This window comes from Hippopotamus amphibius, chromosome 16 (assembly GCF_030028045.1).
Source record: "Hippopotamus amphibius kiboko isolate mHipAmp2 chromosome 16, mHipAmp2.hap2, whole genome shotgun sequence".
Lineage (NCBI taxonomy): Eukaryota > Metazoa > Chordata > Mammalia > Artiodactyla > Hippopotamidae > Hippopotamus > Hippopotamus amphibius.
Window position 1 is genome coordinate 52,865,550 of NC_080201.1, and position 60,948 is coordinate 52,926,497.

A 60,948-nucleotide genomic window follows, 5' to 3' on the forward strand; every position below is an offset into this window, starting at 1 on the left:
TTCAGTCCTTGGCCCTGGAAGATCCTACATGCTGCAGAGCAACTAAGCCCGTGAGCCACAACTACAGAGCCCACAAGCCACACCTACTGAAGCTCACACACCACAATGAAGAGTAGCCCCCACTCGCTGCAACTATAGAGAAAGCCCCCATGCAGCAACAAAGACCAAACACAGCCAAAAATCAATCAATCAATCAATCAATATAAATAAAGTTATGGGAATGGTCTCAGGGTGAAAGAATATTGGGTAATTTGGGGGCAGTGGCAAATGAGGGAGCCAGTTTTGAATTCTGCAGGTTCTGAATCTTCAAAAACCAGGTAAGGGTTGTTTCTGGGGACACCAGCCTAAATCATCTACTTCCAGGGCACTGGGTCTGTTTTGTTGGGTAAGCTCTACAGAAAATGTGCCCCTTTTGTGCAATTCTTTCTTTTGATGTTGCTCTCTGACCTTTACATCTATCACATGCTCAGTGGTAAGCTGGGTAGTGTGGAAAGCAAACACAAAACAAAATGTGATTATAAGTGGTGAGAGCCACAAGAATTTAAAACTTTCCAAAGCAAATGAGACCCATAGTAAAATTAAAAGGGGAAAGTCAAGCTGTGTAAAAATGTTTTATATCTATTTATCTTATCATCCTTAAAGTACAAAAAGCCTTTCTACATTTATAAGAAGAAAGAAATGCCACCAATACAAAAATTAACAAAAGACACAAGAAGGCAATTCATAAATGAAAAAGTACAAATACCCAATGAGGACAAGCAAAGATTCTTATTCTCAAGAATAGACAATTAATTACAAATTCCAACCATATATCTTTAAATAAATATTATATATATACTTTTTGTATATATTATATAATATATGAGAATTTCTTCAACCTATCAGTTTGCCAAAAATTGGAGCGGTTAATATCACTGCAGGCACTAGAGCCAGATTGCCAGGATTCAAATCCTTTTTCAGCCACTAATTAGCTATGTGAAAATGAAAAGTCATTTACCTGCTCTAGTCTGAGTTTATGTATCTGCAAAATGAGGATGATGTGGAAGCAACCTAAATGCCCATCAACAGATGAACGGATAAAGAAGATGTGGCACATATACACAATGGAATATTACTCAGCCATAAAAAGGAATGAAATTGAGCTATATATAATGAGGTGGATAGACCTAGAGACTGTCACACAGAGCGAAGTAAGCCAGAAAGAGAAAAACAGATACTGTATGCTAACTCATATATACGGAATCTAAAAAAATGGTACTGATGAACCCAATGACAGGACAAGAATAAGGATGCAGATGCACAGAATGGACTGGAGGACACGGGGTTGGCGGGGGGGTGAAGGGGAAGCTGGGACGTAGTGAGAGAGTAGCATAGACATATTTAGACTACCAACTGTAAAATAGATGGCTAGTGGGAAGTTGCTGTATAACAAAGGGAGATCAACTTGATGATGGGTGATGCCTTAGAGGGCCAGGACAGGGAGGGGGGTAGGGAGTCACGGGAGGGAGGGGATATGGGGATATATGTATAAATACAGCTGATTCGCTTTGGTGTACCTCAAAAGCTGGTACAAGAGTGTAAAGCAATTATATTCCAATAAAGAGCTTAGAAAAAATGAGGATGATGGTATTGCCAACCTCCTAGGCATATTGAGAGTTACTAAATGGGAAACTGTTAGCTATCACTGAAAAGGTGGATAATGTCTAGTGTTAACCGCAAGAAAAGTGTTATTTCACATCTTCTTGTGGAAAGTAGAAAAAAAACCTTTTGCAAGAGAAATATGCTAATTAACATATTATCCAAATGTAAAATGTGTCCATTCTTTGAAAAATTCCCATTTTTACAAACTTAGTCTACAGATATAGAAAGGCAAATGTACAAAGATATATGTAAAAGAATGTTCCTGCTGGCATTTTTTAGAATTTGAAGAATGTGGAAACAGTGTAAGTCCATCATTTCTTCTCTCCTACATGTTTTATCCATTTAGTGTCATACTCTGCAGCCATCAAATGGGTACCTTTAACATGAGGGAGAATTAGACTTCTTGACATGGAGAGATGTTTTATATATAATACATATTTTTCCTATGAAATATAAGCACGTATACAAATATATAAAATATAACATATAACATTCATCTGAATGTTATAACATTCATCACCCCCAGGATTTAACAGATGTGAACATTTTAGATATTTGCTTCAGATCTCCTTTCTTAAGAAAAGAGGCAAAATGTTACATAAAATTGTACACCTCCTCATCCCTTTTCCTTCTCTTTCCCCAAAGTAACCACTATCTTCTAAGTGCAGAGTCTTATCCCATTCCTGTCTTGATACTTCTTATACATGTTTATACTCACACGTAATATAGTGTATAGTTGGTTTTTTTTTAAATTTACACAAATGAGTCATAAGCTGTCTCTTTTTGTAACAGGCTTTCCCCAAAACTCAAGTCTTATCTACATGTATCGTTGTTACTATATGTAAATCTCCTTCATTTTATTTTATTTTATTTTTTCTCTTTCATTTTAACTGCTGTGAAGGGTCCTATTGTAGAAATGAACTATGGTTCATTCCCATACTGAAAGGCTTTCTTTCTTTTCTTCTTTTTTGTCTGTAGTTTTGCTATTGCAAGGGAGGAAATCTTTTCCTTTCTTCCCTTCTAGGTTCTTTAGTTGATCAAATAATTGAATTACATAAGACACATTAACAGGAGAAAACCAAATTTAATTTCATGTGTTTGGGGACTAATAAAAATATGAGACTCAATTATGTGACCAAAGTAGGCAGTTTTGATACCTTTTAAACAAACAAACAAACCAATAAATTTGTGAATTAATAAAACAAAGTGGTTTGAGTCGGCCCTTGCTCATCTTCAGATAACTGCTCCTTCCTCTTGACCCCTAAAAACTTTATCTAAAACACTCCCACACTTCTTATCTTGTGTTATAATTAGATAAACATGTCTGATATTCCCTATTAAAGTGTAAAATCCCTGAAAACAACAACAAAACAACAACAACAACAAAAACAGGAGAGAAAAGATGGCGGCGAAGTAGAGAGACGTGGAGTGCATCCCTCTCCACAGATGCATTGGGAATGCACGGAAGGACGCAGTCATTCCCACAGAGAACCAGCTGAACACCAGCAGATGGCCTCGGACACCAGAAAGGGCTGCGGGGAGCTCGACATAGCTGGTAGGGAGGCATCTACGAGGGCTCAAAGAGGGTGAAGCGGCGGAGCTGTGGCAGGCGGGAGGGAGTGAGAAACATACGGAGGGTCCGCAGCACAGCTTAGCGTTCCCGGACCGAGACATCCATCCGCGGCTGAACGGAGGGTCCCGGAGCGGGAGCATGGGAACCGGAGAGCTGGTTCAGGGTGAGAAACATTGTTGCCGGTAGGGTGACGGACCGAGAGGACAGGAGGGAGGAGGTCCGCGGCAAGGAGTGCCCGTCCCTGAGAGCTGCCCGGCCATGATGGCGGCTGGAGGCTGCAGGCTCCCGGGCGGGGGGGAGGAGCCGCGCGTAGCCTCTCTCTCTCTTTCGGCGTCTCTGCAACAGACAGTGGAGAGACGCCTGTGGGCCACCTAAGGCGTTCAGGGATAACAAGCACCCTCAGGCGCTCGGGCGGGGCTAGATTAAAACCCCTTGCAACGCCAGCAGCAGGGAGGCTGCGGAGAGAAAAAAAAAAAAAAAACAACAGCAACAACAAAAAAACCCAAGAGAGGCCCAACTCTAAGACTTTCTGTTTACGCCTGAGCCACCAGCGTCCCTCTGCAACAGGCACCTCCAAGCCCAACTGAAACGACAGGGCGCCACTGCTCACTCACTCCCAGGAGAAGGAGCCACTATTGTACCCTCTCCCTCCCCACACACCTGCGCTTACAGACGAACAATAAAGGAACCTCTGCTGGTCACAGAATAATGCAAAAAAATCCAAGGCAAGGAGAAGGACACTTACAGCTGAGACGCTAAGGAAACAGAAATAGTAGTATCAATACCTATTGAACTGGTCCATTCTGGGATCAGTTCTGGATTTTTTTTTTCTTTTTCTTTTTCCCTCTCTCTTTTTTTTTTTTTTCTTTATTAAATACGATCTTAGCCCTAAGGGATCTACAAGTTTTATAACATAATTTTTTAATGATATTTTTTATTCTTTATTTTTTTTTTTTTGCCTTTTTATATACTTCTATATCTAGCTAAGTTTTTGGTAGTACGGACAATATATCTCTCATACTTTCCTTTCATCCCTATCTTTTATACATTTCTATTCCTTTCTTTTTATTTGCATATTTCCAACCACATTATGCTCTTCTGTTCCCCTTTCTTCCAGCCATTTGAAGTTTATTTTATCTTAACATACTTATAAGCAACACTATCGGTCTGCTCAGACTCCTTGCTCTATTCTCCAGATGATGCACTGCCTTGGTATTTAATATTAGGCTTTTGTCTTTATCTCAGTTCTTAGTACAGTTGTCTAATTACACTCTGAGAATCTCCATTCTCTCTGGTGGTACTCTGGCTCTTTTCTATATTTGATCCTAGCTTACAAAATCTCCCTGGATTAATGTTTGTATGTGTAAGGTGTTATTTGTTTGTTTGTTTGCTTTTGCTTTTGTCTCTGATTTGTTCTGTTTCAGTTGTCAATTTCTGTTGGGTTTCTCTTTGAATATCTGATAGCACACTGGGGTTCTGCCAGGTCTTTCTAGAGCCTTATGTCCTAACGGATTCAGTAATTGTGTGTCTTATACATGTATGTGTTTCCTAGACTTAATATTCGTTTAATCCAATACTTGGACATTAGTCTGAGGCTTGGACAGTCTGCTATAAACACCTCTATCGCCAGGACAAGCAACCCCCAAAGTTTGGACAACCATGAGGAAACAAAGAAACACCATGCAGGCAAAGGAGCAGGAAAAAAACCCACAAGACCAAATAAATGAGGAGGAAATAGGAAAAATGCCTGAAAAAGAATTTAGAGTAATGATAGTAAAAATGATACAAAATCTCGATAAAAAAATAGAGAAAGTACAAGAAACAGTTCATAAGAACTCAGAAAAACAAACAGCAATGGATAACAAAATAACTGAAATTAAAAATACTCCAGATGCTATAACCAGCAGAATGACTGAGGCAGAAGAACGAATAAGTGAGTTGGAAGATAGAGTGGGGGAAATAAATGCCACAGAGCAGGAAAAAGAAAAAGAATAAAAAGATTAGAAGACAGTCTCAGAGACCTCAGTGATAACATTAAGCATACCAATATTCGAATTATACGCATCCCAGAAGAAGAAGAAAACAAGAAAGGGTCTGAGAAAATATTTGAAGAGGTTATAGTGGAAAACTTCCCCAACATGGGAAAGGAAATAATTAACCAAGTCCAAGAAGCACGGAGAGTCCCATACAGAATAAACCCAAGGAGAAATACACCAAGACACATATTAATCAAACTAACGACAATTAAACACAAAGAAAAAATATTAAAAGCAGCAAGAAAAAGCAACAAACAACATATAAGGGAAAACCCATCAGGATAACAGCTGACCTTTCTACAGAAACTCTGCAGGCCAGAAGGGAATGGCAGGATATACTGAAAGTCCTGAAAGAGAGAAACCTACAGCCAAGAATACTCTACCCAGCAAGAATCTCATTCAGATTTGAGGGAGAAATCAAAAGCTTTCCAGACAAGCAAAAGTTAAGAGAATTCAGCACCACCAAACCAGCCTTACAACAAGTGCTAAAGGAACTTCTCTAAGTAGGAAACACAAGAAAAGGAAAACACCTACAAATACAAACCCAAAACAATTAAGAAAATGGTAATTGGAACACACATGTCAATAATCACTTTAAATGTAAATGGATTAAATGCTCCAACCAAAAGACACAGACTGGCTGAATGGATACAAAAACAAGACCCTTCTATATGTTGCCTACAAGAAACCCACTTCAGACCAAGGGATACATATAGACTGAAAGTAAAGGGATGGGAAAAGATATTCCATGCAAATGGAAGTCAAAAGAAAGCTAGAGTAGCAATACTCATATCAGACAAATTAGACTTTAAAGTAAAGACTATTACAAGAGACAAGGAAGGACACTACATAATGATCAAGGGATCCATTCAAGAAGAACATATCACAATGGTAAATATCTATGCCCCCAACATAGGAGCACCTCAATACATAAGGCAAATGCTAACAGCTATAAAAGGGGACATCGACAGTAACACAATAATAGTGGGAGACTTGAACACCCCACTTACATCAATGGACAGATCATCCAAACAGAAAATAAACAAAGACACACAAGCTTTAAATGACGCATTAGATCATCTCGACTTAATTGATATTTATAGGACATTCCACCCAAAAACGACAGACTACACTTTCTTCTCAAGTGCACACGGAACATTTTCCAGGATAGATCACATCTTGGGTCACAAATCAAACCTCGGCAAATTCAAGAAAATTGAAATCATATCAAGCATCTTCTCAGACCACAACGCCATGAGACTAGATATCAATTACAGGAAAAAAACTGCAAAAAATACAAACACATGGAGGCTAAACAATTCACTCCTAAACAACCAAGGAATCACTAAAGAAATCAAAGAGGAAATCAAAAAATATCTAGAAACAAATGACAATGAAAACACAACAACCCAAAACCTATGGGATGCAGCAAAAGCAGTTCTAAGAGGGAAGTTTATAGCAATACAGTCCTACCTTAAGAAACAAGAAAATGATCGAATAAACAACCTAACCTTACACCTCAAACAACTAGAGAAAGAAGAACAAAGAAACCCCAAAGTGAGCAGAAGGAAAGAAATCATAAAGATCAGAGCAGAAATAAATGAAAAAGAAAGGAAAGAAACCATAAGAAAAATAAATAAAACTAAAAGCTGGTTCTTTGAGAAGATTAACAAAATTGATAAACCATTAGCCAGACTCATCAAGAAAAAAAGGGAGAAGATGCAAATCAACAGAATTAGAAATGAAAAAGGAGAAGTAACAACGGACACCACAGAAATACAAAACATCATGAGAGACTACTACAAGCAACTATATGCCAATCAATTAGATAACCTGGAAGAAATGGATAAATTCTTAGAAAAATACAATCTTCCAAGACTGAACCTGGAAGAAATAGAAACCATGAACAGACCAATCACAAGTACAGAAATTGAGGCAGTGATTAAAAATCTCCCAACACACAAAAGCCCAGGACCAGATGGGTTCACGGGCGAATTCTATCAAACATTTCGAGGAGAGCTAACACCTATCCTTCTCAAACTCTTCCAAAATATTGCAGAAGGCAGAACACTCCCAAACTCATTCTATGAGGCTACCATCACCCTGATACCAAAACCAGGCAAAGATGTCACAAAAAAAGAAAACTACAGACCAATATCACTGATGAATATAGATGCAGAAATCCTCAACAAAATACTAGCTAACAGACTGCAACAGCACATTAAAAAAATCATACACCATGATCAAGTGGGGTTTATCCCTGGGATGCAAGGATTCTTCAATATATGCAAATCAATCAATGTGATACATCATATTAACAAATTGAAGGATAAAAACCATATGATCATTTCAATAGATGCAGAAAAAGCTTTTGACAAAGTTCAACATTCATTTATAATCAAAGCTCTCCAGAAAATGGGCATAGAAGGAAATTACCTCAACATAATAAAAGCCATATATGAAAAACCAAAAGCCAACATCGTTCTCAATGGGGAAAAACTGAAAGAATTCCCTCTAAGAACAGGAACAAGACAAGGGTGTCCACTCTCACCACTATTATTCAACATAGTTTTGGAAGTTTTAGCCACAGCAATCAGAGAAGAAAAAGAAATTAAAGGAATCCAAATTGGAAAAGAAGAAGTAAAATTGTCACTCTTTGCAGATGACATGATATTATATATAGAAAGCCCTAAACACTCTACCAGAAAACTGCTAGCACTCATTGATGAGTTTAGTAAAGTAGCAGGATACAAAATGAATGCACAGAAATCTCTTGCATTCCTATACACTAACAACGGAAGAGCAGAAAGAGAAATTAAGGAAACTCTCCCATTCACCATTGCAACCAAAAGAATAAAATACTTAGGAATAAACCTGCCTAAGGAGGCAAAAGATCTGTATGCAGAAAACTTTAAGACATTGATGAAAGAAATCAAAGACGACACAAACAGATGGAGGGACATACCATGTTCCTGGATTGGAAGAATCAACATCGTGAAAATGTCTGTACTATCCAAAGCAATTTACAGATTCAATGCAATCCCGATCAAATTACCAATGGCATTTTTCACAGAACTAGAGCAAGAAATCTTACGATTTGTATGGAAATGCAAAAGACCCGGAATAGCCAAAGCAATCTTGAGTAGGAAAAATGGAGTTGGTGGAATCAGGCTTCCTGACTTCAAACTATACTACAAGGCCATAGTGATCAAGACAGTATGGTACTGGCACAAAAATAGAAAGGACGATCAATGGAATAGAATAGAGAACTCAGAAGTAAGCCCTAACACATATGGGCACCTTATCTTTGACAAAGGAGGCACGAGTATACAATGGAAAAAAGACAGCCTCTTCAATAAGTGGTGCTAGGAAAATTGGACAGCAACATGTAAAAGAATGAAATTAGAACACTTCCTAACACCATACACAAAAATAAACTCCACATGGATTAAAGACCTACATGTAAGGCCAGACACTATAAAACTCCTAGAGGAAAACATAAGCAGAACACTCTATGACATCCATCAAAGCAAGATCCTTTTTGACCCACCTCCTAGAATCATGGAAATAAAATCAAGAATAAACAAATGGGACCTCATGAAACTTAAAAGCTTTTGCACAGTGAAAGAAACCATAAACAAGACTAAAAGGCAACCCTCAGAATGGGAAAAAATAATTGCCTATGAAACAACGGACAAAGGATTAACCTCCAAAATATACAAGCAGCTCATGAAGCTTAATACCAAAAAAGCAAATAACCCAATCCACAAATGGGCAGAAGACCTAAATAGACATTTCTCCAAAGAAGACATACAGATGGCCAACAAACACATGAAAAGATGCTCAACATCACTAATCATCAGAGAAATGCAAGTCAAAGCCACAATGAGGTATCACCTGACACCGATCAGAATGGCCATCATCACAAAATCTGGAAACAACAAATGTTGGAGAGGGTGTGGAGAAAAGGGAACTCTCCTGCACTGTTGGTGGGAATGTAAGTTGGTACAGCCACTATGGAAAACAGTTTGGAGGTTCCTTCAAAAACTACAAATAGAACTACCATATGATCCAGTAATCCCACTCCTGGGCATATACCCAAAGAAAACCATAATCCCCAAAGAAACATGTACCATAATGTTTATTGCAGCACTATTTACAATAGCCAGGACTTGGAAGCAACCTAAATGCCCATCAACAAATGAATGGATACAGAAGATGTGGCATATATATACAATGGAATATTACTCAGCTATAAAAAGGGATGAGATGGAGCTATATGTAATGAGGTGGATAGAACTACAATCTGTCATACAGAGTGAAGTAAGTCAGAAAGAGAAGGACAAATATTGTATGCTAACTCACATATACGGAATCTAAAAATGGTACTGATGAACTCAGTGACAAGAACAAGGATGCAGATACAGAGAATGGACTGGAGAACTCGGTGTATGGGAGGGGGCGGGGGGGTGAAGGGGAAACTGAGACGAAGCGAGAGAGTAGCACAGACATATATATACTACCAACTGTAAAATAGTCAGTGGGAAGTTGTTGTATAACAAAGGGAGTCCAACTCGAGGATGGAAGATGCCTTAGAGGACTGGGGCGGGGAGGGTGGGGGGGACTCGAGGTGGGGAGAGTCAAGGAAGGGAGGGAATACGGGGATATGTGTATAAAAACAGATGATTGAAAACTGGTGTACCCCCCAAAAAAAAATTTTAAAAAAACGCAAAAAAAAAACAACAACAAAAACAAAGGGGTTTGGGCTTGGGGTAGCTAATTAGTGAAGATGTAACAAGGTTTGTTTACACAGCCTTCCTGGCCTGATTCCCCATCTCTAATGGTAAGGATGTCTTGCTACTCCTGGTACAAGGTGGGGGGGTGGCCGGGGGGCAGGGGCTTTCACCTGGGAGATTTCTTTCCTTTCAGGGGAAGAAAGGAGGTCAGAGTGTCCTTAAGTAACTTTACCTTACCTTACTTTACTGCACCTGCTCTTTCTTAAGTAACTTCAATTCAAAACAATCTATGTGAGAAAGTGGCATTTTGGGGGTGCCATATTTTGTTCCCCTTTAGTATCAAGTTATTGTAGTCTCATAAAATGGGTTAGGACATGTTCTTTTTTTTTTTTTTTAACTTGGTAACTCTCTGAGAGTTTACTGAGGACTACCTTCAACTTGAAGATTTGTTAAAACCCATAAAGGCATCAGGGCCTGGCATGTTACTATGGTAGAGAAAAATTAGTGGCTCTCACTTTAATTTCTTCAATGGTTATTTCTCTATTCATATTACCCCTCTTTTCTTGAATCATTTTTAGTGATTTGCATTTATCTAGATACTTGTCCATTTAACCTAAGCTTTAAAATACGAGGGTGAGTCAAAAATTATCCACACTCCAGTTATATTAAAAAGATATTCTACAGCCAGAGTGCAGAAAATTTTTGACTCACTCTCCTATATTAGCATAGTTTTTGTGATAGTCAGAGATGAATTTTAAAATCTCTCTTGTATCTCCCTGATATGTCCTTTTAAAACTTTTATCAATACATCAATTGATCTCTCTCTCTCTCTCTCTCTCTCTCTCTCTCCATCTCAACACTATGGTTTACAAGTGAATGGTAGAAGGAGGAAGAAGACACATAACAAAGATTCTCTCCTTGACCGGACATTAATCAGGTTCCTCTGAGCTGTCTCCTCAACTAGACTGACCTAGGGTTTCTTCTCTGGCCCTGTAGAGTTCAGTTTTAGGTCAGCTTATTCAGAATCCTTCACCTTGATATCTGATCACCCTGTGTGCCTACACCTCCCTACACACAGGCACTCGGCCAACATTTTCTAAGTACGCACATTTTGTGTGTGTTCTACACACTGAGCTAAGACTTTTACACATATTATTTAACTTAATTTTTACAACACAATGAAGTAGATACATCAATACATTCATTTTTAAGACAAGAGATTCATTTGGCAAAAGTCCCACAGCCAATGAGGGGTAGAGCAGAGATGCAAAGCTAGATGTGTTGTGAGTCTGAGTCCATAAAACCTACAGTTCCTCAAGTTATTTCTCTACAGTATGTGTCTTTTTCTTGACTAGACCCTAAATTCCTGGAGGGCAGGAAATGAGTATTATTTGGGTGAGACTCCCAGGCATGTGGGAAACTGCTTCTGGTACGTGAACTTCAGGTCAGCCTTGTGGATCTTTAGGATGTGAACCCTCCAAGAGAACTGAAGGGAGCATTTCTGGTTATGGGAGGGGCATGAGCCCAGGCCCAGAGTTGCAAATGGGTGGCAGGCATGTTTGAGTGCATTGTGGGGCACACCATGTTATGTCTGCACACCCGGTACAGGACATGGGAGTTCTATGCTGTAGCTCCTGGGGACAGGGACACTGATGGCAGCCGAAGTGAGGACTTAAGAAGAGAAACTACTGGACAGCAATCTGCTTCCACTGTTAGAAGCTCAGCTGAAGAGAACGAAAGGGAAAGCAGTCTTAGCTGACACCTGTTCAGAACCAAGTGTCCCACTGGGTCCTCTTCTGCACAGGGCCATTCTCAGTTATCATGTCCTGAGGGAGGTTAGGACCAGGCAGGTTTTGTAGCTTGTTTGACGTCAGGGAGGTTGAAAGCATTGATGAACGAATTTGAGTCCGCATCTGCCTGACTGAAAAGTACATGTTCTTTTCACTACAACACTCTGTCTTTGTTGGCACTGTTAGAGGCCAGGCTTCTGAGAACCAAGAGAAGTTATAAATAAGTCTGTTGTGATGGGGTTTAAGAACAAAACAAAAGACTAGGGAATTAACAGGTTAGAGAGACTGAAAGAAACTCCCCCATCTTTATGGGTAGGGCAAGTAAGACCTCCATAGGACAAGTGTTCAGAATATTTTAGCTGTCTAATAGGCATCTCAAAGTTTTATGTCCAAATGAGGTTCTTGGGTTTTTTTGGTTCCCCAATGATCTTCCCTAGTGGTCCCCATATCATAAAATAGTACCACTATCCCCCTGTTAAGTGAGCCAAAATCTCGATGAAGAGCAGTTAGGGCCTTGCATTCTTGACGCACTGAAAGGTGTGTGCAGGGACACTCAGGGTCCACGAGGCATGCCTTGCCAACAGTCTGTGGCCTCTGAAGTTTGGCCTGGGAGATCTGACTCCTCGGATCTCAGGTAATCCATCAGTGGATGCAGTTTCATTGACAGTGGGGGTGCAAGTGACAATTATTTTGATTGAAAAATGAGAGCTCTGGATGGAAGAAGTCCAGTGAACTTTTACCCATGTTCACCAGAGGTGAGGGAAATAGGACAGTCGATAAACTCTTATGGTATTAAATATGAAGTAGTTAGGAGGAAAATCCAAACTTTTAACCTTTGCCTCAGGACAGACAAACTGAGAATCACAGTCAGAAGTAAGGTGGCTGATGAGTAGCCAAAGCAATCTTGAGAAGGAAAGACGGAGTTGGTGGAATCAGGCTTCCTGACTTCAAACTATACTACAAGGCTACAGTGATCAAGACAATATGGTACTAGCACAAAAACAGAAATATAGATCAATGGAACAGGATAGAAAGCCCAGAGATAAACTATGGTCAACTAATCTATGACAAAGGAGGCAACAATATACAATGGAGAAAAGGCATCCTCTTCAGTAAGTGGTGCTGGCCACCAAACCAGCACTACAACAAATGCTAAAGGAACTTCTCTAAGCAGGAAACATAAGAGAAGAATAAGATCTACAAAAACATAAACAAAACAATTAAGAAAATGGTAATAGGAACATACATATCCATAATTATCTTGAATGTAAATGGACTGAATGCCCCAACCAAAAGACACAGACTGGCTGAATGGATACAAAAACAAGATCCATACATATGCTGTCTACAAGAGATGCACTTCAGATCTAGGGACACATACAGACTGAAAGTGAGGGGTTAGAAAAAGATATTCCATGCAAATGGAAATCAAAAGAAAGCTGGAGTAGCAATACTCATATCAGATAAAATAGACTTTAAAATTAAAAATGTTACAAGAGACAAGAAAGGACACTACATAAAGATCGAGGGATCAATCCAAGAAGAAGAGATAACAGTTATAAATATATATGCACCTAATATAGGAGCATCTCAATGCATAAGGCAAATGCTAACAACTATGAAAGAGGAAATTGACAGTAACACGATAATAGTGGGGGACTTTAACACCCTACTTACACCAATGGACAGATTATCCACACAGAAAATTATGAAGGGAACACAAGCTTTAAATGACACAATAAATCAGCTGGATTTAATAGATATCTATAGGACATTACATCCAAAAATAGCAGATTACATGTTCTTCTCAAGTGCACATGGAACATTCTCCAGGATAGATCACATTTGGGGTCATAAATCGAGCCTTGGTAAATTCAAGAAAATTGAAATCATATCAAGCATCTTTTCTGACCACAACACTATGAGATTAGAAATCAATTACAGGAAAAAAACTATAAAAAACACAAACACATGGAGGCTAAACAATATGCTACTAAATAGCCAACAGATCACTGAAGAAATCAAAGAAGAAATCAAAAAATACCTAGAGAAAAATGACAATGAAAACACAACGATCCAAAACCTATGGGATGCAGCAAAGGCAGTTCTAAGAGGGAAGTTTATAGCAATACAATCCTACCTCAAGAAACAAGAAAAATCCCAAATAAACAATCTAACCTTACACCTAAAGAAACTAGAGAAAGAAGAGCAAATAAAAGCCAAAGTGAGTAGACGGAGAGAAATCATAAAGATCAGAGCAGAAATAAATGAAATAGAAACAAAGAAAACAATAGCAAAAATCAATAAAACTAAAAGCTGGTTCTTTGAGAAGATAAATAAAATTGATAAACCTCTAGCAAGACTCATCAAGAAAAAGAGGGAGAGGACTCAAATCAATAAAATTAGAAATGAAACAGAAGTTACAACCGACATCACAGAAATAAAAAGCACCATAAGAGACTACTACAAGCAACTATATGCCAATAAAATGGACAACCTGGATGAAATGGACAGACTCTTAGAAAGGTATAACCTTCCAAGACTGAATCAGGAAGACATAGAAAATATGAACAGACCAATCACAAGGAATGACATTGAAACTCTGATTAAAAATCTCCCAACAAACAGAAGTCCAGGACCAGATGGATTCACAGGTGAATTTTAGCAAACACTTAGAGAAGAGCTAACACCCATCCTTCTCAAACTCTTCCAAAAAATTGCAGAGGAAGGAATACTCCCAAACTCATTTTATGAGGCCACCATCACCCAGATACCAAAACCAGACAAAGACACTACAAAAAAAGAAAATTACAGACCAATATCACTGATGAATGTAGATGCAAAAAGCCTCAACAAAATACTAGCAACAGAATCCAACAACACGTTAAAAGAATCATACACCATGATCAAGTGGGGTTTATCCGTGGAATGCAAGGATTCTTCAATATATTCAAATCAATCCATGTGATACACCACATTAACAAACTGAAGGATAAAAACCACATGATCATCTCAATAGATGCAGAAAAAGCTTTTGACAAAATTCAACATCCATTTATGATAAAAACTCTCCAGAAGGTGGGCAGAGAGGGAACCTACCTCAACATAATAAAGTCCATATATGACAAACCCACAGCAAATATCATTCTCATGGTGAAAAACTGGAAGCATTCCCTCTAAGATCAGGAACAAGACAAGGATGTTCACTCTCGCCACTACTATTCAACATAGTTTTGGAAGTCCTTGCCCCAGCAATCAGAGAAGAAAAAGAAATAAAAGGAATCCAAATTGGAAAAGAAGTAAAACTGTCACTGTTTGCAGATGAGATGATATCATACATAGAAAATCCTCAAGATGCCACCAGAAAACTACTTGAGCTAATCAATGAATTTGGTAAAGTTGCAGGATACAAAATTAATACACAGAAATCTCTTGCATTTCTATACACTAACAATGAAACATCAGAAAGAGAAATTAAGGAAACAATCCCATTCACCATTGCAACAAAAAGAATAAAATACCTAGGAATAAACCTAACCAAGGAGGTAAAAGACCTGTACTCAGAAAACTATAAGGCACTAATGAAAGAAATCAAAGACAACACACACAGATGGAGGGAGATACCATGTTCTTGGATTGGAAGAATCAAGATTGTGAAAATGACTATATTACTGAAAGCAATTTACAGATTCAATGCAATCCCGATCAAATTACCAATGGCATTTTTCACAGAACTAGAACCAGAAATTTACGATTTGTATGGAAATGCAAAAGACCCCGAATAGCCAAAACAATCTTGAGAAGGAAAGATGGAGTTGGTGGAATCAGGCTTCCTGACTTCAGGCTATACTATGGTCAACTAATCTATGACAAAGGAGGCAAGGATATACAATGGTGAAAAGGCAGCCTCTTCAATAAGTGGTGCTGGGAAAATTGGTCAGCTACATGTAAAAGAATGAAATTAGAACACTTCCTAACACCATACACAAAAATAAACTCAAAATGGATTAAAGACCTAAATATAAGGCCAGACACTATAAAACTCCTAGAGGAAAACGTAGGAAGAACACTCTTCGACATAAATAACAGCAAGATCTTTTTTGATCCACCCCCTAGAGTAATGGAAATAAAAACAAAAATAAATAAGTGGGACCTAATGAAACTTCAAAGCTTCTGCACAGCAAAGGAAACTATAAGCAAGACAAAAGACAACCTTCAGAATGGGAGAAAATATTTGCAAGCGAATCAACAGACAAAGGATTAATCTCCAAAATATATAAACAGTTCATCCAGCTCAATATCAAAAAAAACAAACAACCCAATCAAAAAATGGGCAGAAGACCTAAATAGGCATTTCTCCAAAGAAGACATACTGATGGACAAGAGCCACTTGAAAAGATGCTCAACATCACTAATTATTAGAGAAATGCAAATCAAAACAACAATGAGGTATCACCTCACACTTTTTAGAATGGGCATCATCAGAAAACCTACAAACAGTAAATGCTGGAGAGGGTGTGGAGAAAAGGGAATGCTCTTGCACTGCTGGTGGGAATGTAAATTGATACAGCCACTGTGGAGAACAGTATGGAGGTTCCTTGCAAAACTAAAAATAGAACTACCATATGACCAAGCAATCCCACTGCTGGGCATATACCCAGAGAACACCATAACTCAAAAAGACACATGCACTCCAATGTTCATTGCAGCACTATTTACAATAGCCAGGACGTGGAAGCAACCTAAATGTCCATCAACAGATGAATGGATAAAAAAGATGTGGTACATATATACAATGGAATATTACTCAGCTGTAAAAAGGAATGAAACTGGAACATTTGTAGAGACATGGATGGACCTAGAGGCTGTCATACAGAGTGAAGTGAGTCAGAAAGGGAAAAACAAATATCATACATTAATACATATATGTGGACTATAGAAAAATGGTACAAATCAAATGGTTTGCAAGGCAGAAATAGAGACACAGATGTAGAGAACAAACATATGGACACCAAGTGGGGAAAGCGGGGAGGGTTGGGGAGAATGAAGTGGGAGATTGGGATTGCCATACATACATTACTAATAAGAAAAAAAATACAAAATTGCACACTCTAAATATATGCAGTTTATTGTATGTTAACAGTATCTCAGTAAAAGTTCTTTAAAAAAGAAAATGTTGGGCCTGTTTCTGCTTCTACTTGTGAAATGGTTAGAGTCCGTCATCTGATTTTCAACAAAATTATGTTAACAAACACAGTGAGGAAAATTTTGTACGTTTGAAATCATCTTATGCTGATAACCTAACAGAATATGTTACTAGGGAGAAAGTCCTTGTAAATCACTGCTTCCCTAATTTAACTTTTTCACATATGGAACCTATTTTGAACTTGGTTTTTCCATTTCAAAGCTGATCCCTGTGTGAAGAAAGGCCGGTGATGCAATAGTGAAGGAAGCTTTCTCGCGTGCAGATAGCTATCACTCCCCAGCAGAAGTGGCTCTGCCCATGGCAGCTCCATTCATGTGCATTTCCTTCTTTCCACATCACTTTCAGAGTTAAACTCTGTGACTGCGGAGAGGCTCATAGCAAATAAATGCAAAACAGTGTGGCTCCCAGCTTCCCCAAACTTCTTGTTAAAAATACTTCAAGCAACACTTAGTTCCTCATTGAAGAAAAAAAAGGAAAAGGAAACTTCAATAACAGATAAAAAAAAACTAACATCCACAGAACAATTTTACCAAGTTCTTTTACAAAATAAACCATTTGAAATTCAAGAAACCCTACAAGCTGTAGGCCAGATGTGATTAATTGCACCCTTTTGAAAGAAAAAGTTAAACTCGGAAATTTGACTTGCCCAATTTCACAGAAATACTATTTCATACAGTGAAGTCACCCGTGAAGATTTTGGGGATGTTTGTTTTGTTTTGCTTTTCTGCATTTTCACTTTGACCGCTCCTTACAGTGTCATCCTATGTGCGCTGAAATTAGATATCTGGTTTTTAGTGTTTTTCCAGCCGTTTACCTGTGTGATGTTAGCAAATTAATTAATCACTCTGTTTTTTCATCTTTAAAATGGGAATAATATAGTTGTGACTTCTTAAGATTACTGAAAATATTGAGAGAAGAGAAAGTATATCATACAGTGCTTGGTATATAGTAAATGTTCAATAAATATTGGATATTATTATAAAAAAAAAGAAGGTGGCTGATAATCTGTTACCAAAATACTCTTTTTTTCCAGTGATACTACTAGACTCTTCTTTCATCATCTGCTGAAAAGCATGTCATTATGCAAACCAATGATGTCACCAGAAACCTGTACTAAGTTATGTGTATCTGGAAGAACTTCTTAATTTTGTGATCAGTGGGAGTTCCTGGACACTTGACACAGTGGGGTAGGTACCCCCTGGGTCTAATGTTTGAGAAAGCGGAGCCCAAGAAGTTTTGCCCTACGCTGGTCACCAGAGTGAAACGAGGACGTGCCTTGGGCAATGGCAGCCCTCGCACAAGCAGCGTTCCTGTCATTATTTTTCTTTATGTCTGGACGGGCCCTCCTCCATGTGAGGATGAGGGTTCCCAAGGACATGGCTGGTCATGGGCCTACAAGGAGTAATGACATCGACTCCACGAGCTAGAAGTGTACCTGCTCTGAGGTGCACATTACAGGCTTTCAAGAAACCTTGTACGTATATCAGCACTTCCTGCTACTGGTGCTGATTTTGTGGGAAGAAATGTGTCTGAAGGGAATAAAAGGGTGTTCGCTTCTGCCAGTGCCCTGGTGATGGAGATTTTATTTATTTTTTTTTAATTATTTTCAAGGTGTACATGGATAAAAAACAAAAGATACTCAGGACAAAAGGCCCCTTGAATTACTTTCACTTTTATTTGGGCCACTGAAGTATAGACATGCAATTAGTCACAATTTAACACAGAAAACAAGGAAGATGGGGGATGCAATGGTTAACAGTGACTTGAGCAGTGACTCTACGACTTCTTAGCTGTAACATACAGGACAGTGCTGGCCACCAGCAGGGCAGCCAAGAAACTGTGTGACAGGCTGTATGTAGCACAGGAAGCTCCTGGTGGAGGTCAGATCTCCAGTCTGTGTGCCCTGTCAGCTGTCCTACTGCCCACTCAATTGCGTCCACACCTTATAAGCCTGAAGACCTCAACCCAGGTCAACCCTGTAAGACTATATCACTCTGGGTGGACTTGCACTCACCACTCCTCTCTGGCCTCTCATCTAAGCTGGGCCCATACTTCACCAGACAAATCCTTCACTCTAAGCCACCTTAACTGCACACAATTAAAAAGTTCATTTCTGGTCTCCACACAGATTCCCTCCTCATACATCTTGTCCTGTTCTTCCCATCCACTTTCTTGTTCAATTAAGAATCATGGGATTGGGACTTCCCAGGTGGCACAGTGGTTAAGAATCTGCCTGCCAATGCAGGGGATCCAGGTTCGATCCCTGGTCTGGGAAGATCCCACATGCCGTGGAGCAACTAAGCTGGTGCACCACAACTACTGAGCCCACGTGCCACAACTACTAAAGCCTGCAGGCCTAGAGCCCGTGCTCTGCAACAAGAGAAGCCATGGCAATGAGGAGCCCGCGTACCACAATGAAGAGTAGCCCAGGCTCGCAGCAACGAAGACACAATGAAGAAAGGAAGAAAGAATGAATTATGGGATCACTGTTGCTTCTTTCCTCTCCCTCCTGCCCAACATGGAATCTGTCACCAAAGCCTTATAGCTCCCCCTCCAAAGCATTTCTCATATTTCTCTACTGCTTCCTTCTCTGCTACTGCCATGAGTCTAAACCATCATTTCCTACTTGGACCCAGAAAGGTTTAACCAGCCTTCCTGTGTACTAGGTTCCTATTGCTGCTGTAACAAGTTACCACAAACTTAGCAGCTTAAAATAACACAAATTTATTATCTTACAGTTCTGTCGATCAGAAGCCTGATAATAGATATATCCACAGGGATAATCTAAAATAATCTCCTAATTTAAAGTCCAGCTATAAAAACAGTTGATTGAACCTGGTGTACCCCCCAAAAAAAAAAAAAAAAAAAAAAAAAAGTCCAGCTGATCAGCAACTTGATTCCATCTTCAACCTGAGTAGGGAGGGTGGGTCTCCAGGTCCTTTCATTCCTTGGATGAGGCCCTTTGCTATTAACTTTGTTGTAAGGTCATGAACACTAAATCTCCTGACCATTTTCTCCATGAAGTCTCCCTTCAGTGCAGCAATTTATACAGGCAGCCCTGCTATGACCATTTGCAGTGCACGTTTCAAAAGTTTTAAAGGCTGGGTCCTAACCTTAGTCCAAAACATGTGAGGTGTTGGTCCAGCTGCTCAAAACAGTAATGAAGTCTGTGACACATGCTTGTCTGAAGTCCCCGGTGTGGGAGAATGGAAAATAGTACCTTAACAAATGACCCTTTGCTGATGTTTCTGTGGGGTTTAGATTCGCAAGAAATATTTTTATCTCCTAATATTCCAGGTACCTCTACATAATTGATTACATAATTGCTTGAGTATCTTGGTTTAGTTTTATAGATTAGGATAAGGTACCCAATTTGCAAATCTCCTGCAACCTAGAATATAGCAATATAGCAATTATCTGTTTTACTGGTGAAATATCTCAAATTATACTATTTAGGGAAATGTTCTCAAATTCTCAGTGTTCTTGAGAATGTCCTGGGGTGCTTTTTGAGAATGTTCTTATGACCAAGCCTGAGATGAATGGGGTTGGGTGGGGATATGCTGTCCTTCTAGTGGGAGGAGCTGCAAGGGGCAGATGAAGGGATCTGAGAATGTGTCACTCTAACTTGAAGAAGGCAGGAAGATAAAGACGAGTGATCCAGTCTCCAAGATGAACCCTGTGGATTAGATGTAGAAGTCCTAATCACAAATTCTTGCATTTAAAATAAATATTTTCAAGTGGCTCTCAAATTCCTTCAGCTTGAGGTACCATGTGCGTGCAGGGGCCAATCGCACACGCACCCTTTAGGGAACCTACAGGGTCCCACACAGCACCAGGCAGGCATCAGGAGCAAAGCACAGAGAGGGAATGACCCACATGATGTCTCTGGGACAGTGGCTCAGAGTCTGCTGTGAGGGCCGAGATGGGACTGCAGTGGGCAGATGGCCTCAGAGGGGTGAGGACCACAGGGACGGGGGAGGGCACCAGGGAGCTGGTTACTGACGCTCAGGGAGGAAGCAGCACCATTCCCAACAGAGATCACATCTCTGCAGCAGCTGCAGGGACAGAGGGTCACCCTGGCCAGGCTGGCAGTGCCTTGGCCCCAACACCAACTTTGCCCCAGGGTGAGGAATTTTCAGTCTGTGCCCCTAATGGGTGGGACTGATGTTGATGGTGACATCCAATGGAAACCTATGATTCCAAACTCAAAATCTTGTGTCTACAAAACAAGAAAACACCGATGCGTTCCTTATTAAATTTCCAGGGCAACACTAACCACATCTAAATGAGCAGGAAGTTCAGTCATTTCCTGGCTTCCTCCCCCACAGGTCTACTTGCAGACACAAGGAGTGGATAACGATTGTCCCTGCATCTTTCCTTTGTTCAGCTGCTGCCACTTCCTGGGAGATGATTGATAATCAGGACATAGAGGCTGCGATCCTGGTCCTACAGCGCAGGAGGGCAGGACTCAGCCTCCATTCTCGTGGGGACAGAGGCAGTAACAACCATTCTGAGGACTTGGGCACATCTGGAAAGCTGGGCTGTCAAACAGAGTTGCCCAAGTGTGGTCGGGACAAAGACTTGAAACAGGACGGGTCAGGGAACAGAATTGAGTCACCTCAGCTGGAAGTGATGAAGTGAGAAGTTTTCAGATGTCTGCAGGGAAGAGGCTGGAGTCTCCAGAGGAGAACCTCTCAGCCGTTGATTCAGCGGCAGCAGTTAGGCACACTGTGCACTGGTGTCTGCCCATCATCTAACTGCTCCCCCTCAAGGAACACCAGCCTCTCCTCACGTCCACCTGCCGAATCTCACCTGTGCTCCTTCACTGTTCAATCTACATGAAGGGACTCTGGGGTCTCTTTCCTGCACTGCAGGGAGGGGGAGGGGAGGCCAAGTTCAGGAATGGTGTCCTGGGGGGGCGGTGTCAGGACCTCACACTCCCAACACCCTGGGTCCTGATCTGGAGTTGACAGTAAACCTGGACACCACCTGCTCCCTCAGGCCCTGAGGGAACCTGTGTCACAGTGATGGGCATTTCTCTCCTGATTCTTCCCAGTATGAAGTACATGGGAGGACTGCTTCCCTGCTGTGGAAGGCCCAGTCTGGAATATTCCACAGCAGCCCAGCCAAGGCCACATGCACAGATCCTAAGTGACAGGCCCTCAGGCTCGCAGCCATTTCCCCCAGGGCCAGTGCCTGTGGCATCGGTGTCTGGGCATGTGTCCAGCCCACACTGCCCACTCTGCCTGGAACTATACCTTCAGCAGTGACTTGGGTCCTGGCGTTGGTTCCAGATCACCAGTCCATCCTGCCACATCCTCCAAGTGAGGTTCTTCCTGGGGGACCCTGATGTCTGTCCCAGGAGCTTCACCCCAAGCAAATCTAAAGAGTATTTGAGGGCTGGTGGTTGTGCCTGTGAAACACTTGCATTTTTCTCAGGTGATGGAAAGAGGTCAAGGTGAGGGTCAAGGAGGAGTGCGAGTGTCCTCTAGTGGATTGTTTCTGCTAGAAGAAGAGCAAAGAGGGCTCTAGAGAGTTGAGGGATTAGGGCTGACCTTGAACAAAGGGCACATTTGGATTCAGCAGGAGGCGTATTTAGGGGTGACTAACTTATGGCTCCTTGTAGCTCGCAAGCGGGAAGACAAGTTTTCCAAAGGGTGTAACCACAAATCAGAATGGCACCCACTGGATTATACCGGAGGTCAGATGAGGGAGATTGTGTAGACGTTGGAAAGGAAAAATACATAACAAATCGGTATTCACTGTCATTATTACCTTTGGAAGAGGGGTCTTAGCCATGAATGCAAGATCCCTTATCATTTGAAAGAAATATCTTATTAAGAAGAAAATTATATCATAGGAATTTCTTTTTATTTTCAGAATCATATACCTTGGCGTCATTCCTTAAGTGTGAATCTATCCCCAACAATAGATTTAGGTGGTAACTGAAAATGTCTGAGTCTTGTTTCGGCAGCTATGAGTTGACAGCATTTGTCCCCCAACTCTGGGCCCCTCCTCTGAACCACAGGAGCCTTCAATGCTCCCTCGTTAACGGAGGAGGGAGGTCTTTTCAGTGTCCTCACTGTTCACTGTCCGCCTCTCAGACCCCGGGCAGAATCTGTTGTTTACTCCTGGATTTGATCCTTAAATTACTGACCTCTACTTCTGTCTTTTCTCCATTCCAACATGTGACAGGCTTAGGAGGTGCCTTCTGCCCACGATTTTGAGAGGAAAGTTCTCAAAAACAATAGCCTTCACCCACCTTGAAGAGACTCCCCACCATGTGCGCCATTGTCATCACCTAGCAGCATTTGGACACTTTTTCCTTTTTATTTTTTTTTTGTTGTTGTTGGTACTCAGTTTCCATCCCTTAGGTGGAAATGTAACTCTCTCCACAGGGATGACTAGTAGAAATGGATAAAGAGAAATTGCATGAGTTTTCACAGAGGAGGTGTTCTATATGAATTCATGAAGGCTTAAAGTCATAGGAGAGCCAACACAAAATCAACATTTCCATGCTAAAGTGTGACTCGTTGGTCGACTCGCACCATTTCCTTAAGAGCAAAACTGCAAAAAGTGACATAATAACAAGCTAGGAAAATAAAATAAGCATCACAGTTACTGGTGGATTATTTATTAGGTTGTTTCTTTGTCCTTCAAAGAGCATTCCAGTGGATTATTAGCTTTATTTTTTACCATGTAGAAAGGGACTGCCTTTCTGTCCTTATGTGTTCTCCATCATGTTGAAGCAGCTGGCTATATGTAATTTTCCTGACGTGGTAGAAATTATCTTTTCTCCCTTTAAATCTCAAATACAAGACTAGAAGCAGCTACTGACCCCTCTCCGAGAGGCAACCACCTGCAACCAGCCTCCGGATAAGCTGAGTCCTGACCTTCCCTGGTTCTAAAGTCAGCAGCGGCGGGGGTGGGGGGTGCAACACGGGACTCTTTGGGCTGCCGCTGCACCAAGACATCCCCATGTCCTCAGGGGCACCTGCCTGGTGGATCTCAAGCACCATCCTACAGCCATGATGCAAGCTGTCACTGGCATCCTGCCGCATCTGAGAACTTGGGGAACTTCTGGAAGTGGAATCCCTGTTCAAAGGCACTCCCCCTGCCCTGCCTCTGCATCCAGGATCTGCACTACATTCAGCACATCCACTGTGAGCACTGGTTCCCACCTGGTCTCTGCAACCACCCACCAAGATGTGGCTGGACTGACACTCACCAGTCCTAGCACTGGCGGTCACTGAAGCTTGGAGACGCTTTCCTATTAGGTGTCCAGGATCCCATCACCTGACCTTCTCCCCAACACCAGGAGAATTACAGGAGTCGCAGGGTTTGGTCTGCTCCACACTTGAGAGGGGTGAAGGGCCCAGGGACCTCATGGTCAATTTTTCTGAGCTCAGAGGGGGCCCCTCTGTATCCTCGGGGCAGGTACCCAGATCTGCAGGCCTCCACCATCAAAGGAGCACCCAGACCCCAGCACCAAGGAGTTCATGCTGAGGCCCTCAGGCAATGAAAAAAGGAGACCAATGTTGGACAAGGACTCACTCCTCTTTGGGAGTCTGGCAGTGAGAGTGGAAGGTGGACTAGGGTGCTGGTTCTCTGTGATTAAGCCCCAGGGGAGAAAAGAGGTGTTTCCTTCCTTGAGCCCAGGCACGCCTCTGAATAGAAGCATATGCTCCTGTCCTGGGAGGATGAGGCCCAGACAGATATCCAGCTGCCTCAGTCTTCCAACCACCTGCTTCAGGGCCCAAATCCTCAGCTAGGTGAGCCTCAAACTCCAGGGCCTCTGGCCATACCTCAGTCGACAGTAGAGGCTACCAGTGGGGCCCATTTTCTACTGAGGACACCTACCTACTGGGTCTCCCCTAAATGTTGAGGCCCTCCAGGCACCTCTGGAGATTCAAGTCCCAGCTGCTTTCACCCTGCTGGGCCCTGCATCTCATCAATAGGGGTCACTGACCCCCACAGGCCACCAGCTCCCACTCAGGGCTGCCAAGTTCCACAACTCCCTGTACTCCTGTGGAGCTGGCCAAGCAGAGGATATTGTTTGGAATGATGAGATCCCAACTTCCCACCATCCTGCCCTACACCTCCTATGGACACTCTCCTCCCCACCCCATGCCTAGGGGCCCCACCCATAAAGGACTGGGAGCCCCCTGCAGTCTCAGTCCAGTCGAAGCTGAAAGTTGTGGCCCCTCCAGTCCTACACTCCCCACCCCTCTCAATACCTCAGTACCTACCTTTGCCAGCCTCAAGGGCATCACACCCACAAGAAGCAAGCTGTGTCCCTGTCACTCTCACCCCAATTTAGATCTCGGCTGTCAGCCTCTTCCACTTCTGTGAACTGAGCACCTCCAGATTTCTGGCTCAGGCATCAAGGCAGTAGTGGTTGCCATGGGGGCTCCTGGCCCCTCTCTTCCAAAAAGCAAGGTGACCAAGGCCTCTGTGGGGACCCAGGAAGAAAGCAGGCAGGACGCTTCTGGACATGAACTGTCCTACTCTCCACACTGAAGAGACATTGCTCCTCTCACAACTCTTGCCTTTCCCCTGCCTGCTCACTCCTTCCTGCCTTCGCCCCGGGAAGCGGACTTGCCAGGAAGGCATGCTTCCTTCCCCATCTCCCACATTTGCCCAGTTTGTATATATAGGTATGTTTTCATATGAAATATAAGAGGCTGCTTTATTATCATAGAGATTGCCATAGTCTTTCTTGTGAAAACCATATGAGTAAGATTTCTGTTTGCAGAAGGAGTTTCACTGTGGGACTACTCCCATTTTGGACGAGATAATTATTTGTTGTAGGGGACAGTCCTGTGCATTCCAGGATTTTTGACAACATCCCTGGCCTCTTTCCACTAGTTCACCCACAGTTCTGACAGCCAAAAATACTTCCAGACCTTCCCAAATATCTCTAGGAGGAAAAATCAATACTGTTGAGAACCACTGAACTAGACGTAAATATTTTTTAAAGGCTAAATCTAAATGGAGGTAATAATGAGCAAAAAGAATAGAGACAGATAAACCTTGTATGTAGCACAATGTCATTTCAATAAATACAAAACAATATTTCAGACATAGGAGAGCAGATCATAAACCAGGTAAGAGGTCCTTCGGGAACTTTTCATCTTCTGTTCTTTTCATTCAGAGCATCTTTAAATACTGTTCAAACATGCATCTCATGGTTTTCCCTAATTATACAGTCAGAAAACAGAGCTGCAAATAAAGCAAAGTCACTTCTCTCATGGAGCTCATGTTCTGAAAGTTGTGGAGACGGAAGATAAACAAGTAAATAAATGTATACTATGTCAGTTGAGGATATGGACTATAAACAAAACTAACTGATTCATTTCTTTTGAAGAGCTGACATACTGGCATTTTGTGTGGGAAATTCCTTGTTTTGTGGGACAGTCCTGAGCCTTTTTCCACATTTTAAAATCTCTTGTCCCTACACTCTAAGTTCTGGAAGGCCTGTCAAGTCACTGACAGAGCCAAAATATGGCCTGTCTTCACATTTTTTAATGCCCTCTGAGTGGAGGTCAGTGCCATCGCCAGTTGAGAAAAAATTCTAAATCTTTAACATTTATCTCCAGGTTTGTTTGTTTTTTTGCCTTCTCTTTGAGGAGTAAGGGACTTCCTGGGAAAGTAGACAGGTCTGTGACCCCCCAGGATCACCTGGAAGGGGTCTGAATAAAGAGGACCCTTGCCCTCATTTGTTCTTTTTTTGCTCAGGGGCATTTTCTCTTAGCAGAAATTCACCTGTAACTCTGAGTCCATTCTTTCCTGGGGCACACAGGAAAATATGATGTCTAAATTATCCCAACCCCCAGCCCTATTTCCTGGGAAAGAGAATTTTTGGTGGCAGAATGTGGGGACAATATTAACAGGAAAGGATGACATTCACAAGAGCCCGTACCCAGCCAGGACAGCTCTGGGCTGTTTTCACACTGCCCTGAGGACCAAAGGACCGTGGACAGCTCCCAGACTTTTTCCCTTTGCAAACACAGGAAGGGACTCAGGAAAACGGGGCCAGCTGGTGTCCACACAAATATGAGCAGGAAGAGCTACCATAGGCAGTAGACACATCACGAACATAACTTTTTCTTGGCCCTTTCTAGTGTCGTGAGCCCTGCTGACCTCTTCAGCCCAGGCTCTGGGGCAAAAGACAACCATAAGACACACCATCTTTTCAGAAAAGCCACCCTCTGTTTCATCTGACCTTCCCCCAAGAACTCCCTCTCACCTGCTCCCTATCATCTCATTTCCACATGCAATGCCCCCTCATAATTCTCAGTCCATCAAGACTTGCTCCTGCCTCTCTGTATCTGCCTACACAGTACCCACCTGGGATGCCCTCTGCCCCTTTCTCCATCAACCTGCTCCTTCCCCTTTTACGGCCAGACTCATTGGCCATCTGTCACAGTTCATCCTAATCTCCACAGGTGGACACTAGGGACTCCCTCTGAACCCCACCTCTGACTCTCTTCTCCTTTGTGCTATAACAACATGTTCAGGAGCAGTTCCTGTGCTCACGTCATGTGTCTTATGGATCCCTGAGTACCTGAGAAACAGGCAGGATGGGCCTGGCTGTGCTTCTCATTGGTGCCATCGCTCCTACTCAAGGCCCTGGCACAGAAAAGTGGCTATAAAGTGTCCAAAGTATGAAGAAAGGAAAGAATGATGGATAAATGGGGGGACACCTGCTTAAGCTCCCACATAATTACTATGGGAGTGCTTAGGGTATGAAGAAATAGACATTCACACACACTCCCAGTGGTGTATTGGTGCCAGTTTTATACAAGGTAAGGTGTAGAATCCTCTCTTAAATTTTTTGTTTCTTTTTGGGATAAAATTCACATCACCTAATATTCACCATTTTGAAGTGTGGCACCAAGGGAAAGTGGACCATCTACTGTGCTGAAGGATAGGCCCAGGGTGGCTGGAGTCCTGCACTGACTGCCCTGTGGCAAGAGGTCATAGCCCATCTCTGCCCAGGAGTTGGTGTCCAGAGCACTAATCTGAACAGAGGGTGACATCAGGACACACAAAGGTACCTCTTACACACCCACACCACACACACACACACACCCTCCCACCGCTCCCACCATGGGAACTGCTAGACTTCACTCGACCCAAAAATGTCCACAAGCAGCCCGAGCATGGAGACAAGATGATTTGGGGAGGAGAGGAACAACCATTCTTAGACAAAATGATAGTTGTGCCTTTATTTTAAGATGATCCTGCTTCCATAAAGATGCAGATGTAGAGAATGGACTTGAGGACTCGGTGGGGGTGGGGGGAGGCTGGGACATAGTGAGAGAGTAGCACTGACATATATACACTCCCAAATGTAAAATAGATAGCTAGTGGGAAGCTGCCGTATAGCACAGGGAGATCAACTTGGTGCTTTGTGACCAACTAGAGGGGTGTGATGCAGAGGGTGGGAGGAAGGCTCAAGAGGGAGGGGATATAGGAATATATGTATACATATAGCTGATTCACTTTGCTGTACAGCAGAAACTAACATGACATTGTAAAGCAATTATACCCCAATAAAGATGTATTTAAAAAAAATGATTCTGCTCCCATGAGAAGTGACATCATGTCCCAGCATGAACCTCCTAGGGAGAACTATCCTGAGGAGACATGCATCCCCTCTGAATGGGGTAGGGGTGAGTCTCCTATAAGTGCATACACTGCAGATTTCTTTCTCCCTGCTCTTTCCCCATAGATGGACCTGCCAAGGGGCCTCAGCACATTTCTCCCTACAGAGGCCATTTTGAGCATCATGACTGGGGTCCACACTGGGCTAACTCTGACACAAAACCCCTGACTGTCTTCTGTTCCCAGAAACCTGTGGGGTAGTGGTGCCCTTCTTCACACTAGACTCTCCTCTGTCAGGCTTCCTCCTCTGCTTGGAGGAGACAGAGGGCCCTCTCTCACCTGCAAATGGGTCTCCCTTTTTGTCCTCATGCCTCATCCTCAATTGCATGACATTCTCATGCACTCATCTAAACAGGATGACTTTTCCATAGGCCTTTGACCAAGGCAACCCCAAACATCCAGCGCTTCCCCCACCTCCACCATGTGAGCCCAGCAGGTGCTGGGAATAAGAGCTCCAAAGACACCGACATCTTCCACCTCCTACCTCTTTGCACTGGGATCTTGTCACCATGGCCCAAGTTCCCTTCAAGTCAAAAGCACAAAAGACCTCATGGCACAGGATATTCCCAAGGAAAACAGAAACTCCCAGAGGGGAGCCCTCCAGACTGACTGTGTCAGGCCCGACCAGAGGGCCCATGTCCATGAGCATCTCCTCATCTGGCATACTCCCCTCAGCCACTCCAGGAGCACCTGGGACTCTGTGTGAGGTATTCTCTCCCTCCTCTGGGGTTCCATGGGCTGGGACACCTGAAAGTCTCCTCAGAGAAAAATACCTCTAAGTTTTGCCCACTCAGCTCACCAGGTCACTGCTAAGTTTTCTATCAGTATATGTGTATCTTGACAGAAACACGAGGTCTCTGTATCACAGAAGAGACCATTTACTCAGAGAGAGAGAAAGGGATCCAAAGACTTGGAGAGACTGAAATGCAGTGTGGATTTATTTCAGACCTGCTCATCCACCCTGGCAGAGTTCAGAGGACACACCTTTCACCATGACTATGAGATACGAGTTTGTAAGGGAGCCCCAGCAGCATTGAAGAGCTCTGTGATGGCTCTTCTCTGGAGGTAATAAATTACAGTGGGAACTGCTGCCACAGAAGTGGGAAACCTCAGTGCAACGGGGGTAACTGGATCAAGAGGTAGCAGGGCTAAGAGGCAGTACTTAATCACTGAACAATGGCATTGGCTAACTGATCACGGAGTTCCTAGAAACGAAAGAAATAGGAAGTCTACCAAATTCTTGCTTAATCCATATAAGTGAAAGAGTTCTAAATCAAGTGAACAAAATTCTAACTGAATCAAGAAAAAAAGAGTCAATGTCTCCCAATCAATTCCCAGACTGGGCCCATTTAAAGACCCAGAATCCTTGGGATACATGTATCTTTTTCAGCACTATTTACATTAGCCACGACATGGAAGCAACCTAAATGTCCATCAACAGAGGAATGGATAAAGAAGATGTGGTACATATACGCAATGGAATATTTCTCAGCCATAAAAAAGAACAGAATAATGCCATTTGCAGCAACATGGATGGACCTAGAGATTGTCATACTGAGTGAATTAAGTCAGACACAGAAAGACAAATAGCATATGATATTGCTTATATGTGGAATCTGAAAAAAAGGTACAAATGAATTTATTTACAAAATAGAAGTAGAGTCACAGATGTAGAAAACAAACATGGTTACCAGGGGATAAGCCGGGGGAGAGATAAATTAGGAGATTGGGACCAACATATACACACTACTATATATAAAATAGATAACTAATAAGAACCTACTATTATAGCACAGGTAACTCTACTCAATACTCTGTAATGGCCTATATGGGAAAAAATCTTAAAAAGGGTGGGTATGTATATGTATAACTGATTCACCTTGCTACACACCTGAAACTAACACAACATTGTAAATCAACTATAATCCAATAAAAATTTAAAAAATAAAAAATAAAGACCCAGAATCCTGAATAAAGAGGAGGCCAGGTCTCCTTGAGGAAGGACTACTCTATACTACCAAAATTTTTTACTATTAATATTTCTCCCAGAACTCCCCAAAGTGGCCTTTTACCTTTTACCAGAGTGACTATACATCAGGGGAAAAGACATAATCAGACTTTGGGGGGGATTGATGGACACAGGCTCTGAACTAACACTCATTGCAGGAGACCCAAAATGTCACGGTAGCCCACCAGTCAGAGTAGGACCGTATGGAAATCAGACAAGCTACACAGCTTTAGCACCAGTCCACCTCACAAGGGCCCAGTGGGTCCATGAACTCATCCTATGGTTATCTCCCCAGTTTCAAAATGCATAATTGGAGTAGATATACTCAGCAACTGGCAGAATCCCCACATTGGTTCCCTGACCTGTGGAATGAGGGCTAACTTGGTGGGATAGGCCAAATAGAAGCCACTAGAACTGTCTTGACCAAGGAAAATAAATCAAAAGCAATACAACATTCCTGGAGGGACTGCAGAGATTACTGCCATCAAGGACTTGAAGAATGCAGGGGAGGTGTGATGTGTGATTTATAATAAGAAGCATACATTTGGCCTTCGTCCCCATTTCTGACACAGAGCTCCTTAAAACCCTTGGAATTTCCTAAGTAAGTACTGCTAAGAGGCAGTACATAATTACCAAAGGCAAGGTGGCCATGCTCACCATAATGGACAGCAGAGTCAAAGCTGCAAATAGAACAGTCAGCCACAGAGGACAACGGCACTGGCTAACTGATCAAGGAGCTCCTAGAAATGAAGGAAGTAGGAAGTCTACCAAATTCTACCTAAATGCTGAGAGCTACAAAGGTGTCTTTTTTCATGTTAATGAGGTGTCTACCAGACTGCATCTAAAGATGAGGGCTGGTGGCTAGTGGACCCAAAGGCATGATTAGAGGGTTGGAACTTTCAGCCCCATCCTGCCCCCCCCCACCACCTCCAGGGAAAGAAAAGGGGCTGGAGATTGAGTTCAGTCACCAATGGCCAGTGATTTAATCAATCCTACCTATGTAATGAAGCCTCTTAAAAAACCAAAAGGAGCCCTGAATAGCCAAACCAATCTTGAGAAAGAAGAGCAAAGATGCAGGCATCACCTGCCTTAATTTCAAACTATATTACAAAGCTATAGTAATCAAAACAGCATGGGACTTGCAAAAAACCAGACACAAAGATCAAGAAAAGAGACTTGAGAGCTCAGAAATAAACCCATGCATATATGTCAATTAATTTATGAGAAAGGAGCCAAAAACATACAATTAAAAAAGGACAATCTCTTCAATAAATAGGGTTGGGAAAACTGGACTGTCACATGCAAAAGAGTAAAACTGGATGACTATCTTATACCATAAAGAAAAATTAACTCAAAATGGATTAAAGACTTGAACGTAAGACCTGAAACCATAAAAATCCTAGAAGCAAAATATAGGTAGTAAGTTCCTTGACATTGGTCTTGGCGATGATTTTTTGGATTTGACACCACAAACAAAGGCAACAAAAGCAAAAATCAACAAGTGGGACCACATCAAACTAAAAGGCTTCTGCACAGCATAAGAAACAAACCATCAACAAAATGAAAAGGCAACCTACTGAATTGGAGAAAATATTTACAAATCATATATCTGACAAGGGGTAAACACCCCAAATATATAAGAACACATACAACTCAATAGCACAAAACCAAACAATCTGATTTAAAAAATGGGCAGAGGATCTGAGTAGGCATTTCTCCAAAGAAGACATACAGATGGCCAACAGATACAGGAAAACAGTGCACAACACCACTAATTATCAGGGAAATGCAGATCAAAACCACAATGAGATATTACCTCACACCTGTTAGAATGGCTGTTATCCAAAAGACAAGTAACAAGTGTTGGTGAGAATGTGGAGAAAAGGAATCCTTATGCATTGTCAGTGGGAACGTAAATTGGTGCAGCCTCTATGGAAAGCAGTAAGTATGTTACACAAAAAATTAAAAATAGAACTACCATATGATCTAGAAATTCCACTTCTGGGTCTTTATCTGAAGAAAATGAAAAAACTAACTTGAAAAGATTTATGAACCCTTTTGTTCATCACAGCATTATTTACATTAGTCAAGATATGGAAATGACCTAAGTGTCCATCAGTGGGTGAATGGATGAAGATAATGTGATAGATAGATAGATAGATAGATAGATAGATAGATAGATAGATAGATATAATGGAACATTATTCAGCCATTAAAAACATGAAATCTTGCCATTTACCACAACATGTGTGGACCTTGAGGAGATTATGTTAACTGAAATGTCAGAGAAAGACGAATACTGTATGATCTCACTTATATGTGGAATCTAAAACAAAAACAAATCAAAAACCCCCAAGCTCAAAGACAGAGAACAGATTGGTTGTTGCCAGAGGTGAGGAGTGGGGGCAGGGGTGGATGAACTGAGTGAATGGAATCAAAAAAGTATATACTTCCAGTTATAAAATAAACAAATCATGGGGATGTAATGTACAACATGGTGACTATAGTTAATAATACTGTATTGCATACTAAGTTGCTAAGAGAGTAGATCTTAAAAGTTCTCATCACAGGAAAAAAATTCGGTAACTAGGTATGGTGACAGATGTTAACTAGACTTCTTGTGGTGATCATTTTGCAATATACACAAATACTGAATCATTATGTTGTACACTTGAAAGTAGTATAACATATATATCAATTATACCTCAATTAAAAATAATTTAATTTTTTTTTTTTAAATAAAGCACTCACTAAAAAAATGGACAGGGTTCAGAGAGCTTCCAGGGTGGTGAACACGTGGAGATTTGGGGAGAGTGGAACACTCAGAGAGCATGGAAGCTCTGTGCCTTTTCCCCATACCTTGTCCTATGCATTTCTTCCATCTGGCTGTTCCTGAATTATGTCTTTTAATAATAATGCTATAATCTCATGAGTAAAATGTTTCTCTGAGTTCTGTGAGCTGCTCTAGCAAGTTAATCAAACCCAAGGAGAGGGCTGTTGGACCCTCCAATCTGTAGCCAGTCTGTCAGAAGCACAGGTGACAACCTGGACTTGTGATTGGCATCTGAAGGAGGAGGGGGAAGAGTTGGCAATCTTGTGAGGAAAAAGCCCACACTGGTGACCAGAATCTTGAGGAGGTGATTTCCACCACATTCTTTCAACTCCACTTGGCCTGTACTTCAGAAGACAGAGGGATCAAGGAGAAGGCACAGTGGATTATCACAAGCTTGTCCTATCTCAGGGGTTTATCACCTCTCCAGCCCTGAGTCATAACTTAGTCCGCAGGGATCATGATAGCCTTCCCCTTTCACAAGACATCACACTGGTCCTTGATGACATTATGCTGATCAGACTAAGAGAACAAGAAGTAGCAACTGCTCTCGACTTATTGGAGAGACATTTGTGTGTCAGAGGGTGAGAAATAAATCCAACAAAAATTCAGGGGCCTTCTGCCTCAGCGAAATTTCCAGATGTCCCATGGTGAGGGGCATATCAAGATATCTCTTCTAAAGTGAAGGATCGGTTGTTGCAGCTGGCCCTTCCTACAACCAAAAAAAAGAGGCACAATGCCTAGTGGGCCTCTTCGAATATTTGATGTAACTTTTTCCTCATTTGGGTGTGTTGCTGCAGCCCATTTACAAAGTGACCCAAAAAGCTGTTAGTTCTGAGTGGAACCCAGAAAAAGAGAAGGCGCTGCAACAGGTCCACACTCTGTGAAAGCTGCTCTGCCCCTTGGGCCAGATGACCCAGTGGATCCAACGGTACTTGAAGTGGCAGTGGCAGAGAGGGATGCTGTTTGGAGCCTTTGATAGCCCATAAAAGTGAATCATAGTCTAGGCCTTTAGGATTTTGGAGCAAAGCCTTGCTAGTCTTTCAGAATAAGAACTCTCCTTTTGAGAAACAGCTTTTGGCTTACCATAGTAGAGGCTGAACATTTGATCATGGGCCACAAAATTACTATGTGACCTGAGCTGCCTGTGCATGCGGGGAAAGGAAACAATCAGACCTTCTGGTGATTACTGGACACAGGCTCTGAACTGACACTAATTCCATCATGAACTGAGTGTTGTTGGATACCCCAAGCCATAAAGCTGGGTATGCACAGCAGTACTCCATCATCAAACAGAAGCGGTACAGCTGGGATCCAGCCTGAGCCGGCCCTGAAGGCACCAGTAAGTTACATGAAGAAGTGGCCCAAATGCCATTGGTCCTACTCCCATTACATTGCCTTCTCTCTCTGAGCCAGACCTATGGCCCCATGGGAAGTTCCCTCTGATCAATAAATGGGAAAAGAGAAAATTTGGGCCTAGTTTACAGATAGTTTTGCTTGATATGCAGGCACCACGTGAAAGGGGACAATTGCAGTACTATAGCCCCTTTCTGAAACTTCCCTGAATGTCAGAGTGAAGGGAAATCCTCTCGGTGGGCAGAACTTCAGGCAGTGCACCTGACTGTTCATTTTGCTTGGAAGGAGAAATGGCAAGAGGTGTGATTATATACTACTTCACGGGCCATGGCCAGTGGTGTGGCTGGATGCTCAGGGATTTGGTAAGAACATGATTGGAAAACTGGTGACAAGGAGGCCTGGTGAAGAAATATGTGGATAAACCTCTCTGAATGCTCACCATTCACCTCAGCAGAAGAAGATTTAAATAATCGAGTGGATGGGGAAAGCGGGGAGGGTTGGGGGGGAATGAATTGGGAGATTGGGATACCAAATTGTACACTCTAAATATATGCAGTTTATTGAAAAAATATATCAATTATATTGCTATAATTATTTGCAATATATTTCCATATTATATTTGCAACAAGCCATCTGAAAATGAAATTCATATTGAGAAAACAATTCCATTTTCAATATCATAAAAAGGAGTTAAATGCTTAGACATAAATTTAACAGAAGTGCAAAACGTTTTCTGAATATGATAAAACATTGTTTAAAGAAATAAAGGTGATTTGAATAAAAAAATAATAATCGAGTGGATAGAATGACCCATTCTGTGGACACCAGTCAGCCTCTTTCCCAGCCACTCCTGCCTTCGCCTGGTGGGCTTATGAACAAAGTGGCCGTGGCGGCAGGGATGGAGGTGATACATGGGTTCAGCAACACGGCCTTCCACTCACCAAGACTGACCTGGCTACAGCCACCGCTGAGGGCCCAATCTGTCAGCTCAGAGACCAACTGGGCCTCTGATAGGGCACTGTGCCCCAGGGGTGATCAGCCAGCTACCTGGTGGCAGGTTGATTATAGTGAACCACCTCCATTACGAAAGGACAGCATTTTGTTCCTACTGGAATAGGAAGTTACTCTGGATACAGATTTGGCTTCCCTGTGAGCAAATGCTTCTACCAAAACCACCATCCATGGACTCACAGAATGTCTTATCCTCCAGGATGGTGCTCCACACAGCACTGCTTTTGATCAAGGAACTCACTTCATAGCAACTGAAATGCAGCAGTGGGCCCATGCTCATGGAATTCACTAGTCTTACCATCCTGAAACAACTGGCTGGACAGAAGAGTAGAGTGGCCTTTTGGAAACTCAATTTCAGCACCAGCTAGGTAGCAATACCTTGCAGGTTCTCCAGGAGACTGGATATGCTCAGAATCAGAGTCCACTACGTGGTGCTGTTTCTCCCACGGCCAGGATTCTCAGGTCCAGGAATCAAGAGGTGGAAACTGAAGCGGTGAACTCACTTACCTCCAATGATCCACTAGCGAAATTTACACTTTCTGTTTCCGTGACTATATGCTCTGCTGGCCTCGAGGTCTTAGTTCCGAAGGGAGGAATGCTTCCACCAGGAGACATAAAAATGATTCCACAGACACATCGGGGTTCCTCACTCTCAAGCTGTCCAAAAAGGGTAGAACCTGGAGAGCACCAATCTCAGCTTCAATCCACTTCCCTCACAGGGACCAAAGGTCAGAAAAATTGAGAGAGACTAGTGAGGCCCAGAGATTGTGAGGGGACAGCGATCACCAGGATAGCTGCCTAGAGTGGAAGTAGGTGAGACCACTGGCTGAGGCTGTCCATGGAGCCCCAGGAAGAAGGTGGTACAGGAAAGAAACCCCAGGAACGGGGAGGGGAGAAGCAGAGGAGCACAGGTGTTGTGGGAGCTACCTCGATGCCCTGGGTGGAACTGTGTGTGTGAAATCATCTCAGAACCAGGGGCTCTCCATTCATAGCTGATGTGGACAGAGAGCGCCAACAACAACCCTGGATAAAAGTGGACTTAACACTTGAGAGTTCGGCCATAGGCATGGAGCACACATGAGGCCCAGCTCTTGATGAACAAGAGGGAACAAGCTCTCATCTCCCCTGACTCAGGGACATTATGACACCAGGTCCCGGGGGTGAGAGGGGAAGTCGACTGTCCATCCTCCCCCCTCTGCTCCCCTGACACAGACCTTCCCCTCCTGACATGCCCGGTTCCCTGCTCCTCCCTCTTCTTCCCATAGACCCATCACCCAGTGCTCCAGCCACATACATCACTGTCACCCAGGGATGCACACAGTATAACTTGAGACAAATACAAACCAGTATACATTCCTTGAAATCTGAGCTTGGTGACATCGCATTAAGGAAGGGGGCTGGATTTCTTGGAGCAACAGAGACTGTGCTCTGTTCTCACAGAGCTGGAACACAACGGAGCATTAACATGATACACAACCCAGGAACAAAGTAAGTCCATGATGTTGAATAAACATGCTGAGCAGCGTGGCATGGTGACAGCTGCATTTCCCTCCTTGTCCACCAGAGAGCGGCAGAGTTTCTCCATAGCCTGCAGCCTCTCCAAGGGCTACAGACCTCCCTCAGCCCAGCAGAACCCAACCCTCACCAGTGTCACCTCAGTCCATAGCTCTCCTCGCTCTCCAAGCTCCTCACACTGGACAACTCCTCCATCCAGTCAGGAGTAGGCCCACTCCACACCTTTAGGAACTACTATTCCTTCAGGTCTTCACTGTGTGTCCCTGGAGCTGTGGCCCCTCTAGACCCCCATGGAGAGAGAAGGAGGGTCCCTCTCACCAGGCCTCACTCACTTTGCCCCCTTTTCAGCCCCTCAGTCCTTTCCTGGAGGCTTCTGGCAGGAATAGAAAGAAACCTTCTCAGAGCATTTGAGAACACTGGGAAGACCCTCTGTGTCACAAAGGGAAATAATATCCTGGTTTGGGGACCTCTAGGTCTGTGTGGTGCTGACAGACCCCAGACCAGAACACAGCAGAGGCCAACTTTGGGGTGGGGGGGTCGGCCTGGCCCCTCTCAGGTGACAGGAGCCCCATCAGCCTTGCTGTTGAAAGTGAGCTCCACAGCCCAGTATGATCAGCATCGCCGGAGAGCTTGTTAGATGCAGGCCCTCGGGTCCACCTCACACCTGCTGAGGCAGACTCTGCATTTTCACAGGATCTACAGACCCTCTGTGTACAGAGGAAAGAAGAAGAGGCTGCCCCAGCCCACATTATGGGGTCTCAGCCAGGCTGGGCAACCATGTGACCTGGGCAGCTGCTGAAACAGCCTTGCTAAGGTGTCACCTGGGCATTCACAATCTTTCTAAAGTTCCGCAGTGATTCCAATGCACAGTGTGGGTGACAGCCCTGTGATAAGGGTTCTTGATGTGGCCACAGGGCTCCTGCTCTGGAGGGAAAAGCCAGAAGGTGACTGTGCACCCCAACGGGGAACTGTGGGAAATGCCCGGGCCACTGAGCCGCAGGGCTGTGCTCCCCCCAACCAATGGCAAATTGTGTGTGTGTGTGTGTGTGTGTGTGTGTGTGTGTGTGTGTGTTTCTTGGATGAGAAGTCAAGCTGAAAAAGGCAGAAACAGCAGCAGTTCGCAGGGAAATGAAATGTAAACAGAAAGTGAAGAGAGAAGGCAAGCAGGAATGGGAGGGGAGGGAGAGGGAGGGTTCTGGGCTGAGACCCCGCCCCCAGCCCATGTGACCCAGCAAAGTGCTCCTGCCCCAGGTGAAGGCCCAGCACAGAGGGAGGAAGGACAAAGCTCACACATCAGACAGCAGTGCTTGTGAGCGTTTCTGGAGCTGAAGCTCTTCTCACAGAGGGAGGGACACAGCAGACAGCAGACACCATGGAGCCCTCCTCAGCCCCCGCCCGCAGAGGGTGCATCCCCTGGAACAGGCTCCTGCTGGCAGGTGAGAGGGGACAATCTTCAGGGAGTGGGCAGAGGTGGGAGAGCAAGAGACTGGCTGGGGTCTCTGGGGGCAACAGGGCTCTGAGAGGGGACAGAGGGCTCCTGTTTGGAGCTGAGAAGAGAGGACACGGGAGCAGGGGGCGGGGCAGGAGGGGGCTGAGCAACAGGAAAATCTCAATGAACTGGAGTTGGTGAGGGGGAGGAATCCTCAATTACTTAACGTTTTACAGGTTATTCTTCACTGAGCAGTAATTGTTGAAAACTGATGACAGTACTAACAATTCATGTCAGGGTGTCACTCCCAAACACACACGCACAACATAACCAGGAAGCTAAACATTGTCCTTACCCACCACCCTTAGAAATTTGACAAACACCAGGCAATGGAGCCCTGGGAACACCCACTCCTTCATCACCAGGTATTTGGAGCCTGGTCCAGGTACTGGGTTACAACCAGGATCAGACAAGTCCCTCCCTTCTCAGAGCTCACGTTCGATGGGGAGGAAGACAGACAAGCAAAGAGATCTAGAATGTGCTGTCAGGTGCTGACAAGAGTCATGAAGGAAACAGAGCAGGGAAATGTCATAAAGTGAAGACAGAGGGTCTTTAGAGCAGGTGTCAGGGAGGACAGCTCCCAACAGGACCCTGAGTGTGAGCAGGCTGTGAGGGCAGCCAGGGAGTGAGCCAGGCAGACACCTGGGGACACGGGGGAAATAACAACCTCAGAGGGGCTGAAGTAATGGGGGTCATGCTGCTGACCTTGAACCAGTAGGACAAAGACACATAGACACACACACAGACACACACTCAATACAAAAACACACCAAGGCTGAGGGATAAAGAGACCTGCTCAGGACCCAGGACACCATTTTTCCATCCCATTCAGAATATTAACTGATTTATCTGTCTTCCCTCCTAGTTTCACTCTTAACCTTCTGGAACCTGCCCACCACGGCCCAACTCACTATTGAATCGGTGCCCTTCGTTGCTGCAGAAGGGACGGATGTTCTTCTACTTGTCCACAATGTGACAGTGGATCTTCTAGGCTATATCTGGTACAGAGGAGAAAGGGTAGAGGACAACAAACTAATTGCATCATATATAGCAAACATGCAAGTAAATATACCAGGACCTGCACACAGTGGTCGAGAGACAATATACCGCAATGGATCCCTGCTGGTCCAGCACGTCACCCAGAGAGACACAGGATACTACACCCTGCTCATTTCAAAGAGTAATTTACAGCCTGAAAGTGTAACTGGACAACTCCGCATATACCGTGAGTGATTCCTCTCTGACCTCTGGGTGTTGGGTGGGGTGAATTCTATTCACACACAGGATTGATAGGCCTGGACTGTGCCTCCATCCCCCTCTGCATTACATCCCAGGTTGTGGTTTGAACATTTAGTGCAGGACACACACAGTGGAGACAAACTTTAAAGGATCAGGATTCCTTTCCTGGAATCCTAACCCTGCAGACATTCTGTGCAGAAAGAAGGACCAGTCTGATGGGAGTAACTCAGCAGAGGAAGATCAGTCACAGCCCAATCCCCTGGGCCCCTCCCTGTGACCATGACACTGAGGAAGGCTCAGTAGGGGCCTGGCCTGAGGGCTCCCTGGAATCCTCGCAGAGAATCTCAGTGCCGGGAAGCCCCTCCCAGGACCCTGTCCCAGGGCTCCTGCCTCCAGTGACCCCAGAGAACCTATGCCACTGTTGGGTTTTGGCCTCCTGGGCAGGGCTGACTGGGAGCAATGATTTCCCAGCTTCCTGAGTCCAAGGCTTCTGAGCTGGTCACCAGCCAGGACTCAGCCCCAAGAGCCATATCTGAGCAGGGGTGGAGCCTGGTCCTTCACCTGAGACTCATCATGGAAAGCAAGACAGGCTAGATCCCCAGATTATTAGCTGATCACCTGGGGGACTAAGGAGAGTCCAGAGGAATGTCAGTGTCCCCAGGAAGGAACAAAGGAGAGAAGATGCCCCTGGCAGCTCCTGGGCCACCAGGGCGCAGCCCAGGGAACCCTCTCCTGTGGATGTAAATAATAGTAGATGCAGTTTTTATGGTCAGCTTCTCCATGCTCAGCTTTAGGTCAGTGAATTATTAATGCTTTAAGGTAAATACACAGACAACATGGCAATCCTGAGACAATTTACCATTTATTCTATTTTACTGAGGACAAGCTGTTACAGCATATTACAGTCACCGAATCAGAGTCACACAGACCATGACTGGCCAATCAGAGTCATGCCAAGATCACAGCCCCATCCTCTCCTCCACCCCAGGGGCCTTATTGTGCATCGAGGAACCCAGAAACCGGCTGTTGATTCACACTGTTTCTTCTTGGGCATCCCCAGCTCAGAGGGAGAGAGTGTGACCTGAGAAGTGAACGCAAGCAGAGAAATAATTCTGTTTATTCTAGAACTAAATTACCCACATCAATGATCACAGTCAGTGACAGAGATGTCCAGCCTCCCCTCCTCAGGTAGCTGATGCACAAGCTCCTTGCACTGAATTAGAAATCACTTGTTCCTGGATGTGTGGGGTGTTACTCCCACTGGAGTAACATGGAAAGAACTTGGTTTCCTCACTCTCCAATCTACACCTGCAACCAGCACAGGGCCCAACAGGTAATAAACATTCAATCTTTCTTTGATGAAGGAAGGATGGAAGGAATAAGAATGAATGAGTAACCTATAATCTCTTCAGGCACTGGAATCTGGATGCAGAGTCCTAGGAGGTTCTGGCCACACCTGTTGCCTGTCTCTCCAGGGATGGGACCCATGTTCCATCCTCTGACCACCTGCCCCTAAAGCACGTGGGAGCCAAGTCTCACAATGACTGTGGGGCTGCTCAGCCGTGGGAGGGTTTCCAGGACGGCAGGGGTCCTGCTTCTAGGCAGTGGAGGGTCTCTTAGATCTTTGGATCTTTGAAGTCACTTGTAACCTCCACTTTGAAGTCACTTGTAAATGGACAATTCTCACTGTCTCTGCTCCTTCCACGTCTCTCATCATCCTCTTCCTTCATTCCAGCCAGGACTGGCCCTGCTCTGCACAGCTCCTCCACCCTTAAGCCTTCCACAAATACTCCCGCAAATGGCTGACTGCCCTGTTCCTGTCCTGCTAACACCTGTGGCCAGGCCAACCCTCCCGGGCAAGAGTAAAGGACACAGAAATCAGTGGGAGCAGCAGCCTCTGAGAGGCTCCAACACGAGCCAGTTTCCCCAGGTCACCAGGAGAAAGAGCTTTCGCTTTGCTTTGGTGCAGGGCTCTTTCCTGCCATGATGTTAACACCTGGAACATGCCACGTGACAGGGATATGCAACCCCTGGATCTATTCCCTACATGACTCAACCAGGGAGTCAAAGGCAGAAAGACAGGTCTGCAGTCCCCAGTGGCTCATGGGCTCAGTTCACCTCTTTGATTTGTGACTCACATCCTCTTCCTGGTGTGAGCCTCCTGTTCCGCTCAGTGGTTCCCAAGACCTTTCCAGGATGGGGCTGACAGACCCTGTGCCCTCTGACTGCTTTACTGCCTATTTCATTGCCTGTGTGTCCTCATGATGGCACCTTTATCATAGGGTGTGATGCTCTCCGACGATGAGGTGCCCAAGCCTCTGTCTTTTCACTTAGCCTTGGCCCAACCCAGACAAATTTGATCAAACTCTAGCTGTGTGTTCTGAGGCAGAAAGAAAAGAAAAGAAAAGATGCCACATGCCTGTGATGAGCTTCTTACCCATTTGCCCGATTTGCCATGGAAATTAGCGACAGGGACCTCTTCTCCTGAATTCATTAATATATACACATCATTTCTACTGAATTCATTAATATATACACATCATTTCTACTGACTTAGATCATTCCTCTGTTTATATAAACAGACTCAGACTTCCCCCCGATCAATTCTGTCCAAGACTAAGGGCAGAGACATTGGTTCTGATGCCAAAGCCAGCCAGCTCCTGCCTGTCCCTCTCACTCTTTTTTTTTAAGTCCACTCTTTTATTTTTAACATTTATTTATTTATTTATTTATTTATTTATTTATTTATTTTCGCTGCACCAGGTCTTATTTGTGGCATGCGGACTCTTAGTTGCGGCATGCATGCAGGATCTAGTTCCCTGACCAGGGATCGACCCTGGGCCCCCTGCATTGGGAGTGCAGAGTCTCACCCACTGGACCACCAGGGAAGTCCCTCCCCCTCACTCTTTTCTAATCATTGCTTGGACTCACCTAGACTTTATGGAGTCACTGTCTTGTCAATCACCTTTGACACCTGGGCAGAACTGTCCAACCTCATAGCATCTGCAGCCTGAATACTGAACTGACCACCAGGCTTGCTCTGGGTCCTCTCGTGTGCTATATCTGCTGAAACGCCCAGTTCCAGGCCATGCTGCCAGTCTTCTTGGGGTTTAAGGACTATGGGATGGCCCATCATTACCCATCTCTAGGGAACAGAAATCGAGGCCTCAGTGAAAACACATCTCCACCAGACAGTGTAAGTCTGTGCAGCTTGAAGGGAGTCAGGACCTGCACGTTCCAGGTAAGCACCCCAAGGTCAGTCAGGCAGTCACCTGGTCAGTGAAAAACTAAAAGAGGAAGCAAGTGGTCTCTGACTCTCAGGCCTATGTTACTGCTATCAAATACTGATTGACACCTGATACTTGATTGACACTTGAGGAGGTCTGTGCTTTCCCCCAGACATAGAGCAGGTGGCCTTACATTTTCTGAGTTCAGACGTTCTGAGTGCATTTGTCTTGTGGTACACAGACCTGCCTTATTCTTTAAGGACTCAGTTTGGCTGAGTGATGAAAGATGCCAAATCTGATTGAAGATGCTGTTGGACGAATCAGGTATAAAGGGGGCCGTATTCTCTCTGTTGTCTACACAGCGGTGTTACCCACACCCGTCATCACCAGCAACAACTCCAACCCCAAGGAGCACGAGGACACAGTAGTGTTATCCTGTGGACCTGAGACTCAGAACACCTCCTACATGTGGTCGATCAACAATCAGAGCCTCCCTGACAGCACCAGGCTGGAACTGTCCAAGAACAACAGGACTCTAACTTTATTCAATGTCACAAGGAATGACACAGGACCCTATGTGTGTGAAACTCAGAACCCAGTGAGTGTCGGCCGCAGTGACCCATTCACCCTGAATGTCCTCTGTGAGTAACCTCTGTTCCTATATGCCCCAGGAAACCTGCCTGAATCTATACTTGTGGAGGCCAGGCCACGCCCATCCCTCTCAGGTCCAAGTACATGAGCCCTCACTCCTGGATATCAGGCTGGCCATGACTTCCTGTCCCAGGCAAATATGGGCAGGCCCAGCCTTGGGCCAAGACTGGGAGGCAACAGCTGCCCCTGTCTTGAGAGGCTCAGGGTCACCATCTTCTGATGGGAGAAACAGGTTAATGTTTCAGATTCAGGATGAGTGAAAATGAGGGGGGTTATTGTTGGGGAATTTTAAAACAAGACTGATCCTGGTTCAGAGGGATAATTTACCCTTCTATAGTCCAGGAGACTGAGTTGGGCCAGTCTAAGAAATTATTTAACAGGAAGTAAATGCCTCCCCTACTTTATGAAAAGTTCCCTTGGCCCCAGAGATGTACAGAGCTGGTAAGCCTGCCTTCCCCAACATACATGGAAGTGTATATAAGGAATGGGGCCTGAATTTCTTTAAAGTCAAAGAAAATTGTGGAAAAGCGTCAATCAAAGTTGATGAAAAACTTCACTTGATGTTGACGATGCTGGACATATGCGGTGGGAAGAGGTTCGTGGTGCTAATACTATAGAGATGTCTTGGGAGACTGGTCAGGGGTCATCCTGGGGTATCTGGGTTTCAGAGAAGAGATTCAGCCCTCTATTTACAGATCATCACCTGAAGAGAGACCCATGACCTTGTTCACAGGGTCAGGGCCAATCTCTGCATCACCTTTACAGAGCTCACTGGGCCCCGGGAGTGGCTGAGATCTCTGAGGAAGGAGCGTGGCCCCAGGCCCCTGACATATTCTCCATCATCCACCTCCTCTGTGTCTCCACAGACCCGGTGGCACAGCCCTCTATCCAAGCCAGCAACACCACAGTCACAGAACATAAGGACCCCGCCATTCTGACCTGCATCACAAATGACACTGGGATCTCCATCTACTGGTTCTTCAATGGCCAGAATCTAGTGCTCACAGAGAGGATGAAGCTGTCCCCAGACAATAGCACCCTCACCATACACCCCGTCAGGAGGGAGGATGCTGGGGATTATCAGTGTGAGGTCTCCAGCCCAGGGAGTGCCAGCAAAAGTGACCCCCTCAGGCTGGATGTGAAATGTAAGTGACCACTCGCCCCATGCTACATCTTTCTGGGAGGATTACTCTAACAATGGCGTGCAAAATGGATAGAGGTCTCAGGGCGCAGAATATCAAGAGACCATTACAGTAAACAGATGGTAAAATGGATAAGAGCTCAGTCTCTAAATCAAATATACTTAGTTTCTTATCTTGGGTTTGGCATTTTAGTGTGACTTTCACAAGATTCTTTTTTTTTTTCCTGTTACCATTTTTAATATGGTAAAATATAAATAAGATATAGGGCTTCCTAGGTGGCGCAGTGGTTGAGAATCCACCTGCCAATGCAGGGGACACGGGTTTGATCCCTGCTCCAGGAAGATCCCACCAAAAAATAAATAAATAAGATATATAATTTTAGCCATTTTTAAGACTACAGCTCAGGAGCATTAAGAACATTCATATTGTTGTGAATCACTACCACTATCCATCCAGAACTTTTTCATCTTACCACACTAAAACTCAGTACCCATTAAACAATAACTACCCAGTCCCCCACCCTAAACTCTGGCAACTACCATTCTACTTTCTTTGTCTCTATGAACTTGACTATTCTAGATATCTTGTATAAGTGGAATCATACAATAATTATCCTTTGGGATCTGATTTATTTCATTTAGCATAAAGTCTTCAAGATTCTATGTTATAGCATATATCTGAATTTCATTCCTTTTAATGGCTAAATTATATTCCCTTGCATGTATATACTACATTTTGTTTATCATTCATAAGTTGATTGTCTTTTTAATTGTTTCCATCTTTTGGCTATTGTGAATACGCCACTGTGAACATGGGTATACAAGTATCTGTTTAATCCCTGCTTTCAATCTTTTGAGCACACACCCGGAAGTGGATTTGCTGGATCAGATGGCAATTCTTTATTCAACTGTTTGATGAACTGTCATACCATTTTCCACAGTGGTTGCACCATTTACATGCCCACAATGCACAAAAGTTCTAACTTTTCCACATACTTGCAAACACTTGTTGTTTTCTGGGTTGTTTTTTTTTTAAATAGCCATTCTAAGGGGTGTGAGGTGACATCTCACTGTGGTTTTGATTTCCATCCCCCCAATTATTGGCGGATGTTGAGCATCTTTTCATGTGCTTATTGGCCATGTGTATATCTTTTTAAAAAATTTATTAGAATATAGTTGATTTACAATGTTGTGGCAGTTTTAGATGTAAAGCAAAGTGATTCAGTTATACATACTCATATATTCATTCTTTTTCAGATTCTTTACCCATATACGTATTACAGAATATTGAGTAGAGTTCCCTGTGCTATATACTAGGTCCTTGTTGGTTACCTATTTTATATATAGTAGTGTGTGTATGTTAATCCCATGCTCCTAATTTATTCCTCCCCCTGCACATTTCTCCTTTGGTAACCATAGGTTTGTTTTTGAAATCTGTGAGTCTGTTTCAGTTTTATGAATAAGTTCATTTGTATCATTTTTAAAAATTAGATCCCACTCATGAATGATATTATATGATATGTCTTTCTCTCTCTGACATTCTTCACTTAGTATGAGAATCTCTAGGTCCATCCATGTTTTTGCAAATGGCATTATTTCATTCTTTTTAACAGCTGAGTAATAGTCCATTGTGTGTGTGTGTGTGTGTGTGTGTGTGTATACCATTCTTTATCCATTTCTCTGTCAATGAACATTTAGGTTGCTTCCATGTCTTGGCGATTTTTATTTTATTTTATTTTATTTATTTATTTATTTATTGGGTCTTCATTGCTGCACGTGGGCTTTCTCTAGTTGTGGTGAGCGAGGGCTACTCTTCGTTGTGGTGTGGGGGCTTCTCTTGCAGTGGCTTCTCTTGTTGCAGAACACAGGCTCTAGGCACATGGGCTTCAGTAGTTGTGGCACACAGACTTAGTTGCTCTGTGGCATGTGGCATCTTCCCAGACCAGAGATCGAACCCGTGTCCCTGCACTGGCAGGCAGATTCTTAAAAACTGCGCCACCAGGGAAGTCTCCATGTCTTGGCTATTGTAAATAGTGCTTCAGTGAACATTGGGGTGCATGTATCTTTTTGAACTATGGTTTTCTCCTGATATATGCCCAGGAGTGGGGTTGCTGGATCATATGGTAGTTCTATTTTTAGTTTTTTACGGAATCTCCACACTGTTCTCCATAGTGGTTGTACCAATTTACATTCCCACTAACAGTGCAGGAGGGTTCCCTTTTCTCCACACCCAATGCAGCATTTATTGTTTGTAGACTTTTTAATGATGGCCATTCTGATCGGTGTGAGGTGATAGATACCTCATTGTGGTTTTGATTTGCATTTCTCTGATAATTAGTGAGGTTGAGCATCTTTTCATGTGCTTTTTGGCTATCTGTATGTCTTCTTTGGAGAACTGCCTATTTAGATCTTCTACCCACTTTTATTTATTTATTTATTTATTGGCTGCATTGGGTCTTCGTTGCTGCACACAGGCTTTCTCTAGTTGCAGTGAGCGGGGGCTACTCTTCATTGTGGTGCTCAGGCTCCTCATTTTGGTGGCTTCTCTTGTTGCAGAGCATGGGCTCTAGGAGCACAGGCTTCAGTAGTTGCGGCACATGGGCTCAGTAGTTGTGGCGCACGGGCTTAGTTGCTCTCAGGCATGTGGGATCTTCCTTGAGTAAGGATCGAAGCTGTGTCCCCTGCATTGGCAGGTGGATTCTTAACCACTGTGCCACCTAGGAAGTCCCTTCTGCCCACTTTTTGATTGGGTTGTTTTTTGATATTGAGTTGCATGAATTGTTTGTATATTTTGAATAGTAATCCCTTGTCAGTCACTTTGCAAATATTTTCTCCCATTCTGTGGGTTTTTTCATTTTGTTTATGGTTTCCTTTGCTGTGCAAAAGTTTTTAAGTTTAATTAGGTCCCATTTGTTAATTTTTGTTTTTATTTTCGAGATTTATGTCAAAGAGTGTTCTGCCTATGTTTTCCTCTACAAGTTTTATAGTGTCCGGCCTTACATTTAGGTCTTTGATCCATTTTGAGTTTATTTTTGTGTATGGTGTTAGGGAGTGTTCAGATTTCATTCTTTTACATGTACGTGTCCAGTTTTCCCAGCATCACTTATTAAAGAGACTGTTTCTTTGGAGAAATGTCTCTTCAGTTCCTTTGCGCATTTTTAAATTGAGTTGTTGCTGAGTTGTAATAATTCTTTATAGATTCTGGATATTAACTCCTTATCAAATATATGTTTTGCAAATATGTTCTCCCATTCTGTGGGTTGTCTTTTTCACTTTGTCAGTAATATCTTTTGATGCGTAAAAGTTTTTAATTTTGATGAAGTCCAATCTACTGATTTTTTTATTTCTTGCCTGTGCTTTTGGTTTTCTATTTAAGAAATCATTGCCAAATCCACTGTCATGAAGCTTTCAGCCTATGTTTTTCTTCTAGTTTTAGCTCTCACATTTAGATTTTTTATGCACTGTGAATTAATTTCTTTGTATATGGCATTAGGTAAGCGCTCAACTTCATTCTGTTGTATAAACATTCGCATTTCCCAGTTTCATTTGTTGAGAAGACTCTGCCATATAATGGTCTTGACACCCTTATCAATGTCATCTGACCATGTATATAAAGGCTCACTTCTGGGTTTACTATTCCATTAGTGTGTATGTTTGTCTTTATGCTAATACCACAATTTTGATTACTGTAGTTTTGTAGCAAATTTTGAAATCAGGAAATGTGAGTCCTCCAACTCTGTTCTTTTCTTTTCTTTTCTTTCTTTCTTTTTTTTTTTTTTTTTTTGGCTATTAGGGGGTCTCCTGAAATTCCATATGAATTTTAGGGTTGATTTTCTATTTCAGCAAAAAAAATGTCATTGGGCAATTTTGATAAGGATTGCAATGAATCTTAGATCACTTTGAGTAGTACTTTCATCTTAACAATATTAAGTCTTCCAGTCCATGGACATGGAACATGTTTCCATTTATTTATGTCTTCTTCAATTTCTTTCAGCAGTGTTTATTTATAGTTTCTTGGTGTATAAATCTTTCACCTCCCTGGTTAATTCCTAAGTATTTCATTCTTTTTCATACTATTGTAAATAAAATTTTCTTAATTTCCTTTTTTTGTTTGTTTTCTTTTAATTTTTTTAAATTCCTTTTTGAATGTTTCATTGTGTAAAGAAACAACTGATTTTTACATGTCAACTTAGTATCCTGCAGCTTTGATGAATTTGCTTATTAGTTCTAACAGTTTTCTGGGGACTCTTTATGGTTTTCTGCGTTTAAGGTCACGACATCTGCAAACAGAGATAATTTTATCCTTCTTTTCCAATTTGGATGTCTTTTATTTCTTTTTCTTGCTAATTGCTCTGGCTAGCATATCCAATACTATTTTGAAGAGAAGGGGAAAAAGCAGGCATTGCTGTCTTTTTCCTGATCTTAGAGGAGGAACTTTCACTCCTTCACCATTCAGGATGATGTTAGCTATGGGTTTTTTATTATGTTGAGGTGTTTTCCTTCTTTTCCTAGCTTGAGTGTTTTTATTATGTAAGGTTAATGGATTTTGTCAAGTGTTTTTATTGATTTAACCTCCTTACTTTATATGTCTCTTCATATTTTCTATTTCCTTGTGATTGCACCTTTGTAGGTTTCATATTTCTAGGAATTTGTCCATTTCATAGAAGCTATCCAATTTGTTGGCATATGATTATTCATAGTACTCTTATACTTTGCATTATTTTTGTAGAATTTGTAGTAATGGTCCCACATTCATTTCTGATTTTAGTAATTTGAATCTTCTCTTTTTTCTTAGTCAATCTAGTTAAAGAGTTGTTAATTTTGTTAATCTTTTTGAAGAACCAAATATTGTTTTTATTGATTCTACTGTTTTTCCATTCTCTATCTCCATCCTAATTGTTATTTTCTCTTTCCTTCTGCTAGCTTTGGGTTTAGTTTTGTTTTGTTTTGCTTTCTTGTCCCTTAAGTTGTAAGGTTAGGTTGTTGACTTGAGATCTCCTTTTTTTAATGTAAGCATTTACAGTTATAAAATTTTGCACAGGATTCTTAACTTCTCTGAGCCTCAGATTCCTCAACTGAAAATTGCAATAAAAGTACCTGCTTCATGGTATTGTTTCACAGATTTAATGTAATATTCAATTAAACCCTTAGCAAAATACAGAGGGGAACTTTTCCAAAAATGTTAGCTGCTATAATTATTACTAGTATCATTGGGCTATATAAAAGCTGGTACTCCTAGAGTCTAGGACTACCTGACTCTAGATCCACCTCTTATTAGCTGTATAACTTTGGGTTTTCCACCACTGTAAGCCTCAGATTTTTCATCTCTAAAATGGAAAAAATGTCTATCTGACAGGGTTATTATATGAATTAAGTGAGATATATGGGAAGTATCTACACAGAGCCTGGCACATAGTAAGTAAGCCATAGCAATAGCTAACATTAGCATTACTTTTCAGTCTTGAGTTGAATGGTGAGGACAACTGAAATAAAAAAGAAAAAGGCAAAAGATATTATATATTTGGGGAAGGAAGGCATAACACAAAAGAGCCACTAGAACATGTTACGAAGTATAGAAGAGAGAAAAAAAGGAGTTGAGTGCAAAGTTTCATGTCTAGTATGTTAGTATTTATCCCATGAGATGCAGCCAAGATGGGATTAGACATACAAGACATTCATTAAGAAAAATGTCTGTGAAGGAAAGTGAGGCAGGAGTGGAGGGAGCCTGAGATGGTCCTCAGACCATGATGCATATTGGATCCCTGGGAAGGAGAAAGGGAAGGAGGAAGTTTTAGGCTGCAGTGCATTTCTAAGACAGTGTCTGTAAAGCTGGTAAGGAGTCCTTGAACTAAACATCACAAAAAAGTTATTTCTCACAGAATTGGGATTGATTTCATGTTCCTGCTGGGAACCTGTGTGAAGGGTGATCTCTGTGCAAAAGGGCAGTGAATTCAGAGGCCCTTTCATCAATTAAATCTCCACCACAAGACAGCTAATAGGCACATATTCATGGAGGCCATACCTGGTACCCAGAGAAAGATGTAACCATGAAAAGATGGGAAGCTATAACATACAAAAATAACCATCAGCACTTCTTACGTTTCCAAAGCCTTCAAAAATATCTGAGTGCAGAAAGGTCACACTGGAATTGAGACATGTCCAACCACCAACCTAGAAATGCAGTTAGAGAGAAAAAAATTGCAAGGATAGGGCTTCCCTGGTGGTTCAATGGTTAAGAATCTGCCTGCCAATGCAAGGGATATGGGTTCGATCTCTGGTCTGGGAAGATCCCACATGCCACAGAGCAACTAAGCCCATGCACCACAACTACTGAGCCTGTGCTCTAGATCCACGAGCCACAGCTACTGAGCCCACATGCCACAACTACTGAAGCCCACATGCCTAGAGCCCAGGCTCTGCAACAAGAAAAGACACTGCAGTGAGAAGCCCACACACCACAGCAAAGAGTAGCCCCTGCTCCCCGCAACTAGAAAAAGCCCACACACAGCAACGAGGACCCAACGCAACCAATAAATAAATAAATAAAATTTTTAAAAATATTTTTAAATGTTTAAAAAAAATTGTAAGTATATAGTCGGCTAGTCACATCACAGAAATCTTCCACAGAAATTTTACTCCCTGAAGGAACAAGCAGAGACTATTTCATACTGAGAGATATTTCCCAGAACACCCCCCACTGTAAAATAATGTCACCTTCATTGACTCTTCTCTTTTCTTTCCATGACAGTTGATTCAACACAAGAAAGCTCTTCTGGCCTCTCAGGTGGTGCTATTGCCGGCATCGTGATTGGAGTCCTGGCTGGTGTAGCTCTGATAGCAGCCCTGGTGTATTTTCTGTATATCAGAAAAACTGGAGGGTATGAAGCTTTCCTCTTCTGCTTTCTCCAAGGCTAATCACCGTGCTTGGGAGAGGGAAGGAGACTTCATCTCTGTTTCTGGCCTGGATCTGCTCCTCATTCTTCCTAAAGCCCTGCTTCTCGGCACTAATTCTTATGGGGCTCTTCTCCCCTAGTCTTCATGCTTCCTGTGTGTCACTCTCTCTTGGACATGGTTATTCCCAACCCCATCTGGTTTAGAGGGAGCAGAGTCCATTATGTTCCTCTGTCCCCAGCCAGGGAAGCCAAGGTCCAAGAAGGAAAACTAAAGAGGAAATGAAAGGAGAAGCAGGAGGAAGGGAGTCCTGTGCTCTCTCGACAGTAGTAGCAGGAGGAGGGAGGGATAGGACAGGAAGAGAACCTAAGAAAAGCAGAAGCAACCAAAGGCCTCCTGGGCAATAAATAAAGTGAGAAAACACAGCATCTACCTATAAAAGAGGGAAGGTATCAGGGTAGAAATCGGCTCAAAAGCAGTTGATATGAATGTCCCTAAATGTGAACAGCCAGTAAACGGGAGAGGAGTAAACACTAGAAGGGATGATAAGCAGATTGAAGAAGGAGGTCCTGAGAGGAAAGAGGACCAACCAAGGTATAAATGAACATTGAGGAGCCCCAAGGAATCATGCCTACAGTGTCTTTCCTAATTCAAGGTACAAAGACCCTGGGCCTGGGAACAGCAGTCACAGTGTCTGATATTTATTTAGGGCAAGTGACCAGCAAGATCTCACAGAGCACAAATCCTCAGACCACAACCACAGTAAGTAAACCCTCTCACCTAGTGAGAACTGGTATGTTCTACCACATACCCTACCCTACCAGGGAATCCCGGATTTCCAAGCAAATCCCTACCTTCTGAATTATTAGAGGGGATCTCAGTTTCCCAACCTTAATTTGGCACAACCTTCCTGTTATAAAAGATTCCCCTGAAATACAGCCCAAGGAGAGACACTCACCTCTCCTAGGCCAGGTAAGCCAGGCAGGCCATGAGATGGACATGTTTCCAGGAGCCATTTCCTCATCCTACCTCCTTCCCCCTCCTGCCTCTTTTACGGATGCGGGCATCTCCTTTGATGAGACTTTCCCTGCCTTTGGTGCTCTCGGTGCTGTGAGCCTCAATGCCCCTCCTTGCCACTGTAGCCTGTTGCTGAGAAACACACCTGGACAAAATTCAGGCCTTGTGAACTGGAAGAGATCTTCAGAAGTACACTGAGGCTTCCCCCCACCTCCTTGGTCTAATGTCCTGGGGTCTGGACCACAGACTGAGGGAAGCGAATTCCTTAAGTCTTAATCATGGGCCACCTCCCCACCCCACCCTCTCCCCACCTGCCACCTCCTTCAGCTAGATGTACCACAGCTTAGGAACACCACATTCTGAGGCCTTAAGTCAGCTCTGCATTTTAATGGGTTGGTAACTCTTCTTTTGCTTCCCCAGGTCAGGGCCACTCTGACAATTCACTTAACAAGGTAAGCACAGCCAGTTTCACTGGCTCATTTTCTCATGGAAATATCTCTGTGTGAATGGGTTATTCTTGAAGATGCAAATGTGAGATCAAGCTTGGGTCAAAGTTCCTCACTTTAGCAACAAACATAGAAGTATTACTCCCACGAGTCTACCTCATTACAAGATGTGGACTTGAATCCTGGCTAGGACCTTGGGCAAGTAACTTAACCTCTTTGCTCTTCAGCTTTTTCAGTGTAAAATGGGCATGCTGCCTACTTCAAAGAGAAATCCAAGGAATTAAATTACATAACAAAGGTAAAGCACCTGGCACAATGCCCAGCTCAAGGAAGGCTCTAGATCATTCTCCCTTTTCTGCCTCCAATCTGACCCTGTTCTTACTATTAAATGATAATTTTCAATCTAATAGATCTGAGGTCTTAGTTCCTTTACTTTCTAATAATTTTACTGAACTGTTATCATCCTCAGTAGAATACACATATATACTGAAAAATGCTTCAATCATAAGTATATTTTAACAATGTGTAAGTTTCCACGAGTTGTACATACCTATGTAAACAGCACCAAAATCATTTTTTAAAAATCAACCCCCCCACACACACATACACAAAACTCTCCAGTTACTTCTCTCCAAAGAGTAATGCCTATCCTCACTTCTAATGCATTAGATTCATTTTACCTGATTATGTGCTTATATAAATGAAAAATACAGTGTATACATGTGTCTGGCTTCTTTCAATCAAAACTGTTTGGTAAGATTCACTTATATTGTTGTGTGCCTTTGTCATTTATTTATTCTCATTGCTGTATAATCACATTCCACTGTAGAATTCCATAATTTATCTCTTCTAATGATCATTCAACAGGATGCCAGCAAGCAGAGAAATGAGTAATAAAAGCCCTTCTCTGAAGCTAAAAGTTTCAAAGTGGTGAAAGCATGTGCTGCTGAATCACACTGGACAAGGTGAGGCCTGGCCTGTGACACAGCTTTAAATGACTGCTGCTCATGCCTTTCAGATTGATGAAGTTGCATATTCTTCCCTGAACTTCAATGCCCAGGAATCAGAGAAACCAACTTCAGCCTCCCCATCTCCAACAGCCACAGAAACAGTTTATACAGAAGTGAAAAAAAAATAATGCAACCAGTCCTGCTCACTGCACTGCTGACTTATTCCAAGCTTCTCATCCCCATCCCTAGGAGATCCCTTTGCCCTCAGGGAAAATGTAAAGTGTGTCTTTCACCCCTAATGAGGCATATTCTGGTTGCCTGGTCACAGCCTCTTCCTTCACTGTCAGTAGATGAAAATGTACATCCAGGTGGAGGTCTGTAGGAAACTCAACCTTCCGTGTCATTGAAATTTGGCAAAGCAGACCTTGGAAGACAGTTGCCAGAACCTCTGCTCCTCCCCATTTGCTGACCTAGACCAGTTTTAAACTTGCGTATTCAGAGCACACTCATTCCTTTCCACCTCAGTCCTGTCCTACTGGAGTCTAACTTGAATTTGCCATAACCTGGAGAATTATGCCCTTATCCACTGAAATGCATGTGCCAGAAAAGAAGAGAGAGAAAAAGGAAAAGGAAAAATTTCTGCTCTCTGAGACCTGGTGTGAAACCACCATTCACAGTAAAACACATTCATAATCAATTCTGAACTGCGAAATTCTACACCTTTGTCCACTTTCAGGGTTGTCTACCTGCAGGACCAGGGCCTAAGCAACTTACTACTTAGCTAGAATACCACCTAAACCTTTGCAAGCCTGTCTTCAGAGCACATACAAGATGCAACTAGAAAACAGCTTCTCAAAGTCCATAAGTGAATGCTAATGGAAATCGCAAAAAATGCACAGACTGTTTTAATAACTTTATGGGATTTATTAAAGGAAATGCCCAGAGATGGAGGGGTTATTGCTTTAGGGGGCAGTCAGCTTTTATCAGAGACAATCTGCTGGGATTTAGGAAAGGAATTCATAAAATTAGCCTGCAGAGGGACTTCCCTGTGGTGCAGTGGTTAAGAATCCCTCTGCCAATGCAAGGCACATGGGTTCAATCCCTGGTCCAGGAAGATCCCACATGCCACAGAGCAACTAAGCCCACGCCCCCTAACTACTGAGCCCACGTGCTGCAACTACTGAAGCCTCTGTGCCTAGCTAGAGCCCATGCTCCGCAACAAGAGAAGCCACAGCAATGAGAAACCCGCACAGCGCAACAAAGAGCAGCCCCTGCTCACCACAAGTAGCCCCTGTTGGGCAGCAACAATGACAACAACAACAAAAAAAAAAAAAAAAGGAAAGAAAAAGAAAGTTACCCTGCAGAAATTATTTAAATAATGGTTAAATAATGTACAATTTCGAGCACTGGGTTTTTTCCCTTCCTTCTGAGACATTCCACCACTTAAATTTTTGTAACTACTTGTTTATGTGAAAGGGGTTATGTTTACTTAATTTGCTACAGAAGCCAACTTGACTGCCTTTGGTGAAGGAAGCCATCAAAACCCCTCAAGTCCCTCAGGGCCTCCAAAAAGAAAATAAGAAGAGGCAGTTTTCTACATTCATGGCCAGGAATGGATCTCACTCAGTTTCCAGGCATCTCAGACCAATCATCAGCACCATTGTATTCCGTGTTTCTGCCTGTGTGTGTTCCAAATGTCTGCCCCACTCACCTGCTCAAGAAACCCTGGTCTCTGCTAAGGTGTGTTTGGTCCTTGAGAAGCAGGAGCGCCCTGAAGGGAACACAACCACCCACGCTGTTAGCATTGTTTACAGCCTAGAAAGCTGCACTGGTGCAGATACTCCTTAGGACACAAGGGGAGGATTATAACTCAGCCCTTGGCTTCCTGAATAACCTCTGAAGTTGTTTTCTCCCATGGGGTCTATGAGACCCAATGTGTCAGCATAAAAAGGAGGGGCGGGAGAAGGAGAGGCATGTCTACTTCCCACCCAGCCGCCTTCTGCACAGATGGAATCGCCTTGGGGCTGTTGAGAGAAAGCTTTTATTCCATATTCATTACCTGACCTCATGCTGTGTGGAACTGGCCCCCTCAAAGACGGTGGGTTGGGAGTTCTCTGTACTCAGGTACCTCTTTCAGGGTTTTCTAACCTTGACACAGACTGTATATACCTCCCACCATCCATGCTATTCTGTGTAATTTAATTTTGCCTGGCTAGGGCCACTTCTGAATTATTTGTAAAATTTGTTCTATATTTATAATAAAAATTAGATATCAGACATCAACATGCTGCCTCACAGTTGGTACTGTTTTCTAGAATGTCTTCTTTACAGGCAGAGGAAACAGAATTTGCTTAACTGGGAGTCTGAGTGAGCCTGTTTCTAAGTCCACGGGTATCTGATCTAATGATCGAGAACTCGCTACATTCATTTGCACACCTGCTAACAAAGTGAGCCTATCTGCAGCAACAGGCCACAGCTCCAGCTGGCCTGGAAGAAACTGCCTGTCTTGCTCTGGGAAAGAAGATGATTTCATGAGTAAAAGATCTCCTGGCCTCTTTGCTAGGGACAAATCACACTTCCCCCACAGATGGCTCCAGTGAATCAGATGCAGCAACACAGCTTTCACTCCAACAGTCTCCACAGGTTCAGGCGTATAGAAAGCTCTAGCGCCCTCCCTCCTCCTTGTACCCTGTTCCCTTTTCCTGCCCCTCAGGGGTCAGAGCTCTTCTAACCTGGATAACCTTCATTTATTAATTCCACCAAGTATTAGCCTGTTATCTCATTCCCTTCACTTCCAAGCAATTGAAACGTGTGCTGTCTTTCTCCTTCCTCATCCCCTGATTTCTCCTGGCCTCTGCAGCGGTGCCTCCATTCCCAAGACCTCTGGAAGCAGCAGAAAGTCAGTACCCATCTCTTGGCCAATTCAAAGATACTTTCACCATCCTCACATTGTTCACTTTTACAACGTCTGAGACCACAGACAACTTTCTCCTTCTGGACATTCTCCTCCTACCAGCCCCACCTGTGCATTGCACCCCCCACATCACATTTCCTACTCAGACCTGTTTGTCTCGCTCCACACCACCCTCTTTCCACAGCTTCCATGACCTCTCCGCAGGTGGCTCCTTCATCTATACCTACTACTTCCCAGAACTCATGACACTCACATCCAAATACTTTTTGAAATTACTCCCCCTCTGAACTGGCTTTCCCCCACAGCTCACTCATTTCTCTCAGTGACACCACTGCTTCCTCAGCCCTTGCTCTTTTGTTTCCCAGATTCAATACATCGTCAAAGCCTGTTGATTCTTTCCTTAGCATCTCTCAGTTATGTTGTTCTCTCCATTCGCCTGCAACACCTCTGCTGGAAGTACTGCTTGAATTCCGGTCTTTGGTCTCTGCTGAAATCGTCCTTGCACACCCCTGCCTCATTACCTGCCTGAAAACTGGTTCACCTACACAAGAACCTAAGTGGCCTCCCCTTGCCTATCAGATAAATTCAAATTTCTTCCTCTTTATTAACACTTTTCTTACTTTCTTTCCCACTACTCTCTGGTATAATTCCTCCATTCCATTTAGATCTGTCTCCTTATCCGTCCCTGCACCTCCACCCCATACACACATAAAATTCTTAGTCCCAATGATATCTCTGAAAAGAAATACCAAACAAGGCAATGTTCTGTCTCTGTTATCTCAGAGGAGTTACCCACACCAGTCATCACAAGCAACAACTCCAATCACAGGGGGGACGAGGACCCCGTAGCATTAACATGTAAACCTCAGATTCAGGACACAACCTACCTGTGAGTGAGACTCTTTTCCTGATGACCAATTTATGTGCTTATGAAGCACCTACTGTGCTACAAGTCTCAGTGTTAGACCCCATGAAAGATACAGAAATGAGAAACGCAGGGTCCCTACCCCAGGGAACATAAAGCCTTAGACAAGATAAGGCATGAAAAATTATTATAATACCAAAACAGAAATGGAAAACGCCAAAAGAGAAGACAGGGAGAAATCCAATGGGAAATATGGCCATACAATAGAATGATTGGGAAAATTTTAGAAACAACTGGTGTTCAGACTCCACTCACAGATTTCATTTAATTGGTGTGGGATGGAACCAAGGCACCAGTAATTTTTTAAAGCTTCCCAGATACTTTCAATGTGTAGCCAGGATGGAGAACCTCTGATATAATAGGTAGGAATACAGCCTAAAAGCAGTGGTTTTTAGCTAGGAGTATAAATCAGAATTACATATTGAACTTTTTCAACATATACAATAAGCCTACAAACCATCACTGAAAAAGCTGATACAGTATGTCTGGAGTGAGACTTGGGCTTGTATATTTCAAAAACTGCCAGGTGCTACTCACATATTTCATGTTAGGAAACACTGACCTAAAACATAGGTTGGATTAAAAAACTCGAGAGCTGGACTGGGATGGGGAGGGTGGGGGCGAGTCGAGGGAGGGAGGGAATACGGGGATATGTGTATAAATACAGATGACTGACTTTGGTGTACCTCAAAAACTGGTACAAGAGTGTAAAGCAATTATATTTCAATTAAAAAAAAAAAAAAAACTCGAGAGCTGGGAGAACATTCCCTGAGATGGACATGAGCATGAAGAATCTATTCTGCAGGCCCACAGAAGTACTCAAAAAGAAATTTTGGTAAACAGCTAAACTTTAAAAGACTGATGATACCAAAGGTTGTGAGGATAGGAAACAACTGGTATTCTTACATATTGCTGGTAGAAATGTAAAATGGCTCGCCCTTCATAATTGATCTGAGAGCTTGAATGCTGCTGGGAACTTACCCCTTTCTATTGTTACTTCGTAGTGGAAAGAAAATTAATGAAACTGTGAGAACTGAACAGAGGGTGTTTGATTGATCGTTTAGTTTTTCACAGGCTGAGGCAACATGGATCAATGCGTGTCACCCTCAGGAATGTATCCACAGTGGCCTTCCCTACTTATGGGCAGTGTATTCTGACTACAGGCACGTGTACTTATCAATGAAGGGCGTGCAACATAAAGCCTTAAAGAGAAACACATACACAGGAGAAAACTGTCAAACCCTGAATGTTGTTAATCATATTTTTAAAAATGAAAAATATCATTGTTTGTGTGCTAACCACTTACTTGATTCTGTTTTGTGGTGGACGTAGACAGTTACACGTTTGAGCTTTGTATTTTGTGAGAACCTTAATGAAACGAAGAATTCCAAAGACAAAAAAAAGGAAAGAAATATAAAATGGCACAACCACTCCGGAAAAGAGTTTGGCATTGTGTTACAGAGTTAAATGTACTTATAAAGTCTAGCAATCCCACACCTAGGTATTTACCCAAGAGAAATGAAAATTGATAACCACACAGAATTATACACAAATGTGCATAGCAGCATTATTCATGAGAGCAAAAAAATGGAAGCAACTCAAATATCCATCAACATATGCATGGATAACCAAACTATGGTATATCCATACAACGGAATACTAGGATTTTTTTTAAAAGAGCACAAACGACTGCTAATACAAGATGGCCGCATCTCTAAAACATTCTCTTGTATAGAAGTCAGACACAAGGAGCATGGACTGTATAATGCCATCTTGATGAAGTTCAAAAATAGGCATTAGTAATTAATGGTGTTAGAATTCACCATAGGGAGTGGAATTAACTACAAAGGTGCACACAAGGGCTTTTGGGCTGATGGAAATATTCTACATCTCAATTCAGGTGGTGATCACGTGGGTGTGTACAGTTACCAAAAATCAAAATGAACACTTAAGATCTGTGTGCTTTTTAATGGACTTTAATTTTATCTGAATTTTTAAAAATAAAATAATGAAGGAGTAGCTAATTCAACCTATCAGGTACAAAGCACCTGTATTCATTTTCTACTTTTGCAAAACAAATTACCCCAAATTTAGTGACTTAAAATAACACCAATTTATTAGCTCACAAAATTCAGTTCCTTGAAGTTAGAAGATCAAGGTCCTCATTGTCCTGATACAAACACTCTCAGCTCCTAGAAGACCTTCTCATGTCCTAGGCATGAGGGCTCCTCTCTCGGCGATGGAGAACAATCCCTCTTATACTTCTAATCTTTCTGATTTCCCCTTCTAAGACCAGCTGGGAAAAACTGTCTGCTTTTAAAGTCCTCCTGTGATTACATTAAGCCCACATAGGTCATATCTCTTTTTGTTAAACTCAAAGTCAACTAATTAGTAACCCTACTTATATCTGCAAAATCCCTTTTGCCACATAAGGTAACATGCATGATTACTCATCATATATTCACAGTCCAGGGATTAGGAGTAAATCTTGTGGTACCATCCTAGAATGCTGCCTACCACAGCACCACATGAAAGCTGTTCATGCTCTCAGAGAGCTCCTTCAGGGTCCCTGTCCTGAAGAAATGGCAAAAAAGACAAAAGTGGTTGGTCCAAACTCAATTTGATATGAGAGACTAAGGACAAAAAACAGAGACAAGAAAGCAAGGGCCCATCTCCTGCTAGCCTG

General features: G+C 42.9%; 1 protein-coding gene across 4 annotated transcripts; it reads left to right on the forward strand.

The window, feature by feature from the left end:
• Positions 1-38,651: 38,651 nt before the first annotated feature.
• Positions 38,652-56,700, forward strand: LOC130838377 (carcinoembryonic antigen-related cell adhesion molecule 7-like). 4 transcript variants are annotated; one of them, XM_057711359.1, is made up of 8 exons: positions 38,652-38,808; positions 39,727-40,086; positions 43,690-43,968; positions 44,845-45,123; positions 51,868-51,997; positions 52,720-52,772; positions 53,448-53,479; positions 54,341-56,700. In XM_057711359.1, the coding sequence occupies exons 1-8, from the start codon at positions 38,745-38,747 to the stop codon at positions 54,365-54,367; spliced, it is 1,224 nt and encodes a 407-aa protein (XP_057567342.1). In that variant the 5' UTR covers positions 38,652-38,744; the 3' UTR covers positions 54,368-56,700. The 4 variants fall into 4 exon arrangements, with proteins under 4 accessions (XP_057567342.1, XP_057567341.1, XP_057567343.1 ...); XM_057711358.1 differs by having other exon boundaries at positions 54,492-56,700; XM_057711360.1 differs by lacking the exon at positions 52,720-52,772.
• Positions 56,701-60,948: the final 4,248 nt, after the last annotated feature.

Excerpts from the sequence above, each read along its gene's own strand:
- LOC130838377 (XM_057711358.1), top strand. The coding sequence starts at position 38,745 with ATGGAGCCCTCCTCAGCCCCCGCCCGCAGAGGGTGCATCCCCTGGAAC. Across the intron at positions 38,809-39,726 it reads GAACAGGCTCCTGCTGGCAG|TTTCACTCTTAACCTTCTGG; the intron begins GTGAGAGGGGAC and ends CTTCCCTCCTAG. Across the intron at positions 45,124-51,867 it reads CCTCAGGCTGGATGTGAAAT|TTGATTCAACACAAGAAAGC; the intron begins GTAAGTGACCAC and ends TTTCCATGACAG.